At 40.9% G+C, this 70840-nt stretch overlaps 4 protein-coding genes and 1 long non-coding RNA gene across 5 annotated transcripts; 3 read left to right on the top strand and 2 right to left on the bottom strand.

Moving 5' to 3' along the window:
- Window positions 1–13997: 13997 nt before the first annotated feature.
- Window positions 13998–38440, top strand: LOC106919022 (SH3-containing GRB2-like protein 3-interacting protein 1). The gene is made up of 24 exons (XM_088014843.1): window positions 13998–14131; window positions 14175–14317; window positions 25158–25221; window positions 25537–25582; window positions 25904–25960; window positions 26253–26354; window positions 28141–28323; window positions 28418–28429; window positions 28881–28892; window positions 29224–29248; window positions 29820–29883; window positions 31008–31078; window positions 31173–31247; window positions 31350–31418; window positions 31500–32261; window positions 33337–33458; window positions 33544–33694; window positions 34658–34769; window positions 34868–35023; window positions 35873–36005; window positions 36113–36315; window positions 37021–37085; window positions 37886–38050; window positions 38148–38440. Exons 1-24 carry the CDS (start codon window positions 13998–14000, stop codon window positions 38168–38170), a joined length of 2949 nt encoding a protein of 982 aa, XP_087870969.1. The 3' UTR covers window positions 38171–38440.
- A 6447-nt stretch (window positions 38441–44887) lies between these two features.
- Window positions 44888–45421, bottom strand: LOC106919027 (relaxin-like). Its single transcript, XM_014989161.2, has 2 exons — window positions 45223–45421; window positions 44888–45143 (listed from the first exon to the last, which is right to left on the bottom strand). Exons 1-2 carry the CDS (start codon window positions 45410–45412, stop codon window positions 44992–44994), a joined length of 342 nt encoding a protein of 113 aa, XP_014844647.1. The 5' UTR covers window positions 45413–45421; the 3' UTR covers window positions 44888–44991.
- Window positions 45422–46827: 1406 nt separating this feature from the next.
- On the top strand, window positions 46828–51032 carry LOC106919024 (tubulin beta-4B chain-like). The gene is made up of 7 exons (XM_014989159.2): window positions 46828–46967; window positions 47319–47427; window positions 47698–47808; window positions 48023–48267; window positions 48868–49190; window positions 49279–49623; window positions 50218–51032. The coding sequence occupies exons 1-7, from the start codon at window positions 46911–46913 to the stop codon at window positions 50360–50362; spliced, it is 1335 nt and encodes a 444-aa protein (XP_014844645.1). The 5' UTR covers window positions 46828–46910; the 3' UTR covers window positions 50363–51032.
- Window positions 51033–52637: 1605 nt separating this feature from the next.
- On the bottom strand, window positions 52638–56012 carry LOC106919028 (uncharacterized). Its single transcript, XR_001418518.2, has 2 exons — window positions 55873–56012; window positions 52638–53390 (listed from the first exon to the last, which is right to left on the bottom strand). It is a non-coding gene; the product is annotated as an uncharacterized LOC106919028 (long non-coding RNA).
- Window positions 54931–68249, top strand: LOC106919026 (leucine-rich repeat-containing protein 52). The gene is made up of 2 exons (XM_014989160.2): window positions 54931–56179; window positions 66091–68249. Exons 1-2 carry the CDS (start codon window positions 55522–55524, stop codon window positions 66417–66419), a joined length of 987 nt encoding a protein of 328 aa, XP_014844646.2. The 5' UTR covers window positions 54931–55521; the 3' UTR covers window positions 66420–68249.
- The last annotated feature ends 2591 nt before the right edge of the window (window positions 68250–70840 follow it).

Genomic DNA, 70840 nt, shown 5'->3' with positions numbered 1-70840 from the left:
TTATTAGGTCAGTGTGGTTTAGTGTGTGGTATGTGAACTCTGGGGCGAAAATATGAAACAAGTGTTAATCCCCTTATTCAAGAGTGTTAAATGCGTACGTGACAAACCCTGGGCCGTCAATCTCTTTACCTAAGTAAGTCATAAAAACTGAATCAATTGCACAAGATAATGGCACGCTAAAGTAATGCTTGCTGTGATTTTTTTATTTATTTATTTATTTTGTGAGTAATTATCATCAGATTCTTTCAAGTTCAAGTTTGATTCGATTGGTGCACGTTGGGAAAACCCTTTGCAGACACAACTGGGAGATCATAACAGGGACTTGTTTAGCTTACCAGTGTCTGTGTCACTGTCTTGCATTGTGGCCTTGAGCAAACTGCGCGTCCCTTAAGTCCTTTGTACTGTAGTGTGCTGCCATTCATGGCCAATAAAGGGATACATAATGGTCCTGGCAGTGCGCTCGACATTCACCATGGTGAAACTGTGGGGTTTCCCTGATCGGCAGCCAGAACCAGCACACAAAGCATGCAGCGGTCCTGCCAGAGGCAACTCAACTGCGGGCAGAGCGCAGGGCGGCTTTGGTCTGGACCCCGGGACCCTGCCATTGTGGAAATGTAAGTAGGGACAGTGTCTGAACGGCTTGACTTGGAACAGAAAAACCTTGGAAAAACCAAAACTATGAGCTTCAAATAGCTGGGCCCTGGGAAACATAGCTTGTTCTTTTAAGGAGGTCAAAGAGAAGCCAGAAAAGAGAGGAGAGGGAAAAAAAGAAGTACAAACCAATGTTTGATGGAGGGAATGTCAAATTGGAGGCTACTGTTACTATAGGCATCAGCAAAACTGACATACCGTTTTATTTTTTTTTTTTTTCCAAGAACTTTGGTGTCTGACTGCGTCTCGTTTGTGTCAGCATGGCCTGCTTCTCCTCCCCCCCTCGTCGTCTGAATTAGCACCCGGTGGTCATACCCACCACTCATCGTCTGCCACTCTATTTTGCCTGAGCTTAATCTTACTAACAGAGGTGACAACTGAGGTACTCGTGGCATACCGCCACGTAAAGTCTACCAGCTGAGTGTCTGAGGTATGCAGAGGACGATGATCCATGTGGTTTCATCAGCTTGTTTCTCCGGAGCCTCCCCGCCCCTCTGCAAGTTCCAAGTAAAGGTTTGAGTATGTGCAGCGCAAGCAGAAGAGATCTGCAAGTTTCTTGTTTAGCTACGAGTATCCCTGGTTTAAGATAAAAGCAGATTGTAGATCTTGCATAACACAGTGTAAATACAAATATTTTGTATTTACACTGGATTTTTAAAACATATATCCATTTACGCAAATCTGTTTTTTTAAAAGGTTTTTTGGCTCCAGTGGCCTTTATTTGAAAGTACTATGACTTGAAAATAGGATAATGAGAAAGAGGGAAGACATGCGTCAAAGACCAAGAATCGAACCTGCGACGGCCGCATCGAGGACTAAGGCCTCCTTATATGGGGTGTGCTTAACCCCTGCACCACCACAGCATGTAAATTTCTTAATAATTGATGCTGCAAATGCTAGAATGACGAAGCCAAGGTGTATTCATTTCTCATTATTAGAACTGACAGAAGCAGATAGTATGTCTTTGCTTAGAAAACAACTTAAATTCTGTGCAAACTTCTTAAAACAATGACTCTAGGTATTCTGGAATCCGACCTATCATGAAATGGCTGAATCACGTAGCAGTCAGCCCCACCTGCACGCTGAACCAGGATGCGCCTCGTCAGCTGCGGCGCTATAAAGGGACGAGTCACGGGTGTCGGCGGGCCGAGGATCCGTGGCTTGGAGCCTCGCTGGAGTCGAGAGAGAAAACTCTTTCTCCGTCACACACGCAAACAAACGCAGCCGCACAATCGCCGGCTTTCATCCAGAGCAAAACTGAAAAGCCGAGAACTCTCTCAAGCTCCTGGGCAGTTTTGCCCCCCTACCCCCAACCCACCGCCACCCAACTCCCCCTCCTATGAAAGGACACTACTCTACTCTGCTACACAGCCATCACATTAGCACTATAACTCTATTAGGCACAGCTCCAGGACACACCAAGCAACCCGTAGTCCACAAAGGCATCATTGTCAGTGGGGACGGCGGCCATTGTTGTCCATGATGCCCGATTTATCCCCCTCCTCCCATATTGGGGACCTTCAACTCTGACCTCAGCTGCCATCTCACATGCTCTGAGCTTGTGAGGCCTTCACAGTCTTAAAAAAAAAAAAAAAATCTCCTTCACAATGCCTCAAGCTTACTTAAGTGGTTTCTGTCAGCTGCGCCAGTGTTGGGGTTTTTCAAGTTCGCGTCAGCATGGGCAGGGAGTAGGGGGTGAGGGCGAGAGGACGGCGTTGCGGTCGGACTGCTTGACCCATAGAAGAGGTCACTTGCATGGCATGAGAGGAAAGGAGCTGTCTAAATGGCTCCTTTCTCTCCCCTTGTCTCTCTTTGGGTCCAGGGCCGGGCCAGGAGAGTCTGGATAGTTATTTATGAGTGTGTGGGAGAGCAAGTGGAGTTGCACTAAAAAAAACCCACCACCTCTCTTTGTTGCAGGGCCCTGGGCTGAGGTTCAAATCATTGGCTCTGTCATGTATGCATGCAAATGCAAGCGCTCACGCACTTTTATGAACTCCGTCCCAGAACACGGGACAGGACGTTGTTGGGAGTCAGATCTGGGGAATAGCTATCAGCAGTTCAATCAAAGTCCTGGAGGGTTTTAAATCTTGAGAGAAACTAATATTATTGGTATCTTTTAAACATGTACATGTTTGTCCCCCCTACCCCCCCACACAAACAGTATTCAAATGACTTTTCTTTTGCATGTTAAAGTGGTCCCAATACAATGCCTTGCTCGAATAGTCGGGCCCTTTGTAGTTTTTACAGCCTTAAGCCGGATTTTACGACGGACCAACACAAAGTAGCTCATAATAGCGATGTCGAAGGACAAGTACACACAGTTTTCAGCGTTTTTACAAATAAAAATCTGAAAACGTCAACGTGGAGGAGCTGTGGAGATTTATAGCTAGTATGGGAGAATCTGTCTTTAGTTGTGGATCACACAAATGAAACCCAGAAGAGGCCCTGCTCAAAATGTGCCACAAACCATGTAGAGGACACAGCATGAGGAAGGTGTCCATTACATTTTGTAGATGTGTTTTTAACTTTTTCTATATGATTCTATATGACTTTATTTCGCTATTTTATGATCAACTGATGAATTGATGGAGTATACTGTATATATTTTTTCAATACTGTCCGAGTGGAGACTTTATTGCCCATTGGGGTTTTGCCTCTTCCTGCACATATGTTTATTAATATCTTTGATCTGTATCTTAATTGTGCAAACTAAACCAACCTAAATTAAATTAAACTAAACTAAACTAAACTGGGGGGGTGCATGAAGACTTTGCCTGAGCTTCACCTTCCATCAGGGTTACGATATTAAACATATAGCTGGACTTACAACAGATATCTTTATATCAAATTATATTAATGTTTTTGAAGACTGAAAAAAAATGCACACTTGGGAGTATTTTCTTTTACTACCCTGTACTTTTCACTTTTACATGAGTTGTTTTATTGTGAAGTGTTGCTACTCTTACTTGAGTAAACCTTCTGGATTCTTTACCCACTGTGAGTAACTTCACTGAATGAAGAACAAACTGTAGCCAAAAATTCATCAGACACAGACACACACCTGTGTTAAATTTGTTAATTTTTTATAAGTTTATCACTGAAAGAAATTGATTTGGAAAAATTTTACTTTTGTCTGATTTCATAATCATGTTTTTTTTTTATTTTTTTTTTTTAATTATTTTAGTTAGTTTCATTTTGGTCTTTAAAATACCTAAATTTCCACATAGCCTTGTATTTTGGTCAGGCTGATTATGTATTTTTTTAAATATGAAATGTACCTGAGTTGCCTTTTTACCAAATACTTTTTTACTCTTACTTGAGTAACATATGATGAAATAGCGCTACTCTTACTCGAGTAAAAGACTTGTAATTGTATTTGTATGAAGGATCAAGATAAAATAAGATAAGATAAGATAAGATAAGACAAGATAAGATAATTTATCACATAGGAGAAATATATCTAGCAAAACTGCCCCTGCTTGAGTCAAGAGGAACAAAAAGATTTGAAACTGAAGAAATATAACCCGAAAAAAATTCAATTAAAACTACTTTTCAGGTTCAATGTTTTTTTATTTTTGTTTTATTTTAGTTTAAATTCTTTTTCTTTTGAACAAACTTTATGGCCCCAATTTAGCTCCATACGTACGTGTGCCACGTTTTTCAACTTTTTATTTGTGAAAACTTTGAGTCCCGTGTGACAGCTTCGTGTTTGCCTACACAAAATCTCAATGAAGTTACGCTAATCTGACAACATTTGAAAAAGAGGTCAAGCAATGAGGATGATTAAAGACTTCTTTGCTTGTTCGGAAACCTCACTGAGATAGTTAGCGCTTACATTGCCGCTACAACTCAGCTGCATCCTGATACATGTTCCTCCCCGGTTAAGAAATTTCTCAAAGCACCAAGACGATTGGCTCGGGTCACATAATCCTCATGAGCTTGATGTTCCAGAGAATAAATTAGCTTTGCCTTCTCAGAACTGCAGAAAGTTGCGGAGAACAGCGCTGCAGCGCTCTGCCAATGTAACACACACCACATTTTCTTTCTTTCTTTCTTTTTTTTTCCCCTGACAAATTTAAATTAAGCTTGAATTTCATGCTGAAGTCAAATGGTCATGATGTCATGGTTTTGAGGACAGAATGACTCGGTTTGTCTGTTGACTGAGAAGGCCTATTCTTGCATGTTTGGGTGGGAGTGCAGCATATAATTGCAGAGCGGGTTAGCATGAGGGGAGGGAGGCAGGGGGAGAGGAGGGAGACAGTTAGCACGCAACATGAGTTTTGGCCCACAGTTGCTAGTGTGGGTGCCAAGCTCGTCCAGAGGACTGCTCTATGTGTGTGTGTGTGTGTGTGTGTGTGTGTGTGCGTGTGTGTGTGTGAGGCTGGTTCTGCTGCGCCTTGAGGCCAGCCCTGCTCCAAGACACATCTTTCATTTGCACACGCTGAATAGCTTAGGGGGAGCCCAAGGCAGTTTGGACAGGGAATGATCTGGCTTACTGGACTTTTTTTTTTTTTTTTTTTTTTGCTTGGGTAGTAGCAGGGTTGGTTGAGAGTTCAGTTCCTTTTTTTGGGTGGAGGAGGGGGGTGGTGGTCTCACTTTTTTGGAGAAAACCAGCGTTGCATTGTTTTCGTTGTCAAGTAAGTTGTTAGGGAGCAACCGAACCGCTGTACACGTGTTCCAGCCATCCGAGGATTACACTGATCCAAAAATCTGACAGTAAGGGGAAGAGAATGGAAAGCTTTGTCGGCCTTTTCACATCCTCTTGGTGGGAGGTAGAAAGCCAGGACCTCTAGACGTAGGCTCACACTGGTGGGTGTTTATGGGTGGGAGGGAGAAGTGGGTGGGGGGAGTGTGAGAGCTCTCAACTGCCAACCAGATGGACAAACCCCATCCTGTGTGTTTAGGGAGATCATATGGGATAACCTCGCGAAGAACAGATTGACATTTTGCTGACAAAACAAACCGACTCCCCCCCATCCATCCCCTTTGGCCAACCCTCCGGTTTCGGCACGCAAGAACACACCACCTCTGCCACCTCATTGCCCCGCATGCAAACTCCCAGGAACAACCACGTTGGCCACAGCAGGTCTTAGAGAGAAGTTATTTTAACATGTGCCCTACACTCAAGACACTCAAGACAAGAGGCATAACAATAAAGTGGATGACAGGACGGGTGAATCTAGGATTACGCGACTCCTGCACAAACAGCAGCAGCATCAGTGACCCGACTGAGCAAATGACACAGCCTTGAGCCGCGAGGAGGAACAAATAAACCTATTTTCTGCGTCATGCGTCGGAATTTAATCCAGTCTTTCAGGGCCATAGTTTGGAATGCGCCTCCTCTGAGGGTTAAAAATATATACCCTGTCGTCTGTGGGCAGCTCTAGAGAGGGGCCGGTGCCCCTGTAGAACTGGCCCTGGTCATGGCCCCTGTACTGAAGAGATGAGACTATGTTAATGTCCTATGATGATATGCACCGTTCATTTGGACTGGTTTCATTTTTTTTCATCACCACAGTTTTACTTTAACAATGAATTAAAAGTTAAGGTGTTGCACTTTTAGCTTTGGTTAATTTGACGTAGGATTTACAGTTTATAAAAAGTGCGGTATTGTGTAAAACTGACTTTTTTGAGCTTTCTATAACGTTAGGTTATTTTTTCATCTAAACATATCTGGGTTGTTGCTTTGATTTTTTTCATTCATGTTTGAGAAATCCTTTAATCACCCGTGGCAACCATTCAGATGCGCAAAACGTCTGGTTGGACTTAGCTCTGCCTTCGAGGCCCAGCTCCTCCTCAGACCTGCAATTTCCAAGCTTTCACTTCACAGAGTCCTTCCCCACCTCTCCGCCACTCAGCTCCTTCAGACTAGCCAGCAACAATTAGCAAACACCTGGTGGAACTGCGCATCAGCTGAGCTCATTATACGAGCTACTTCTCAGGGAAACCCTGGTAAAAATGTTGTTAAAGGGTTAATAGAGGAGCCATGTTGTGACAACTTCCTGAAGGCGGGGTTTCAGAAAGAGCAATAGTTTCTTAAAGAGACAGAGGGACAATTTCAAAGCATTAAATCACAAAGCCAAATTTCTTTTAAGTGATATGCACAACATTTTTATAACTGAAGGTAACATAATTTCTTGATTGTGCTATAAAATTACACTGTACCTGGAAAACACCTATATATCAGTGCCCCTTTAAGGACAGACAATATAAAGCTGTTTTAATCTACTTGTAATAGTCTAGACAGGTGATTAGATAGTTTACCGTGTCGACAAAAAAAAAGAAGAAAGAAAGATGCAGAAGTTCCTCAAAATGCACAATGTGCATGTGGCCCCGCCCTCCTCCGCTCCTGTCAATCACACATCCCAGAAGATTCGCATTTGACTCTCCCTGCGGTTACAACAAGTGACAAGATGGAGCTGGAAGATGTTAAGCAAAAGCTAAAAACGGGAGAAGTAACACTGCTTACGTGCTCAAATTATAGCCTATAAACGAAAGCAGTAAAAACTTCGTTAAAATAATATGTCAGGTTTTCTTCGGGCTCGGCCTATAATTAAAGTTAATCAGTCGGGTTAGATCGAGTTTGGACGCCAGGTCTGCAGGCTCAGGCTGAGTTGGGTTGCACTTTGGCTCATATATTAAACAATGAATTATTGCTCTGGTTTTTTTTTGTTGTTGTTGTTTGTTTGTTTCAGCTTTTGTTTGGTGCACCCAAGAAAAACAAAAACTTTCCCCACTGGTACGTTTGGTCCAGAGCTGCCACTGCTATCATCTGTTTGACTTTAATTGACTTGACCTGGGAATGGAGTTTGAGAACTGAAAAAAAAAAATCCCATGCCACGACTTAATTACATTGTTACAACCATTTAAATGTCATCCTAATTCAATAGAGGATCACTGTGCTGATAAATCAAATGTAAGCAGATTGTGCTGCGTGACGTTATTCATTCTCCTTTTGCTCGAGTTAGGATGGTTAACCGAAGATGGGATCACATTGGGACATGAAAGGAAAGAAAATTATGTAGCTAAATGAATAGGAAGAGTGCGGTACTCTATTACATTTTTTTAATCTTTCCAGTACGGGTCATATGTGTCCCAGTTGTTTTATGGGTTATGATAAGAACCCCTCCACAAACCAAACTTTTTCACAATATAAGTACAGCTCTTACGCACACCGACTGTTCCAAAAATACTGATTACGACGTTGGTGCATCATGTAAGTTAAATGAATGTGATCCTCCCCCTTTAACAGCAGGTCCTGTTTTTGTTCGTAATCTCGGCACACAAGATTCTGGCGGGCAGATGACCGCCCTGTAAAAGTGCTGACTTGCACAGGCTGACTTTGTCAGGGTGACACAAGCAAAGAATGTTTCTTGTGACTTGAGGAGTTTTTTTTCCTTCTTCTTCTCTCCTTCCTTTTTGCAAAATGAACCTCTAATTCGTTTCGTGCTGGCATGAATAACATTAAAGACAGAATTGGCAAAGAAATCGGTTCATCTTTTATGACGTATACGGTAAGGTAGTTCGAGCTTTACAATGGTTTTAGCGTCATGATGTTAGTTGTACGGAAAATCAGAAATACATAGTTGTGGAGGGATAATAAAATTGTAAACTGTATTTGCAATGCTGTATATGCTACATTCCAAAACATATTTGCTTATCTGCCTTCATGCAGACGTGAACTTGAGTTATATCCCATTTCTTAATAGATAGAGTTCAACATCCTCAATCTTTGTGGATATAACAGCTTCAGCCATCGACTTTCACAAAAGGGTGTATTTTTTTTGGAATAAGTTACCATTCTTCTAAAGTTAAATGATGAGGTCAGACACTGATGTTGACTGAAGTCCTCCACTCGTATTTATCCCACATCTTTGTTCTGTTGGGTTGAGGTCTGGACTCTGTTCAGGCCTGTTAAGTTCTTTCCCGCCAAACTCTATCAGTCATGTTATGAGTTAGCGAGTTTGTCACATGTCCATAAAGACCTTATACACAGCTATGTTTGAACCTCTTAGCTGTCATGATGACACACAGTGTCCTAATGAACCCATTGACCTACATGTATGTGTTTTCAGAGTGACAGTTAAGGAGTTAACAGGAACGGACTGTCCCAAAACCGTTGCCACTAATTTGGGAACATGAAATTGTCCCAAATGTCTAGGTTTGCTGAAACATTAGGACTCCCTTTTATTGGAACCTTTTATTTGACTCAATTAAGTCAGACCAGAGTCAAATCCAGACTCCTCCATCTTCTGGCCTCTATATGCTGGCAGTGGCAAGCTTTACACCACTGCATCTAAGACTTATATCACATTTTACGATAGATGTATGGATGGACTGGAACACGTACGGCCATCGATGCCCATTTCATGAAGTTCTCTACACACTAATCTCGGAAAAAACCAGCCCATTGTTCTACGCTACTGACTTCGTACAGAGCGTCTGGATTCTCGACTATTGAGAAACAATTGCTTCCTGTAGGCGTGGACTATGTTGAAGTCTTACATTTTTCTCAGTTGCTAACGTTTGCTCGTGACATATGTAATGCGCCAGTTTGACGCTATCCAGCTTACCGTAAATTGCCTGCGGTGTAAACAGCCAACTCCCACTGCGAAGTCAGAAATGCAGATCTGAACAAGATGGCTGTTAATGTTAATTCAATATTTGGAAGTGTCTCCAACACAGACTGAACGGATTCGTTCACTTCCTCGACGGCCATTTCTAAAGCTTGAGGCAAACTCTGATTCTAAAACAGTGCAGAAAATCGACGTCAAAATTTCTTCTGGTTGCTTACTGGTCCGGTTGAACGCTACCGGAGGGAGTCCAAGTCAAAGAAAAAAGCTCAGACTGTGCTGTGAAGCGAGATTAGAATTGAACAAAATTGCGTTGAAAGGCAAAGGCCAGGATATTACACACTGATCTTCAGCTAATCTGGAAGCCACATAAAGTTCTGCGGTCCGTAGCTACTGAAAGACCTCGGTGCTCTATGTGTCTCTCAGCTTCCACTTTTTATATTTCACAATGCTTACCACTTCATAGCTGAGTTACTATCATTCCCAATCACTTCCACTTTGTGATAATACAACTTAGAGTTGACTGTGGAGTATACAGCAAAGAACTCATTGAGGAAGGTCTATGTGTTACAGGTTATAGATACTGGCGATGAGGTACACCATGTTTTAATGCATCCAACCATTCCGACTGTTCAAAGTTATTTTAATTAGGTGCTGGAGAAAGAGATGGAATGACAGGAGCCTTTTCTGGTTATATGGAACATAGTAGGTCAGCGCTGTCCCTTTCCAACCTTTAGCTGACGAAGGAACCTTTAGCACACTCTAAAAAGTGTTTTTGGGCTGTAGTTCATCTTATGGACTTATTTACATTAATTTAACTTAATTCTTTTGCTTTTGCTATGACAACTTACTTTTTTGTGTTCATTTAACTCAAAACTTACAAATCTTTAACCTGAAGGAACTTTTCACTTTGACTTTACTTAAAACAATTGAGTTCAACACCAGTTTTGTATCCTATGTCTGACCAACTCAATTTATTATGATCATCCAACTCAATTCGCTAAGTTCTTCCAACTCAATTTGCTAAGTTTTTATAACTTAATTCATAAGGGGGTTTAACATGACAAATTTAAGTCATTCTTACTCAAATCATTTATTTTGTTCTAATAAACATTTTAAATCTCTTTGATTTAATTCTACAGAAAGTCAACTCAAACTTTTAAGAAGTTCCAAACTAAATTTAAATAATCTTTTTACAGTGTCATCTAAATACACAAATCTTTTCCTTAAATAACCTTTTTCACTTTGACTTTACTTGAAATAATTTTGTGTCCCATGTCTGACACAATGACTCTTACGCTTACAGGGACACATTCCCAGTAAGCAACCGTGGCTCTGTGGATAGAGTAGTCGCCTTGTAATCGGAAGGTTGTCAGTTCAATTCCAGCTTCCTCCTGCCATATGTTAATGTGTCCCCTGGGTACTTAATTCCAAGTTGCCAAACAATCTGAGCATTAAATAAATGTGTTAATATGTGCTTTCAGTGGTCAAAAGTGCTATTTAAGTTTATTTACCATTTTTGAAGTAAACTAAATGATTTGAGTAAGACTGACTTAACAAATTGAGTTGGGTGATTATAAAATATTCAATTGGTTAAACTTAATAAATTTAGTTGGATAAACTTAATTGAATTGCTTGTTACCTACAGAAGCAATTCAATTAAGTTGGTTCAACTTTTTTCTTTTTAGAGTGCAGGTTGAAGGAAATGTTAAGAAAACACCAATTTTTGGATGCTTGGATTTTTTTTCCTGGCACGAACAGGACAGAATGTCAAACAAATAGTCACCAGAATGTCTTCTGACTTTGACTGTATCCCTGAGCAGTAAAGAGTGGGGGGAAAAAAAGAAAACGGTTTACAACACTTTGCTTTATGAGCTGCACATTTTTTTTCAGTCCCAGCAGTCTTGTGATTGCTTTATGTTCACACTTCATTTCTGTATGTTTTTTCATGCTCAGATCTTCAACTAACAGTGTTAGCATTCGTGTTTTAGCTTAAAAACACGACATTTAAGAGTAATCTACTGTGAAACACGATGTCCGTAATGCAGTATGTTGCGGTGGTGAAAAAGAAAATTGTCTGCTCTTGTGAATGTCTTTTTTAATTTGTGGCATGGAAGAATAAAAGGTAGGCTGCACAGAAGATTATAATTATCAAACTGGGTGAGACAATGGATCAAACTCACAGTTAAAAACAAACCATGTGGGAAATAAAAAGGCTACAGCTGCAAGGGAAAATCCTTTTTAAGAGATATTTTTGGTCACTGGACAAAACATATTGTGTTCTCACACAGTTTCACTCTGTTGGTTGCCCACAGTGAATAAATCGGTCTGCATTTACTGTCTAAATTCCTATTCAGAACTCCAATGACTCAATTAAAGTCATCTAGTGGTCAAATAAAATACTTAATTTAAAAAATTTTGCTCTATAATAGCAGCCAACTGGCATTTTAATTTAGCCTTATTTTTATGGTGCTACACTGTATGCCTTATTAATACAATATTAACGTTTGAATATGGTAATTGATTTTCCAAAACGAAACAAAATGGCAAAAATTCAGTAACTAGATGTTCAAAACTAGTAAAGACTAACCCCAAAAGGTTGAGTCCATTTTGACTCAAATGTGTAACATTTGCTTAGGAGTGATGTGCTACTTTTTGTTATGCTTTTATATGAAATCACCAAAAATAAAAAAATGAAAGTTGTAGTTCTAACGTGACAAAACGTGAAAAAGTTCAAAGGGTATGAAAACTTTAATAATACGTTGTCTTTGATTGTCACTAGAAACTTTTGAGGAATTTAACTGGATCTGGAGACCACCAAGTTGGTGCAAAAACATCTGCTAACTAATGCATTTTTTTTAGCATAACTGCATAGGTAGCTGGTCAAGTTACATTTCTAATGAAATTTGGTAGCATAGCGGGCGGCTCGAGTGTACTCTTTTAAACCGTCGGCCAACTGTTTTCCAGATTCCTCTAAAATCCCATTTAGCGCAGATAAAAACGACCTCCGTTAATGGAGCCGATCCTGTTTATTCATCTAGTGGAGTTAGAGCAAGCCGCTTGAAACTCTTAAGACCTCTTAAGCCCACATGACCACTTTGACAATTACACCCGTCACAGAGCGCCAGCTTTTATCAACAGTGGAAATGTCAAGAGGAAATCGGGTCACAAACGGGCCCGTACTCTGGGCGTCAGCCAGCGCATCCCGGTGGGATGTTGAGGAGAAAGAGGAAGCGACCGGGCGAACACTGAGACTGGCGACGGAGGAAAGCCGGGAGGCGAACCCGGTTGCGACTAAAGGAATCCCTAACATCACGAGGCTTGTTTATGTTGCATGTCTGGGCCTTCTCCCTTTGATTACGCTCGTCGTGTGCAAATTTATGTTACCCGCAGAGATTCTTCCTCGTGCTATTTTGGTGGAGTCTGTAGCTCGCGGGCTCGTCTCAGCTCCGTCTTGCCTACTCTCTATCCAGCACGCGCACCTCGCTCTTCCTTTCTGTCTTTCTCTCCCGACCGCCGTGGCCACATTGCCACTCTCAGTTTTCCATGGCCTCACATTCCTGTGTGCTCTGCAAACTAAAGTAAATGAACACAATCCGGAAATAGTGTTCCAGCCAGCGATGGTGGGAAGGAAAATCCCTTGGCTTGGTGCTTGCAGAAGGGTGGGAGAAAGTAGGAGATAGTTATAGAAGCCATTCACATTTCACTCAAAGTGTATTCCTATTTTTTAGATGTAACTCTTTGCATTGGATTTCTTCTGTCAAGCCTTCAGTTTGAAAGAAAACCCTTTAAAACTTGATGTTGATTAGCAAAAAGTTCCATGTTTAGAAGTCACTGCCAAGACACATTGTGGCAGCTGTAGTTGTCATTCCAGGCCACTAGATGGCGCAGTGATGTTAGCATGTCATCAAAGCACATGGCTTTTGACTTTAGCTTCCACCTCACTGTAAATAGCAACACGTCTCCCATGGACGCTTTGCTTATGTAGCATATTCTTTATGCTACATAAAAAATATGTATCATAAAGAAACTGTGCTAAACTTAACAGGTTAAGTAAGATGGTGTATTAGGACCATTGTTGATGGATAAAAAGAGTAAATTTCTGCCAAAATAAAATCTCTGAAATTTTCTAGAAAAAACAAGGACATTTCTGAGCTTGAAAAGTCAAAAATTTGCAAAAATAAGAATAAAAAAAAATCTGAAATATTCTACAAAAAACCCCAGGAAATTTGAGTTTCAGAAGTTGAAAATTTTGAAAAGGTTTTTGCTCTAAAATTTGAATTTGAATCTCAAAATTTGAAGGTTTTTTACTTTTAGCAACTTTTCAACTCTTCAAACTCAAAAATTTTAGGGTCTTTTTTCTCTTTAATTTACTCAACATTTCTGTATAGTTTTTAAATTACTTTCTTATTTTCTAAAAAAATTTATCTCAAAATTTCTGACATTTTTGGCAGAAATGTACTCCTCCTTTCTTTTTTCACTGTTATCATTGTTTTTTATATGCTACGGGGGGAGTCACAGAAAAGTTCCACTCTGAGACCGGGTTTCAAAAAGCTTCTATGTGAGACTCTGGTCACTGGAGTCGTGTACATGAGCAGCTGGATCGCGACGAAGACGTTACCGTTTAACTCCACAGTGGCTCCACGTAAACGGGGCCCTTAAGCTTAGCAAGTGCACAAACAAAGCAGTCGATACTAGAGGCTTAACAACTTGATGGCAGAGGTTAGATTATCTTTAGTCTAAGCGGCCAAAGATCAGCACTGAACAGGGCAAATGTCTCATAGGAAGCCGGTGTTATGGAAAAATGAAGCTCAAGGAGCTGGAGCAACGCTGTCTGGACGGGGCCTGCAGCTTCGGCAGATAGAGGAGGGCGAAGACACGAGGCTCACCGGCAGGTTAAAAGCAGGGTCAGCTCTATGTAATCAGGGCTTTATCTAGAATCCTCTCCAGGGTCGCCAGTCACAATCAGGGTGCAGCGAGCGCGAGGAACGGTCTGGCAGACAGACATCCTCAGGAAACGTTCCTGTGCAACGGCCTCTCTGCCAAGGTGGTGAAAATGTTCCACCGTCATTCGTCAGAGGATGTGGCTGAGGGTAGGAGGGGGTGGGGGATCAACGGAGACATTACAGTCATAGGGAGAAACATGAAATTTACTTTGGCAGAAACGTCTCCAAAGGTCAACTTGCAGATTACTAAATGAGCTAATTCTGGTTGCCTGTTAAACAACCAGCTCATAGGGTTTTTTTTTGTTGTTGTTCTTTGCAAAGGAAGGATAGTCTGCGTGAGTAACACTCAGAGAACAGTATGTAACATGATATGTGGAGCTGCGCAACCGCAAGATCAGTAAAATTGGAATCCAGAGTCACTGTAATTTGGGAGAGAGCTGGTTAACCACTCCTTATAATGGATGGTGTTTCTGTTTAGCCTAAGGCGTTGAAGCTGAGGTCATATGCAAACAAGGCAGGTCAGGTTCTCGATCTGGTTCACAGCAGAATACTCTGACACTGAAGTCTACACCACAGACTATGTCTTTTTTTTTTTTTTATTACGATGTTTCTGTTTGGTGTTTTCCTGACTGCAAACAGCAAAACTAGATGCTGTGAGAAAGTCAGTTTTTGAAAAGAACAAGGCATGCATGAGTTTGGTTGAAAAGAAATGTTCTGAAAACTGTCAGAAGAAGATTACTAAACCCATTTGGTCAAAATAATAATCCTTTTCAAATGAAGGGAAGGTCAGAAGACCATCCAAACCAGCCTGGCCCTACGTGAAAAAGTAAGTTCTTAATCTTGAATTAACTGTGATTCACAACATTTCTGTTTTGGACGGCTGAGTTAGATTTTTCTGACAGACCCTGTAGGATCAAGAAATCACATAAACAGAGCCTGTCTATCAGTGTGAATTAAGGAATAAACCCTGAAAACATGATGCCTTCGTCTGAAGGGATTCAAGAACATGTCACAAACAAAGGTTTTGACATCTGCCTGACTAAACTGGGTAGCAAAACCTTTTCTGTTTTGTACCTTTAAGACATTCCTCCCATGAGTTCAGCTAAAGGCCTTTAGAAACATCTGAATTTACGTAGCACCTTCCCAGTGATACTGACATCTCAAAGCACTTTATGCTGGCGTTAGCAAAACGAGCAACACAGGAGCTCCATTCATTTTCCTTGACCCTGATTGATTGTACCCTTAAGAGCAAAGATAAGGAAGACTGTATTAACTTCTGTGGTAATCCCAAGAGGTTTCACATTGATGCATATTAAGGTATAATTGGTGTGTTAACTGTTAAATAGACAGAAGTGTTTTTTTAGGGAAAATCTCAAGTATTAACCCTGGAGTCCACTGTACCACTTTATTTGAATAACCAATCAAGTAATATTTAGGTTAAATGTATGTTTTTTCAACAACAACAAAAAAAAACTCATAAAAATTAAAACAACATTCTCATAATGTTCAATGTTACGCTCAATTTGTTCCAGAAGTCAGAATAAACTGAGGTGAGAACAAAGTCACACCCAAAAATGGAAGCATTCTAGCTGCAAGTGAGAAAACCAAGGCTTTGCTAATTGTTGCGGTGCTAACTACTACAATAGATGCTGACATGTTTGTCATATCTACTTATTCATTAAAACACAAAGAAACACTTTCACAATAGATATTTTACACTTCGCTCGGTATGATTTGAAGATATACAAAGTATATCTTCAAATCATACAGTGTTACTGAGTACATGTGCCAATATATGCCATGTCTACAACATTTCATATGTGCAACAGGCATACTGGATACTAAACTTGAGGTTGGTTGGCGACCTCTGACCTGGAATTCCAAGTTTAGCAGGCATTCTTGAATTTCTTCAACTTGGAAGATGTGAGTTCTGAATACAAACAAAATGCACCTTGATTAGACTTTCATGGACAAACAATTAACTCAATATATAACACTGTTTAAATATTACATGTGTAGTGATATAATGCTGTATAACAAGGTCAATGTCAGAGGGTTAACAGCTTTTCTTCAAACAACAAAACCAGTTTGTTCAGGTTAGCCTTTTTTACAGGCTCAAGCTACTGCTAGCCATGCCCGACATGCACATTTGCCCAAAGAACTGGTCATTCTAAAACTTGTTCTGGTCCTTTCTCCAGCCCATATTCATATTCCTGATAAAATTATTATGTAAGCCTGAACATTTTGGGAGCATTCCAAAACGCATAGTGGTGACATAATGTAACCATCCCTAAAAAGCAACAGTAGGCTAAGATAGAAATCTAAAAATGTGGTGTATGGGCAAACTGATGCGGGGTTTCAAGCAATTTTATTGTTTCTGAAACAAACATTTTGCCTATAGGACATGCACATGTAAATTTACTGGTGATGATTTTAGCTTTAGTTCGACCGTGTCTCCATTGTCACCGTCTTTACATTTTGTGAATGTTCCTTTAAAGGATTACATCATCCTTTTTTGCTCCTTTTCTTCCCCTGGTGATTCTCAGTGCTGAGCCTTTTCTGCCCAGAGACAATTGGTTAATTCACCGGTGCATAACACCGCCACCTCCCGATCCACAGTTCCCATCGCCGGCTGCGAGGCTGCTGTGTTTTTATTGGTGAGTTTGGGTTGTCATGGCATCTGACATCACATACCTCCATGATCGGATTACAGCGACGCTGCCAGCAAACTTCCACCACACAAACTATGTCATTTTCACAGCTCGTTAGGCAAATCTTATTTTTATTCACGGATGGAAAGTTCAGAGCACATGCAGGATTTTTAGATGTTGACGGCAAATCCCAAACTGGCTGGGTTAAACGCTGGTAAGAAAATAAAAAGTAAAATAAATAAAAAATTGAGGCGAGCATTTACAGGGTTACTCTGCCATCTAGTGGTGGAAATACAGAAGGAAAACCATTGAAATTTAGGAGCTATCCAGCTAAAACAAACAAACAAACAAACAAACAAACAAACAAAAAAGAACTATGAAACTCCTAAATTCTTTATTAAGAAATATTCACATATAAGTGTGTAAACAAAAACGTGTTTTCCAGATATTTCCTTCGGATTTTAATTAATGTCGACCAATATATTTCAGGTGTTGTGAACTGACATTTTGCATGCGAATGTGATAGTTAGCTAGTTGGAAAGAGTTTCATATATTCTAAATATTCTCAGCCCACACAAACGAGAGACCATCAATGTTATGTTTCAGTGTCCAGATCTGCTTCAAGACAGTCAAATGAGTTTTTATTTGAAACCTTTGGTAAAATTAAGATCCTCAACTTATTTTTCTCCTTTATTTATTGTTTTATTTTTATTTATTTATTTATTTTGCATGTAGAAAGAAGTTTTGGAACTTCCAAGCAGTTTCTGACATTATTTTTAAAAAAAAATTAACAAATAAAACCAAAAACTAAATATTCAAACAAAAAAACAATAAAATTCACATGCATACAATGTATCATCTCTCCTGAGATGAATTCTTTGGTAAAATGGTTGAATTGTGTGATGATGAAGATCAGACAAGCAGTCTGACCCAGACCTTTGTAATCTGCTATCTGCCCTCTTAAAGCTAACCAAATGAATTTATGATAATGGAGGACATTCTTGACATGGAGGTACATGATGTGTCCTGAAATTATGTTTTGAATTTAATTTTTTTTCCATTCCGTTTCTTTCTTTTTTTTTTTTTTTTTTGGAGCCTGTTGCTCGTTGGGCATCAGGGTGACCTCATCATCCTCAGAGACCAGGTAGGACTAATCATTTATTCAACTACCACTAGCTGCGTTTTCATTAACCACAAAATTACGCAAATTTAAAATTCGAAAATAAATTCGCTTAGAAACATGCCAATTAAAAAACAAACAAACAAACAAATGGGAAACCCTCCCCACCCCCTGTATTTTCCGATTAAAGTTTTTTTTCGGCCTTTTCTAAATTGATGCATTTCGCAAAACCGTCACGGAAACTTTCTTCACGCGAGTCACGTGATCAACGGCAGAACGTCACTACTGGCAAAAACGACGAAGAAGAACCAAGAAGGGCTAGTAGGATGACGGTTTGTTTTTGCTATTTCTTTTTTCTGGACACAACGTGGTACAGTTCATAAAAATGTGTGTCATTTGAAAGTATTGAATCTTAGCTCTAATGTAAAATTACCGACTCCCATTTCCTCAAAAAGCTGGTCGGTCCAACCACCGACTGTAACGGTAATTGTAATGGCTGCCATGATTTTTAACGACTTGTCGCGTGAATAAGCTTATTCGCGTGATTTTAATTTATTTTCTTAATTACTGGAAACACCGCAGTTGTGAAAGTTTTTTTTTTTTTTTTTTTGTTCAAAATTAGCAGATTATCGACAGATTTGCGCACATTTCCAATGGAAAGGCAGCTACTGCTGCTCCTGAATTCAGAGAGAAAAAGAAAACATTTATCGTAATGATTTGTCTTGGAACAACTAACAAATCTGATAAAGTTGCAGAAATGAAGTAAATAATCTTCCTCTTGCCAATTCGCTAACAAAGGCTAAAATAATAAAACCCACCAGCACCCCCGCGACATTATATTAATGCCAGAGGGTTTAACGTACTGTAAATGCACAGCTTCCCTCCCTGCTGGGACATCACATTAGAACCTGTAGTCGTGAACTCACCTCAGGCAACATTTACCTGACACACCAGCAGGAAAGCCATGTCGCCTTTCAGCCACCAGCAGGCACTCTGCGTCTGTCACAGCAAGCGGTCTTACAACCATAAAGTGTAGCTCTTATGTTTTCAGTATGAAAACTCAGGATGTTTTCCTTTTGTCCCCTAAAACAGAAGAGGTCACATGGAAATTCCTCCCCTTATGATTTAAAAATGATAAAGTTGATCAGTTTCCTTCTTTAATTAACCCAGTAAATCAGGTCAGTTGTGTTTACATGAATGGGGCTGTCATGGTTTGGTAGCCTTGATTAAAAATACTACAGCTTTACTGTGTCACCAAATGTATAGACATTTAAAACTAAAAGGTTAAATAACAATGGAAAATGTTAAGTACAACACAAAGTACTTGCTACTACTTTTCTACGTAGAACCACATTTATCAAGAGAACAGATTTTATTTTGTTTATTAAACGTGGCTAAATGTAATCGTTATTAAAGAAAGTGACTAATAGCTGTTCTAACAACGGAGAATGAATTTGTTCAAACGAGCCCAAAATAAAGTGCCTTTCTCTTAATACTTCAAACATGTAAAATCCCTTTTAAGTTTTGGATCTACTACAAATGACATTCGCTTCCAACAAAAATCAAGCAAAAAAAAAAAAAAAAAAAAATTGGACTTCTTTATGTGCTTGATTTTAGTTTTATTTTTACATCCTTGTCCTGCGCGAACTTTTGACTCAACAATTTTGCCCCACGTGTCAAAAAGTTTGGAGATTGTTTAATACGTTGCAATCACTCATTCGTCAACATTCATAAGATGCTCATTTTTTTCAGGGTTGTCACCTATACCTCTATTTTGTTATGTTTTATTATTTTTATGTATTTCCGTCATGCAGAGCAGCTTGATTTTACACAAACTGTTTCAATGAAAGGATCTCCTGCTACTCGTATCCTGTAATCCTTGCTGCCGCGACCTCTGACCCCTGGGTGGCTTCTTGCGTAAGAAGGAAAGCACACGGGAACACACCCTGGCCTCTTGCTAGGTAAGCTCATTAACAGCTATTGCTGGACGCTCATGCTGGCAGCGGGACCCAGAAATAGACCTCTCTGTTGACAACTAGATCAGGACGACGTGGTCACGTTCTCGACTTGTTGTTTTATCCGTCGTCCAGTGGCCTCGGGTTGTGAGACTTTTCATTGACATGTAGTTGTAGGAAATAACATTTGCAGATCAGCGTCTTCAGGTGTAGTGAGGTCGTCTGCATGAGAGATCAGAACCAACAGACAAAACAACCAGACATTTTCTCATCTTTAAAATTTCATGACTGCTGCCGCAGAAATGTTAGCTCCCACAGCAACGCGCCACATGCCTTCCTTGAACTACCTTCTCCTCCAACCAACTTTTAAATCTGGAAAATATTTTTAGCTGATTACATCTTTGTTGTTGTGTTTTGTTGCTGCACATGTCAGATAGAGTCAGGAAAAAGAAAAAAAAAAAACGGTCTGTCCTCTGCCACTCCCTTTTCCTTCTGGGCTAAAGTGAGAGGATGCAATAATTATAGCTGTCAGTTTTTGTCCTGCTGTGGTTGAATTGCTGTTGCTGTTTTGGTGCATAGAGTCCAAACAGCAGAAATACTTTTAAAAGGATTTTTAAGATTTTTCTTAGGTTAGGTTGTGTGAAGTTACTATCAGGAATAGTTCCCTTTCCTGTTGACTGTTTTAGAAAGATTTTAAAGGGGCAATGTTATGTGATCTCAAAACACAAAGTGCCATTTTATAGCTCACTGTTATCTTCAGTTGTTATGAAAATGCTACATATATCAAATATGCCTTAATGCGCTGAAATCGGGCCTCTGTCTCTTTAAGAAACTACTGCTCTTTCTGAAACGCCGCCTTCAGGAAGTCATCACAACATCTCATTAATCCTTGAACAACATTTTCACCAGCGTTTCACTGAGAAGTAGCTCCTATAAGTAGCTCAGTAGATGCTCAGTTCCACCAGGTGTTTGCTAATTGCTTCTGGCTAGTCTGAAGGAGCTGAGTGTGTAAGTCTCGGAGGTGGGGTGCTCTGTGAGGTGGAAACTGCAGCTGAAGTTGAAAATCCAAGTCATCTTCAATGTAACTAGTTACTACCTAACTCTGACTATCTGTCACACTAATTGAGATTAAAAGAGACTGATCTTTTCACAGATTGTCTGTCTCATAACAAACTATTGCGACATGGTGACAGTCTGAACAAACATGCACACATATTCTTTATAAAAGTTACATACTGCAGCTTTAATGTGCCATTTTTTTCCTTGCCATGAATTTTTGTTTCTTCATTTTATTTTACAAGTTAAACAAAGTTAATACATTGCAATAAAATCCTTTTCTTTCCCAGAGATTCATTTCTTCTTTAAATGTCCACTATGAGCTGGGATCTTTATTTTTTATTTTTTCACAGCTTGCATGCAGCTGCGTGTGTGCTCAAGGCAAGGAAAGACGGCGCTAACTAACCGAGGCATTAGAGGACAGCGGCCTGCCATGTGACCGTGCTTTCAGGGATTGGCTCACTGCAGATGTGACATCACAGAGCTTCCTCCTCCTTCTCCTCCCCCTCTTCTTCCTCCTCTCCCACTCTTCCTCTGCCTCTCTCTGCCCATCTAGCTCTCTGTACCGCTCTCTCTTCCTCCTCAGCATCCCACCGCCCCCCAGCCCCTCCTCACCCCTTCACAGAGATGGCGTGTGTCGATGCTGCTCAGGCGTCCGGGGCCTAGTGCACTCAGGGAGGACACCCCCCTCCCCTCCGTTCCTCCTGCTTCCCCCCGTATTCGGAGTGTTTATTCCCTCGGTCTGTCTTCTTGCTCGTTGTCCTCCAAGTGTGTCGCCGTTTGTCGTTGTGCCTCCCTTGTGCGAGCCCGGCCCTCTCGAGGGTGGAAGAAATCAACATCGTGCTTCACAGCGGTGGAGGGAGGTGGGATGAGCTGTGCACAATTAGCCATGCCCTGCCCAGGCTCCGTTTTGACCGCCTAGGTCTTTCTTCTTCTTCTTCTTCTGTCCACGTGTGCACCCCAGAGGGCGACGTAGGATGAAAATCTGCGACTATGATGCAAGGTAAACGTTCCGCGCAGTGCCTCTTCCACTCGCAGTTCTCGCCACGTCCCCCTCTTGCCCTCTCGTGTCCCGCTGGGTCATTAAAGCTAGTGAATCCGTCGGTGTGATCCGTCGTGCTGCGCGGAGCGAAGGAGGTATGTGCATGACCGGTTTAGCACCATGGCTGCAGCAGTGCGCGAGTGTGACATTGTGTGTGACAGGTTTACAGAGGGCAGTGTTGTGATGTAGGTTTAGCGTGTTTCCTTTTGCACTGCTGTTTTTGTATGTTTTAAGACGGTACGTCCACCTTGTAGATAACCGATGAACAGGCTGCTCTGGTTTCAGACTGTCTGGTTTCCGTGTCAACATCAGTTGATAGATGGATATCACCCAGTTTGCCGTATGCAGAGAGTTTTTGCCATGCACTTCCAGCCGCCTGGTGATGGAAGGTAGCTAATATTAGCAAAAGGCCTGCAGTCATCCTGCTGTGATGATGTGCTCACTTGTCATGTGGGAATCCGCACTCAACACAGACGTCTGTAAATTCATCGCTGTTGCATAGTCCCAGAAGAGTATTGAACTTTTCTGCAATTTTTCAAGTTACAACTGCAGACTTAAAGCTGCGGTATGTGCACATTTTATTAAAGAAACGTGTTTTTTTTTTACATGTTATTTAGCTTTCACCATGTCTTGACAGAATAATATCAGCCAGATAATCTGTGAAAAGATCAGTCACCTCCACATCCTCCCTGAGCTACAACAGCCGTCAGAAGAAATGCACAGCTCCCGACCAAAAACAACCAATCAGAGCCTGGAGGAGGGCATTTGCGCTGTCAGTCATCCTTGTGAATGCGCTGCTAAATGTGCTAAAGCCAGAGAAACAGGAAAAGATCGTACAGAAAAAGAGTTTATCTGCCCTCATCTGTGGAGATGCTAACTGGCGTTACCGTTCACGACAGGCTTTGCTGACGGGGAGAAGCTGCATCATAACATTACTGCAGTAAACTTGGAGCTCATCTTGTTTTATTTGTCATAAAAGGATTATCTAAATCATAAGTCTTTCCAACCTGTGCCAGAAGCACAGTGGATGCCAAAGTTATGACCTGTGATTAATTTTTTCCTCTAAGAAACAGTAGTTGGTTTGGTAGCTGCTGAGTTTTCTTCTATCCTGGGCTGTGGTTGGAAATTATTCTGTTTTGGGAATCAGGTTGACCTTTTGTAGAGATATGTATCCACTGCTAGTAAAACAAAGAAGTATCTTTAATGCTATAATATCTGAAAGACGAGTAAGTGAAGGACAGGCTCAACGTCTCAACGCTCTACTGCCTCCAGGAGGTCCAGACTCAAATGGAGGTCAGATCAGTTAACAATGCAGAAAAGATTAACTAAATGCCCTTATTTAATAAAAACAAATTCTCCATGTGAGTGAGTCAGAGATTTGCTCTCTTTTATCCAAAACAGAGAGTAGTGAAAACTGCTTAACACGTCAAGTTTCAACTTACTTTTTGTTGTGCTGCGTCTGCAAAAAGCAAAAGTAGCATTAACTGAAAGTTTAATGTTGGAAATTTTGTCATTTGCGTTTAACATGAAGTCATTTGTTGACAATATAATCAATGTTTAGTCTGTGCTCTTCAGTTCAAAGTGAACCTAAAACATTACATTTCATTATTCCCAGAACTTCCGTCTATGAAAGAAAAGGTAATGAAATAAAATCAGATATTAACAATTTTACAATAAAATTAAGCGTCAGATCTAAAGTGTACTGAGACAAGACGATGTAAATAAAAAACAAGCAAAGTATGTAATCTGTACAGAAATCAAAGTGAATTAATTTTTAAAGTGTGTCTTAAATCTGATCCAAACTGGCATAAAGGAGACCCTTACTCAAGTGTATTTATAGATTCTTAATGTTTAATGAGCCTCTCCTCAGGCGGGCCTCATAAATGGGTTACCAAAACAAATCTTGCTGGAATACAAAGAGTGATCTGCATAGCTGTGTATTCAGCTCCTCCCATCATTGTATTGATAAATACAATGATGAATGATGAATACAATGACTGAAAAACCAGTCTTGTAAAGTGTTGTGTGTTTACTATTGAGATAAGGTTCATGGGGTGAGATGTTTTCTGGCACTAATCTGATAAACAAAATGTCATACCTTACCACACCATGCCATGTTATACCAAAACATACCATACCACACTATGCCACACACATACCATGTAATACCATACCAGGACATACCATACTTTATTCATAAGACTTTAAAATGATGCTTGGCTGACCAAAGCGCTGTACAACATAGGCATAACCCAATAACCATTACATAATTTTAAAAAACACACAAAATAAACACAGTAAGTCATTCAATGTCCGTCACCCACTGAATTAAAAGCCAATAAATAAAAGTGAGTTTTCTTGCCTCGTTTGCAGAGGCAGTTCATTCCAGAGCAACTGAAGGAACGATTCTCCCTAAAATATTTTGCCGCCTCCATGCGTTTTCTGAAAGGGCCAATTAAATAAAGGTAGTAGAAGTCAGCCCTCCTCTGTTATGCCTCTGATGCACCAAGTGAGGTAGAACGTGAGAGACATGATTTAAATTTGAAGCATTTACTCGACCAACAGCAGGATTGCTACAGTAAATTTATCCACCATTGTTGGTACGGGGAGATTTTATGCATAGTGTTGACGTCGATGTCACATGACTCCTCCGGTCACATCCTGCATTGCCAGCCCTTTGTTTTTTTGAGCATGGAGTTATGTGATTTATGAATGGTCAGACAGAGCTCAGAGGCGGCTCATGTTTGACTGAAACATTTGGCTAAACAGGCTACGGAAATCTGGATCCGCATCGTTGCTCCTCTGTCATTCCTTGAGCACCTCTAGTGAAGCCTTACTTGACCTTAGCTTCGGTTTTCTTTCTGTTTTATGTAGTAAATAAGGGGGTGAAATTGAACCATTACCATTTCAGTCTGTGCTGCAGCTTTCTTCACATAGTGGAGAGTTTGTTCCAAATCGATATCTTCATTTAAACAGAAATATTTCCAACTGTGCATTTCCTCTTTTTTTTCTGGAAAATGACATTCCTCCAAGGCTTACTACACTGTTAATCCTGTTTATTTGCTGTTGAATAGCTTTTATTGACAAGGCTATTGACTGAATATAAGGCACTCAAGCTGTAAATAATATTTACGATGACGTTCCTCTCCATTTTCTGCATCAGGACTGAAAAAACGAACCAGGAAAGCCCTGGGCTTACGGAAGAAAGACAAGGACACAGATGCAACGTGAGTTCGCTCTGATGCCTCCATATTTATGCTGCAGGGGCCACTCTCTAAATGCAGCCTAATGACTGAGACAACGAAGCAAAAATGACAAACTGAGGAACTTTATAGACAACCTCCAACATCCTTGTGTGGAAAGCGTTTGCTAGATTTCAATATGCTTATACACAATACAAGAAAATATTTCAGAGTAAATATTTTTGCAAAGTAAGGAACATTTTGTAATCTGTCAGAGTCAGGCGTTATTTACAAAGCAGTCATTTTTAGCAGGTTTGAATGTTTTTCTCCGGTGTAACTCGTCTGTCGTATTTCAAACAGGAGCTCACCTGACAAAGAGGGAAGCGAAAGCGGAAAGAAAGGAAAAGTACGTACAAAGAATGCTTCCTATGTTTGTGGCCATAAACTAAAACATAAAAAAAAGTCAGATTCTTCCATTTTTTTATTTGTAAAACAAAGATTAAGCCAAAATGGAAGAAGTATGAAAGAAAATAAGCATATCGTTTATTATTGAATGTCTTCATTCATTTTCTTTCAAACCTGGTGCTGACTCAGCATGTCTGTCTTTGTCTCGTCTGTGTGAAGAAGTTGGTTGCAGATGCCTTGTGCGATGCTGCAAACCTGCTTCACCTGATTTCCATTCACTGCGAGAGGAGTTTTTAAACAACCAACATTGCTTTTGTTTCAGAAAAAGGCCAATGGAGCTCCGAACGGTTTCTACGGGGAAATCGACTGGGACAGATATGTAAGTCTCCGCAGCGCATGCCTCGTTTGTCTACCCACAATCCTCTTGCTGTTTGCGCGTTCTGAAGCGAGCCGACGCTCTGTAAGCTCTGGGATGAAATGGTCCCGGCGTTCGTGTCGTGTGAGTCAGGCTTTTAAATACGCTGTGTGAAGAGAGTTACAGCTGACCGTTTTGGAGCTCGGCCAGCGAGCTGAACGTCTCGGGCAAGACATCTGTGAAGCCAAACCTCCGTTTGCGACAGCACCTTACTCTGCCTCTACCGCTCCGTTCTCTCTCTCTCTCTCTCTCGCAGGCCTCACCTGACGTCGACGAGGAGGGTTTCAGCCTGCGGCCCGGCGAGGGAGAGGATGATATCCTTTCAGCGAGACGAGGACAAGCGGCGCTCTCAGAACATGTCGCTTGAGACGCTATTGACTTGTTTAGTGGAGTGACTCTTCAGCTGAGTGCCGTTTAGCGTTAAATGAGACCAATCGATGGTCGTTCCCGCCCCGCCACCCCTGTATGTTTGTCTCTGCAGTCGCTAAAGAGACAAAGGAGCATTAAGGCAGGCGAACACTGTGATCATTCCGCAACTCTTTAGTCACTCCTTCAGCGTACTCCGCTCTACTTCACCCACTCAGCTGTTATAACATTCACCTTTTTCAGCAGATTTCAGGAAGCTTTTAAATCATCTAGAATCCTTGAAGGCTAACTAATTCACCTTGAGTGTAGTTTATACTACAGTATATATCTACTTAGACGATGTTGAGAGAATACCAAGTGCTTTTTAAATAACTTTTATTACTTTTTATTTTTTTTAAAAATCCCTGTTTTCATGATGTTTTTGACCAGAATATCAGTTTTACGGCAGAGGTTGTTGACACCAGGTCTGTCGTTCAGCTACGTCACCTTTAACAAGGACAGATTTTAACACGTTAAAAAATTTGAATGCCATTCATCACATTTTTCTAGATTCAAAGGCAGAACCTTTGTATTTGCATGTTTCTGGTACGGCCATTAATCTGACGCACATGTGAGATCCAGAAAAGACAGTGATGGATGATGAAGCTGCTTCTTTTGGCCCACTGGGGGTTAAAATTGGCTTCATAAAACAAGCTGATGGGAAGCTGGGAAAGGCTGTTGTTGCAACTTAAGGAAAATGTCAAGAGGTGCCTTCTTTTAGTTAAAATACGAAAAAAGTGGAAAAAATGACAAGTGGTGTTATTGTGTCGTTACTGTAAGTAGGACATGCACAATGTCCTACTTTTTTATAGCTTGACTTTTTGAGAGTAGAAAAATTTAACCATTACGTCTATGTCAAAATCTTATAGGACAGACACCGTACGAGGAAAACTCTTCCATGCTAACTTTAAACATCTCAAACCACACGTTGTACTACTTCTTCTACTTAAATATATTTTTTTGGTTTTCAGGAAAATGTTTAAAGGTTTTGGCCTATACAGATTTCTGCTTCACTTCAGCCTTTTCGGCTAATTTAAGCTCATCCCTTCATCTCGTATGATCAATGGGCACACACACGGACCGGTCCTTGAGACCTTGTCATGCAGGACGAGTTAGAACCAGAGCAGGACCAAAACTACGTCTTCTGTTCTTCCCTGTTTTCACTCGGGGTGTTTTCACACCTGATAGTCGAACCGATGACTCGGTTCGATCTGGAACCAAAATTCCAACATTTGCGAAGTTTTCAGCTGATGCTGTTTGCTTTCACACATGCACTGTGTCAAACGATCCAAACCACAGGCTGGTGCTGGCCTGTGGTGGCGCTGCACCAAGAAATACTAAAGGAAGAGACATGAAGATGAAGAAGACGACATGAGCATAATTTCCTTTGTCCCAAAATGTAAACGAAAGTGGGATAGCATCAGATTTTAGTGGTTGCATGATTTCATTTCTCCCACTAGCACTATCTCCCGTTTGTTTTGGTTGTATTTACCCAGAATGCCCTGTGCCTCCTCCAGTCTGCTTGTAATTCACATCTGCATTCAAACCACAGCAGAGTTATCTTCAACTGAACCGAACCAAGACCTACATATTTATTCGGACCAGAGTTCGCCTTTTTGGTCCGAGTCAGATTTTGATTGCGCATTCACAGCTCGCAAAACAAACCGGACTTTCTAGGCTAACAAGCAGACAGCGAGAGCAGCTTCAGGTCGAATTCATCACACTTTGCCCTTGACAAGCCTTCACTGGCTTCCAAAGAAAAGCACTTCTTCTCCTCCAGCGACTCGGACGACGACGAGGACAGCAAGAAAAAGTTCAAAATCCGGATCAAGCCGCTGGTGGCGGACAGCGCCCGGTGCGTCCCCCCATCGATGGACGAGCTGAAAGCCTCTGTGGGAGGTCTGGCACTCTCTCCTTCCTTGGTGAGCTGACATCGACAGAGTTCTGCTTCATGACGTCTGTTTCAGGGTCTTACTGTGTTTATTCTTTCTGTCAACTCACTGCTTTCCTTTGTAGAGGAGAAGTCCGGTAAGCTCCTTGTGTTTGTTTTTTTCTTCAAATGCCTCACCATCATAAAGGAGTGTGGTGGAATGTCATTGTCTCCCTGTTTGTGCATGTAGATTCTGTTTTAACATGCCCCTTTTTAGCACTAAAACCCACCACTTGTTTTTTTTTCTGTTAATTCTTTCTGTTTACTTAAACTTTACTTCAACCTTTCTGGCAAAGCACATGTTTGTTACATAATGCAAAGTAAGAAAAGGACACACAGGAAGCTGTGAACTGGTCTCAGTTCAGCTTCTGCATGCCAAGTGGGCTGTTGCAGCGTGATTCGACGTCGACCAAAGCGTTGCATTATGGGAGCTTTGCGGTTGAAGTAAAGAAGATGTGTTGTGTCCAGTTTTAGTTGTTGTCCCGTTGACTGATTTGTCACTCACTCTCTGACCCAGGTCTGTTCTCTCTTCCTTTTTGCTGGTCTCAGAGACGCAGTCCGGTGAGTTTCTCTGGCTCCACCTGCTGGTTGGAGGCCTGAAAGACAACCTCCTGTTAAGTTGTAACAGTGCACAGATCACACAAATGGACGAGTATTTTCACTGATCATTTAGAACAAGAAGCATTCAAAAGGTTAACAATGCAGTGAATAAAGCTGATGTTTTCTAATTCAAATAGAGTATGAGAAATACAATTATATTCAAACCATGACTGAGTGATTCTACGTGACTGTAGAAATAATGTTTTGATGTTATTTCTTTAATAGATTTATCAGAATGCACCGTAGATGATTTGTATTGCTAACATCTGTTCTCTGCTTTTCCACTTTGCAGGGGATGATGAAAAGAAACCTCTCATGTGAGTACATTTACTTGCATCAATATTTTATTGTTATGTATTATTATGTTTATCATTTATTTATTCACCAAATTAGGCCATTGTTTTGACTTTTACTGCCTTACAAAAAATTATAACCGGCTGGAAACAGTTTGAAAACACAATCTTCAATGCAATTTATCAGTATTTTATGAGAGAGGGCAACACAAAGAGGTATATAATTGGGAAGCTGAAGAAAAGCAATACTTGTTTTTCTAAATTTAAAATGTTTCTTGCATTTCAACTCAACCCTTTCACTCCAAAATCTGATGGAGCCGCAATCTTTTGCAAAATAGCTCAACCTCAGTAACAACAGATAAAGAACATCTTTAAGGATAATCTCTCAGCAATTTTAAGCTACAAATTGCTTAAAATTGTTGGAAAAAAAAAGTTGAAAAAAATGTTCTTTTTTGTTTCAACATTTTCAACAAAATGTTGAAGAGAAAAGGAAAACTTCTTGTAAGGCAGTGTGTATCATTACACTTTATATTGGTCACTTTGTCAATCTTATCAATTTCTTATTTAGTTGGTTCAATAGTTTTCGTTGCCATAGGTGAAGAGATTGCCCGACCCAGACGTTCGACCCCAACACCAAGTTATGCATCTGAGATGCCAAGGTCTGTGATCCTGCAAACAGCTCACAAGTGAATATTTTAATCAAAGCCCTACTAGAGATAATATTCCTACATGATCTTCAAAAGTCTGGACAAGTCTTGAGTTGACTTTTTATTGTTTTCCAATGTCTGGAGAGGTTTGGAAATTTAGTCTGGAAAATATTTTGAGTTACCATTCATTGTATTTAAATGATAAAAACATGAATTTTTTTTTTAACAGTGATGGGCTTTTTCCATTGATTTGATTCATGAAAGTTTCATGAAACATTCTGGAACTTACCAGGTGCAACCTGCCTGTATAATGAGGTGACTTGTGACAAGGCACTTATCCAGAACTTTCATGTAATCTTTATGGATCTTTTCTAGAACTTTAGCTATTTCTGAAACTTTCATGCACCTTTTCTAAATGTTACCATCGTCTTGTAGTTCTATTAAGAATTCATGCAGCTTCTTTCATTTAACTTACCTTGAAATGCTTCGGTCCTTTCCCAGGATCTTGCTGTAACTTACTAGCCATTTGTGAGAACTCACCTTGTTCCATGAATCTATCGAGATAACTAGCTATCATTTAGCTATCTAGATAAATAGCTTTCCATCTAGCTATCAAGTTAGCTAGCTATCTAGCTATCTAGCTATATATCAAGCAAGCACCATTCTGGATATCTACCTAGCTATCAAGTTATGTAGCTGTCTAGATATATATATATAGCTATTAAATTAGCTAGATATCCAGAGTTAGCTATGTAGCTATCTGGCTGTCTATCAACATAGCTAGCTATCTGAATATCTATCTTCCTATTAAGTTAGCTAGCTATCCAGTTTAGATAGCTCTGTGTATCCTACATAGATAGCTAGCTTAGTTAGCTAGCTCAATGCAATTTCAGAGAAAGTACCAGATAAGTTCAGAAAAAGTTCCATGGAAGTACTTAAAAGTACATAATTTCATAAATTTTATTGCTGAGAACATAGTTCAGCTGTACTCAGTCAAGAAGAACACATATGTTGATGTAAAGTCCAAACTGACATACCTAAAGATGATCATTTCTGATCAGATCACCCAGAACTGGAACTATGTTGGCTCAGATGAATGCTGGCACTGTTTTAGATGAATGTGTTTTCTCTTGCAGTGCCACTGCGCCGCAGAACGTTCCTGCTTTGTTCAGGCTTCCTTCAGACAGCAGATATGCCAGATATGACGGTCTGTCTTCCACTAATTAGACGTAACTTCCTATATGTGGTTATGTGGTGTTTCCTGCTCAACTCTGTCTTCTTATTTGTTGCGGCACCGTCAGTAATCCGTAGCGATGCATGGGGAGAACCCAGACCGTGTTCAGAATCCCAGCTGAGCCGAAGTTTTCCAACAGGAGGTGAGTAGGCGGACCTTTGTTGTGCCAGTAAATCCAACTGATCTAATGTGTGTGTGCGTGTTTGTGTGTGTGTTTGGTGATGCTGAACTGTCTCTGTTGCAGCTCCTCCACCGCTTCCTCCAAAAAACTTCCCCTCCAGAGGTCGGTACGGCTTTCCATCAGACCTGGCAGGTAAATTTCCTTCTGAATTCATCGGTGGAAGTCGGTCTCGCGCTGTGATTTAACGGCTACTGTTCCAACTCGTTCTTACAGCTGATCTGCCCAATGGCAGGGCGGCACGCAGCTCCGCCCCCATCTATCTGAACGTCCTGTCGCCGGCCTCATACCGGGGGTCACCAGGCCCCGACCTGGACGACGTGTTCGGCCCCGCCGACAGCCCCAGACCGAGGGAGGATGCGCCGTCTCCCAGATGGGTCACGTTCACGGACGATCGACCTCCACCCCCCGACGAGCCGGCTCCCCCGCCACCACCGGACTCTCCTCCCCCGGACACGCCCACCTCCACGCCTTCCACGCCCGGCCTCTCACCTGGACCGCCCCCGAACGAGCCCCCTCCTTCTCCACCGTGCTTTTCCCTTGGCTCCTCCCCTCCTTTCACTTCGCTAGACTCGCCCCCCTCCATCGTTCTTGGCCCTCCACCCCCTGATGAACCAGCTCCCCCCTTACCTCCCGACTTCTCCCCTTCCGAGTCTCCTCCTGCTTTCCTCGAAGAGGAAGGAGTCGACGAGGAGGTTCTACAGTTCGCAGGATACGCCTGCGCCCCTGCTCCCATCAGCCCCGTCCCCCCTCTGCCGGCAGAGCGGAGGTCCCCGCGGGCGGCGGTCACGTCTCCTTTAGCCTACGGGACTCTGGGAGGAAAGAGGACTCCAGAGGGAGCGTACCAGAGAGATGAAGTACCAGAAGTGACAGGCTCTCCCAGAGAGCTGACACCCAGCTTCAGGGGAACGCCGCCTCCTCTTCCTCCATCTGCGTACCGGTCCATCATGTCTTCCCCTGGGCCCTACTCTGGCAGCAGTGAGTGTTCTGCTCTCTTTGTAAATATGAAGCCCATCTTCAGGTGAATTTAAAGGGGCAGTGTCATGTAAAGTTGACTTTTTTAAGCCTTACACCATTATTTTATGTTGGTCTCTCAACAAAATCATACCTAGACTGTTGCTTTGACTCTTTCATGCATGTTTGAGAAATCCTTTAACCTCCTGTGGCAATTTTGGCTTCAGATTGTATATAGGGGCATTATTATGTGTTTTCCAGGCACAAAGTCCTATTTCATTTCATATCACTATGTTACCTTTAGTCTTTTGTCAAAATGCTCCATATATCAAATGACTTTAAAGAAATATGACTTTGTAATTTAACACCTTGAAATTGGGTCTCTGTCCCTTTAAAAACTCTTGCTATTTCTGAAACTCTGCCTTCAGGAAGTTATCAAAACATGGCTCCTCTATTAAACCTTTAACAACATTTTTACCACCATTGCACTAAGAAGTAGTTCCTATGATGAGCTCAGTAGATGTGCAGCTCCGCCAGATGTTTGCTAATTGCTGCTGGCTAGTCTGAAGGAGCTAAGTGGGGGCGTTGTGGTTGAGGGCCGCTCTGTGAAGGTGGAAACTTGGAAGCTGCTGCTCAGAGGAGGAGCTGAGCCTAGAAGGCGGGGCTAGGTCCACCCAGGCGTTTTTCACAGCTGAATGGTTGCCATGGGAGATTAAAGGATTTCTCAAACATGCGTTAAAAAATCAAAGCAAAACTCCAGGTGTGTTTTTGATGACGGAATAACATTATTATTAATGATGATTTTACATGATACCGCCCCTTTATTGAAAACATTTTTGACCTTTATTTAACCAGTATAAAACTCCTTGAGATCAAAGATCTCCTAAGAGTGTCCTGACAGCAAGACACAGTTAAGTTACAGTAAACGTGGTCCAAAGTCAATAACAATAGCATCATTAAAATAAAAAACTACTTCCTTTGTGTGTTTTTCTTATGAGTTTGGATTTCTGTAGATTTAGAAGTTTGTAAACCTCGGATCACTTGATTTTTGACTCTGACATGAAATAAAGTGTCACCCGGACTCTGCTGTCCCCTGCAGGCCCCTCGTCTCCAGCCCGCCCTGCCACGCCTCAGTCCCGGGGGAGTCCGGTGCCTCCTCCTCCTCCTCCCCGTCCGTCCTCGCGACCGAAGCTGCCCCCGGGGAAACCAATCACAGACCTGGTGCGTAGAAAAACTCCCGGCTTCAGCCTGGAATCTCTCACTTTTTCAGGGTCGAGACCGAGCAAAGCTCCGTTCTCTTTCTCAGAGTCGGCCTTTCAGCCCCCCAGTTTCAGGAAGCCCTCCGCCTTTTGCCCCCCTGGCCCGCGCCGAGAGCTCCTCCTCCCTGTCCTCCGTCACCTCGCACAGCGCGGCTTCTACTCCCACCTTAGGGCGGGACCTCAGCATGCCCACCGCAGGTACGGAGGCTGCCGCGCGCGCCTCGCCACGGCTCCACGTCCACACGCCGTCTTGCCTCTTGTCGTCATGTCCTTGCCTCACTGTCTTGTTCGTCTCATGACTCTCTCCTCCTCATGTCTCCGCCCCACCCAGAGGCCTCGCAGCCTCTGGTTTGGTTTGACCACGGCAGGTTTTATTTAGCTTTTGAAGGTGAGTCGCTCTGCAGAGCAGCAGCAGCAGCAGCATCATGAAACCTCTTCTTCATGTTCTTGCTGCCCATCCCATCTCCTACTCACCCAGATCCCTGAGTCGTGTGGATGTGCAGTGCTGGTCCCAAGTTCACCAACGCTCACCATGAATTTCAAACTAATTTGATTAATTGATTACTAAATCAGTTGATGATTATTTCAACAATCGATTCATCGCATTAATCCGATTAATTGTTTCAGCCCCAGTGACCATAAAGCAACTTCAGAGAGTTTCAAAATCTAGGACTGGCTGTTTTACCTACCAAGTCACATCTGCAGATTAACAATAGTCACCCTGTTGCCAACTTAGTGACTTCATTGCTATATTTTGTAACTTTTCAGACAAAAACAAAAAATGTGTGTCAGCCAAAATTGGAATAGGCAGTTCAGGATTTTTAAAGATTGGTGATCGGCACCCCTACTAAAATATTAGTGGTGACTGGATAAAGTAAAGCCTACACATATAGTTATAATGAGGATTACTTAAAACTCACTCTAAACTTTTAAAACTACTCAAACTGTTTGTTAAATACATTTAAAAAATTTTTTCCCATGTATTATTTAAAATCCCAAATGAATCATGATGAGTGTATGTAAACTTCTGAGCAACACCTTGGATAGTTTGGTTTAAGCTTCACCTGTTATCTTTTGTTGCTCCCTTTTATAGATTTATTGCAGCAAACGCTGCATTAGAAGATTTCTGACAGCCGTCTTTTGGTTTTATGTCCTAACCAGGCTGCTCTAGAGGCCCCAGCCCGCTCACCATGGGGCCCCAGGATACCCTGCCGGTCGCTGCTGCTTTCACCGAAACCATCAATGCTTATTTCAAAGGCGCTGATCCCAGCAAGTAAGCAAAACAAAAAAAAACCCCAAAAAGACATGAATTCTCTCAGTATGACTGATATTTCACAGTTCGGTTTGTGTTTCCTTCTCCGTCTGCTGCAGATGTGCAGTGAAGATCACTGGGGAGATGGTCCTCTCCTTCCCTGCAGGTATAACCCGGCACTTCGCTTGCCACCCGACTCAACCCGTCCTCACCTTCGTCATCAGCAACTACAGCCGCCTGGAGCAAGTCCTGCCCAATCCACAGCTGCTCTGCTGGTGAGCTTCAAACACAGTGAAGTTGCCTTTTTTTCTGGGCCATGAAATCCAGTTAATGCTAAGATTTGGGGGCTACATTTCTGTGCAAAGGTGTTATGAATATTTTAGTTTGATTGTTATCGTTTACTCCTGGGATGTTTGTTCCAGATCAGTGGTGCGTAGAAGCTGAATGCTGTTTGTCTGTGTTTGGTTCTGGTTCTGGAGAGGCAGAGCAGTACCAGAACCAGAGTAAGAGCTGAAGATGGGCAAAGTCAAAGTCCAGATCCAAAATGAAGAGAATCTGTTGCTCAACCTGATAAATGAAGTGAATGGACAATAATGTCATTCAATAGAAACTAGTAGAGGAAGACCTTAGGCTCCTTGTTTCAACCGGACGAAATACATATGCACGCCACACTTTTCAGGTTTTTGTTTGTAAAACAAAGTGATGCATTTCCAGTAGCTGCATTTCCACTGACCATGTCATTGTGTATTTTGACACTTAGAAAATAATTGCGCTTAATGGAAACAAAACCATTTTGACAGAAACGTCTTGTTTTTCGATAAAACATTTTTGTTGGGGTGCAAAAAAATTATTGCACCAATTTTTTTTTTTTTTAATTGGTACAATATTGATTGAAGTTTTGCACACATTTGTAATGGAAACACAGCTAGTTAAGCACTACTTTGTGTCGGTCTGTCTCGTAAAATCGCACTGAAACACACTGAAGTTTGCGGTTAATCGTTAAAAATTTTGCAGAGCGCTGCGGCCGACCGTCTCGGACGCGGACAGGAATGATTTGTGCACATGAATTATCCTTCTATGATCCTTTTATGCCTGAGCGGAACATTGTTCTCGTCGCTCTGCAGCGATGGCGCTCCAGACGGTGTAGACATCAAGGAGTTCTGGGTAAACATGCCAAACCTGATTACCCATCTGAAGAAAGTGGCAGAACAGAAGCCTCAGGCGACATACTACAACGTGGATATGATCAAATACCAAGTACAAAGTGCCTTTTATTTTTCTTCTTTATAATCTCTCTAACATTATTCCTCTTATTGAAGACATGAACTGTAGTTCACGTATTCCTCTGGGTGTTTCCCCGCCAGGTGTCAGCAGAGGGGATCCGGTCCACTCCTCTGAACCTGGCCGTGAGCTGGCGGGGCGATTCCGTCAACACCGACCTTCGGATAGATTACAAATACAACGCGGAGGCCATGGCCGCCCCGGTGCCGCTACACAACATCCACTTTGTGGTTCCGGTGAACGGAGGCATCGCCCGGCTGCACACCATGATCCCCCCCGCCACATGGTAAAGGTCACTCAGAACCACTAAACCACAGCCAACCTACGAATTAGCCTCACACGAGAAGTCAGTTTTATTGATTAATTAAAATTTTGGTTTTTGAAGATTTAGATTGTTTTGGAAATGTTGATTTTTCTTTTTTTCATTCAGAGCAATGCCCGAATGAAAATTCCCTTCTGTTCAGTTTCGACTTTGAATTCTGGTCAGCTCTCAGTCTAGGAGCCAGGCTAAGATGTTTTTCTGTTTTTAATTGTGAGATTAAAGTTGTAAAGCTACAAGAATGCAGTTGTTACGTTAGGAGAACGAAGAAGTGGTCATTTCATGAAAACTCCAACATGAAAAAATAACAAAAAAGGAATTATCTGAGCTTTTTTTTCATTAAATTAACTTTTTTTTCCTGTAATTTTTGCATTTTTTTCTGTTAAAATTTCATCCTTATCCTGCTTTTGTTATGACTATATTTTTTTTAATTGAACAAAAGTTCTGGTAGCCTGGCCCTAATAGTCATACGACTATTTTCTGGTATGAAAAAATTGCAGTCTTAATTTTTATACCATATTGTTCAGCCATACAATAAGTAATGGGCTTCTGCCATCTTTGCCACCTAACATTTCTTCTTATCGTCCAGTGAATGAAGAGGAAAATATGCAGGTTAATCCACAAGTCTGTTGAACATAACATGATTTTTTTTTCGTTCTCTCTCTCATTCAGGAATCCAGAGCAGCAAACGATTCAGTGGAAAATCCAAAGCCTGTCTCAAAGATCTGAAAATGGAGGCAAGTGTTGTTTTTTTGTTCATTTGTTTTTTGGTTGAAAATCACTTTATCTTTCCCTAAAAATACAGTCATTGGAAAAAAAAAACTGAGGGCACCTGAACTTTTTCTGTAGCATTTCTCATGGAATTCAAATTCACATTGTTCTTCAGTGAGTTGAGTGGAGGATCACATCATACAGTAGCTCAAGAAATGTAGAAATGTTACCTGAAATACACAAAGCAAGCATTTTTTTTTTTTGCTTTACTGCATAATATCAGACTACAAAATTCAAGCGTGTTATGTTTTCTTGTACTTTTTTCCTAAATCTTACACCTGTGTTTTGTTATTTATGTCACTTCCTGGTGTGGTTTGGGTTATTGGCTGTGATTGGTTATTTTTCATCCGAGCAATACAGCAACTGGATGAGAACAATCTGTCATTTCCTGCTGCCGTGGTTGAGCTACATGCGCTTTGGAGTTGGTTTTGCATTTGAAATATACGTGAAATTTCACGCCTTTTTGGCCTCGTTGGTGTTCCGTATGTGAGGAGCAGAAACGTCAGAGCAAAACGCACCAATGGAGTGTGAGTTATAAACGACCAATACCACAAATTATTGTTTGCTTACATTGATATATGCGGTCACACCAGATTCACTGCTCACCCGCATTGGTGGCACAAAGGCAGCGCCATAGAAAAGTGAGGAAGTCTCCAGAAAACGATCACAATCCAAACCCAGGAACCTCAAAGGAATAAACTTTTTTTTTTTTTCCAATGACTGCAATGCTCTGTTACGCAAAGTCAGACATGTGCGTATTGTGTAGGAGTAGGGGCTCTGCTGGGCCGGTTCCAGATGGAGGAGGGTCCCTGTAAGCCGTCCCAGCTGGCCGTCCAGTTCACCAGCGAGGGCAGCACGCTGTCCGGCTGCGACATCCAGCTCGTCGGGACCGGCTACAGGCTGTCTCTGGTCAAGAAGAGATTCGCTGCAGGTCGGCTCCGAGTTTGTTTTCAATTTCCAACCTTTTGCGTCAAGATCCTCCCAACCTGTTGATCCTCCTGATGTGTTTGTTGTATTTTTTTCAACAGGAAAGTATTTGGCAGATAATTAGCGAAAGCTGTTGATGAAGAGCACTGAGGAAATGTGGCTTTTTTGACTGTGAAGACTAAGGATCCATCTCACGTTTAGTGCTCTTGACTAATTCTCCTCAGCAAACCGTCGGCGTGAACGGTGGAGGTCTGCTGCAAGAACACAGTTTATGCAAGCTAACACAAATCATCCTTTGTGCACCTCAAATGGAGTTAAAGACGAAGAGCCGCCAAGTCTTTGTTGTTTTTGTGTAAAAAAAAAAAAAATAATAATAATAATAATAATTGTAACTCATTCAGTGAATCCAGCCTTATTTATTTAGTTATTTATTCATTAGTTGGTTATTGCTGTAGATGCACTGCAAGAGGTAACGGGAGTTGATTGTATAAAGTCTAGAACAATCTGAAAGGTGGAAAACTGGATCTGGTTGACACGGCTAAGTGAGAGTCCGTGTTTTCATCCAATCAGAACCGTTCCCTCTGTTTTCAAGCCACTAATTAGCATTTAGAGGGGACATGATGAGGATATGAAATTTGCCGTGCCTTGCAAAAATATTCCTTTTGCTGTTTTCGCGTTTTGCGTCGTTAAAACCCAAACTTCAAATGGATTTCGTTGGAATTTGACCTAACAGACCACCACAAAGTAGAGCCTGATTGCGAATTGGACGCAAGTGGATGGTTTTCAATTGCTTAGCGAATAAAAATATGAAATAAAACCCACCTCGGTGAGTTAAGACTCCAGAAAATCTGGTTTTCGCTGCAATTGCGTCTGCAACCCATCTACCAGCTCTGCACATCTAAAGTCAGACATTTTTGTTGGTTCCTCTTTGTAAAATAATCTAGTCACTCAGATTCAATTGAACATTTTAAAACAGGGATCTGCAACCTTTACAATCCAAGAAGCAGCTAAATACAACTGGCTTAGAGCCGCTAACGTTACAAGAGACAACGTATATTTTTTTCATGAATATCTACCATTGGTAATTTGATAGCTTTTTTTTTTGAAGACTTGTCTTTTTATTTCAATTTTTGGTGTTTAAACTAAAGAGAAAAGAACATAGATAAATTTTCCTCTGTGGAAAATGGTGCAAAGAAAGTACAGTTTCCAACTTCAGTACAAGAATAAATGTAAATCATACTTTTGGGGTGATTCTGTTTTGGGAATTCAATGTAATTACGCCACAAAAAACAACTGCTGAGACCTGCATTTGTTTAGCACAGCTATATTTAAAAACATTAGCTGGTCCTTTGTCATTTTTTGCCTGCGGCTGCCAAGTTTTACCGTAGTGACGAGCATGTTGTGCTTATGTTGATCTGTCATATAAAATCTCAAAACATTTCAGTGAAGTTTGATGGAATGTGAAAAAATATATTAAAACGTTTATATAAATCAAAACACCAATTAGTAAGAATGTTTGGGGGATTTTTCTTTTCATAATTCTTGAATTTGGTAAAATAGCTTTTTTTTCCTTACTGCGTCGAACTTCCTGAAAGCGTCAGATTTTTCATCTCCTGGTGTTTTGATTCAGAGGAATAAATTGGAATCCTGTTCAGGATTGGCACAGACTTAGAGCGCTAGCTACGTTTGTGGATTACGGACCTCTGTTGGCACCCCTGGTAAAGATGTGTAAAAAGTCTAAAAATGAATTAATATTGTACTTGGTTCCTCTGATCTACAACTTCCTTTTTTTTTGCAAATAGGATAGTACTTAGTCTTCCTTTACAATACAGAGAGGGAGAAAAACATCTTTATCTTTGATAGCGCACCACTAGCCAAAAAGTTAGCAGCACTAGCTAAAAAGCTAGCGGTAGTCACCCTAATCCTGATGCATTAATCATAAACATTAGGTCCACTAAAGCTAATGGTAAATTCTCTAAGCTAATGCTAAATGCTAATTTCAGCCTTGTTCACACCCACAATGTGTTAATGACACATGTTATATATATTTCTGTATACCTCATTCGTTTGGCTTTTTTTGTAGACTTGCCACTTGTTCAGTAACATTTCTTTAAATAATAAAAAAAGAACATGAGGAGAGGACTTCAAAATAAGAGCATGAATATAAATGTCTAACTACTTGAAGAATTCAGTTGTTAACCGATTAACTAAATTCTTTGTTTAGTTAATGAACAAAGACTTAACTTGTTTAACACGTCAAACAAGTTAAGTTTTCACAGTTAGTAAAAATGCTCAAGCGTTAATGGAGAAGGAAATATTAGCGCGTAAACGGAAGTGTGCCCACCACTGGTTGATTTAATTTTAAGTAGAACTCATTAAATACAGAGACAGTTAGCCATTAACTAACTGTTTTAACAGTTACTGTTTTAACAGTTAGTTAATGGCTAGTTTTATTTAAAAAAAAATTATTATAAAAATGTGTGTTTTTCTAAACTTTGCAATAAAAGACGAATTTACTTTAAGGGGATTTTTCCTCCACACATCTTCCCAGAGGGTGTCAATAAGTGTTGTTAGCACAGAAAATAAAGTAGTGCCAAACTAATACATGCAACAAATTATGGTAGTAGTGTTTGGCGGTTTTTATGGGGGATTTCGTTCGGTCATGTAGGTTGCGGCTTCTCCTGGACCAGTCGGAGTGAACGGTTCAAAGTTCGACATGTTTGCTGTGGGATACGTGAGCGTACACGAGTGCCATATGTGGATGAGGAGCAGAAGTTGCTGAAGAAGTTTCACAGTTTATGACTGTAGGAAGTTGCCTTTGATGCTGCTAAAACCAATACGGTCACTTTTTGTTGGCCAGGACCTCGAGGTCGTGACTAGGGAATTTTTAGGGATGTTCTGGCTGTCGTCGGTCAACAGTAGAACGTCTTTCTAATGGGGACAGCACTATTTAAGTCTCTGTTTTATTATTTCCTTCCTTTTTTCACCATCATAAATACACGATTTATCATTTTCTGATAGCAATATTTTAAAGCCTATGTGTAAAAAGTGTACATATATATAAATATATATAAATATATATATTAAAGCCGTTTTGGACATTTGTCTGGACATACGGACGTGTCTGTGGTTGTCCCTTAGTTTGTTGATGTCAGCACTCGGAATACATTTAGTTCACGACATGCTCTTTACCCGGTGTTTTTCATGCAGGTTTGTGTTCAGAAATAATAATTTAGAACAAAAAAAAAAAAAAAAAACAGAAGCTAATTGTGGATGTTTCCTAATGGTGCCACATCAAAGTGTTTTTTGTCCTCCACCGTTCCCATGGAAGCAATACCAGTTCGTCCATCTTCATCCTGGTCATGATGTGTATGTTTGCTGTGTAGGTGTGCTTTGGGACGAGACTTTTAACTTTCTCTTAAGTCTCCGCTCAACGTTTCGCTGTCCATGCACCTTCGAACACTGACCGTCGATAAACCTGGCATGTCATTGATGTACCTAGAGGTGTTTTCCATGCGATGTTAATGCTGTTTGTTTTCGGTCGGCGCACAGAATACAGTTTCACTGCATCTTGTTGCGCAATGTGTTTTGCACATCGCATTCACTTTGTTTACTCAACTTTGGTCTTGGTTATATATTTACGATGACGTATCAGGGCCATTGTGGATGGACAAAAAAAAAAAAAAACGGGGAGTAAATTTCTGCTAAAAAACTCAGAAATTTTCTAGAAGAAAAAAAGAAAAGAAAAATTCTGAGCTCTAAAAGGCTAAATTTTGCAAGAGTAAACCCATAATTTTTTTTTCTTGAACATATTTGATTTTTTAAACTCAGACACATTTTCAAGATTTTTTCTAGAATATTTCTGAGATTAATCTAAACAAAAAAAAATTCTGAGTTTTTTCCAACAGTTTTACTTTGCAAACTCAGAAATTTCCACATTTTCTTTGTAGGATAGAAATTTTCAGATAGTCGTTGGTGAAAATTTGCTCCTTTTTTTCTTTCTGTCTGCAATGTCCCTAATACACAGTCGTAGCCATCTGATTATTTAGGGATAAAAAATGTCTTTTTCAGTTGAGGGTGCAGAATTGATTTTATTTTTCTTTTAGATTTTTACAGTGCCTTGTAAAAGTAACCACACCCATATTTTTCTGTTTTGTGACGTCACAACAAACCTCAGTGTATTTTTTGCAAGAAACCAAAACTAAATGTGAGGGTGTAAAGTTGCTGAAACATAATGGCGAACACGATTTTCCAAAAATTTACAGTTAAAAATCTCAAAAGTGTGGCATGTGTTTGTCTCCAGCTTCCCTGCATTAAAATCTTCTACATGTTTGCTGTGTCCCTGACATCACTTTAAATAGGAACTCCTACTCTTTGTAGGTTTGAAGTTGTCCCACACTCTTTCAGTTTTCAGATAAGACTGAACATTTATCCATGAGAAGTTTGAAGCTGGAATATTGTTTTATGACCTACAAGGAACGCAAACCATTAATTGACTTATTTATTGTGAATTAATGGTTTATTAGATTACAATGAGATCCAATCGATTAGTAATGTCCGCTTAAACACCTTCTGTTAGTATTGCGGTTTGGTCGCCATCCAGCAGAGGGCGCCGCTGGTCATCCTTAAGTGGAGCCATCAAACTACCAGAACGGTAAAAAAAAAAAAGCTGTAAACGGAGTCTGGTGTGGCATGAAAAAAAGCACTTTACGTTATGTTTTGAAATATAAACATTCAAGAAGCTCATTGAGTTTTACCTCCATTCATACCGCATGACGGAGCAGCGTAATATGATACATTTAGCCCTTGATACAATGGAAAGACAGGAACCTCTGGTACAAAGGAAAACGCAGATTTTTAAGAAAATGGCCGTTTATCAATTAATCGTGAATAAACCCATAAATTTGATCAATTTTAGATCAACTCATTAATCAATAACTTGCATCCATATGACCTAACCATCCAATCCTTCTCCCTGACCAGTCTCCTGTGTTTCATTATCTTAATGTTTGTTCTCTGACTTATACTGACATTAAATTACACATAGCTCAACTGTCTAATAAAAAAGAGTCTTCTGACACCACTTAGGTTTTTGTTCGAGGTGTAAAGGAGACTGAGTGCAAATTCATTCTTCCGCTTTACAGTTGTGTGTTGTTCAATTTTTCTTCCTCTTCACAATTATGCACTACTTCATGCTAGCCTTTCACACACAAAAAACTCCCAATAAAATACACTGAGTTTTGTAGCTTTACTGTGACAAACTGTGAAAGGGTTTAAGAGGGTGTGGATACTGTTACGGGGACTTGCATAAGTATATTTATATAGTTTTTCTTTTGCCTTATTGATGAATAAAAACAATGGTTATCATGTGATCCTCTTCCTCAACTTTTCTCTGCCTTTTGGCTGTAACGTTTTTAATGTGATAGAGTCAGAATATGCAAACATCTCATGTAAATTTCACACCCAAAGCTTTTAAAGGTAAATATATGAAAAAGTCTATAATGTAACATCTGTTTTACTTGGTAATAAAGAAGAGAAAACTGATGAAGGACGTCTTCGTGTTACTTCAGGAGTTTTAAGCAGATGTGTCAAGATGTAAAAAAAACAACTAATTTAACGGTTACGTATACCCATTTATCAGCTAGCTAAGGGTCGTTTCCATCATTTTACAGCATGAAAATTAGGTAAACTGGCTTCACAACTCATTTATGATATAATGGCATACACAGGATGTACAACCTTCTACTCAGACGTCTTAAATCGGAAATGATGGCCATAAAGTCCAAACCAAACAGGCTTTATGAGTGTTTTTCCTCACAGCGTTTGGAGCAGTAAAAGCTCTCACTCAAATCAAAGCCCAACTTAGAAATCCCTCCCTCTGTGTAGCAGTTGCTATGATGGCACCAAACTCTGGAGGATGACTTTGAAACAAACATTTCAGATATCCGTTGTAAAATGTCCTTCAAATTCACATCGTTTTTATTGTCTGTTGCGAAGCAGAACTGGGAGTGAGTATAAAATTTTTGCTAATTGGGTAAAAAAATCTACAGTTTTACCTGGCCGTTAACGGGACACACACACAGAACTTTTGAAGAAACCAAATGTAGATGCAGGGTATTATGAGCCTGGCGGGCCACCAGGCTTTACTTGTGCCCCCACCAGATTTAGTATTACTTATTTAAGATTTTTTTTTTTAATGTTTGCATTTTTTTAAGACTTTATAGTTGGTGTGCAGATATTAATCTTCCACTAACACATAATTATCAAGTGATATTTTATAATTTCCTGTCAACTTTAAATATTTTTTTAACTTAAAACCACGGCGGGCCGCTGGATGAATGACTGCTGAGTGCCCCAACCACTGGGCTTAGCAAGTTTTCTGGGGCAAACCTTGTAGATTTGCACCGATAATCAGTAAATACAGACCCATATCCAATATGCCATTTCAAAGAGTATTAAAAAGACAGTTTATGATCAAATGTACCTCATAATGATGAGGATAACCTCTTTAGTTTTATTCAGTCAGGCTATAGACTACATCACACCACAGAGACTGTTTTAGGTTGATGAGTCTAAAACTTTTGAGTTGTAATAACTTGATTTCAGTGCTGTGTTTGACAAAGTTGTTCTCAACACACTAATTGATAGACTTGAAAAATTAGTAGAATTCTTTATTACTGTTCTAAAAGACCACAGAACAATCCATGGCAATCATAAATCTGGCCAAATGAATACATTTTGGGGCTCCTTTCTCAGACTACTTTTATTTCTTGTATCCTCAGGTTTTCCTCTTTGTGAACAACTTAATCATTAAACAAATACCTTGGACAAACATTCATGATGCCTTTTATTCGTGCCTACATGGTAAATCACAACATTATGGATACATTTGTAACTGAAATATTTAAACAGACAAGGACGGTATCTGACAGATAAGCTTCCCCTCTAGCACAGCATGGACAGCTCATTTCTTCGGCAGCCTTGTTGACAGCACATTGTTATCAAGGCCTGGTCCTGGTCCCTGCGATGATAATCCATCCCTGGAAGTTCTCCTGACTTCACAAAGTCTCGCTCTTCTCCTTTGACTTCCCAGAAGTCTGTCGCAAAACAGAAGTTAGTCAGATTTGTACTAAGACATCAAAGTTGCCGCAGTTTATCGAGCTAACGAGCACTGACCGTCTGGTAGAAAGCCCTTCTCCTCCTCCTCCAGTTGTCTTCTCCACCTGGACCCTCCGCAGGTGAACACCAACGCTCGCACAAGAGCCCGGCCACAAAGTCGCATGGAATTTCTTCTCTCCTCAGCCTGAAGGTTTGCGGCACACAACAGGCAGCAGAGCAGAACGCCGAGTTGGAGTGACGATCTCATGTTGTTCAAATTCACACAACATCCGTCCTCAGCAGCCTCTATTTATACAGCCTCCACTGAGCCTCCCCCCTCCTCCCAGGCCTCCCCCCTGGGCGATTCCTGTGTAAATGCCTCTTGTTATCTTTGGAAATCATCATGTGCTTTCACCAAACGGATGTCGCTTTGGTGATTTGGGATATGTGTGGGAATCTAGGCTGCTGTAAAGATGACCGATAAGCTGCATTTTCGTAGAGAGAAGATCCGTTTTACATCTGACCTGCTGAGTTTTTACTGCCGGGGATTTAGTTGAGAGTTACTTAATGGATTTCTTGAGATAACATGCGGATCTGATTGCTTTCTACATAGCAACAAAGTGGAATGTATGTGGCTATTGCAAACAGCAATTCTGAAAAAAAAAAAAACACACTTGCAGGTATACTTGTCAAATGAACAGCTTCAGCCATAAAGAACTTGTTACCTGTCTGTTTGTCGAAGTAAAAGCCGATTCTTGTTAAAATGACCATTAGTTTGTTTTTTTACGATGCGGTTTCCTGCTGTAATTTACACCAGTTGATGCTGTAATATAATTATATTACTATTATTATTCAGGAATCTATTTTATAGGCTAAGAATTAGACCTGTTTTTGGTTTTTATAGTGCTGAGTTATACTTTAATTGTCCCCCTACAACTGAAATGAACAAACAGTAATAAAAAATATTGCATTTTGTTTTTTTACCATCAGACAAGCCACCTTTCTCCTTGTTAAATAATGAATTAGATGTATCTGATCAAACTCAAAGCTAAGTTCAGGTTCACCAGCCACACCAAGGCCTCATGACTGCTAAACCTGCGAGATTAAAAAACGGCTGAGTTTCTTTCTTGCTAACTTTCGACTTTTCAAACTCAGAAATTTCCTTTTTTTTTTCATAGAAAATTCCTGAGATGAATATCAAAATATCTGAGTCTTTTGGCTGAAGTTTACGCCTCCTTTTTTTCTACAATGACCCTAATACGTTTGTCACAGTAACCCTACTGAAATAAATCCTTGTTTAATTAACCCTTGTGCGTGCGAGGACTGGGGTGTGGGGTCGGTTGGACCCCATTTCTACATACAAGGGTTAAGAACTAACAAGAAAGATGTAATAGCTCCATGCTTGACTTTTTTTTGTTTTTTCTTTCGCGCCTGCGCATTAAGTCCCTACACGCTTGCAGACGGAGTAAAAAGTAGTTCCCATCAAATCCGTCTCGTTGAGAAAAAAAATCACAATAATTTAGTTACTTTCTAAGGTGCACTCGTTAAGATGCATTATCTAAAATGACTGAAGTATTGAAAGTATTTAAATCTGACTTAGAGAATCGATTTTAAAGCATAAAGGTCGGCTATTGGACAATAGATAATCCAGTATCAATCCGCACTTTCACCAGTCAAAAAGCGAAGAAGAAAGTTCCCTCCATTAACGGATTTGTTGCACCAGTAGTTCATTCGTTGGGTTATTAGAAAGCTTTCTTTCGATAAAAATGAGGGAAATTCTTCATCTTCAAGCTGGTCAATGTGGCAACCAGATTGGTGCGAAAGTAAGTAAACATTAATTTTTAAAAGTAAGACTTAAAAATTAATTCGTTGGGACACCAACTGAAAAGTTACATTTACTTTGGTCGGGCTTCTAAATTAGCATTAGCTAGCTTAGCAAAAAAAGTAAAGGTAAGTGCTAGCTAAATGACAATCTATAGCCATACAAAATAAAATAGCATGTCATTAATCCATTTTACATTGTTTAACACCGACTGAAAAGTTACATTTAGGTTGAGGCCAAAAAATGTTAACATAACCGTTAGCTAAAATGTTAGCCGTAGCCGTTGGTTTCCGTTACTTTCCCGCTCCGCCCGTTAGTTTAAATGTAATTTTTCCTGTCTCTTTGGTTGTAGTTCTGGGAGGTAATAAGTGACGAACATGGCATTGACCCAACCGGGGTATACCACGGAGACAGCGACCTGCAGCTCGACCGGATCAACGTTTATTACAACGAGGCATCAGGTTTGTTCACACTTCGCTTCACAGTACAGTTAGTGGAGGAAACGCTTTAGTACCGTTATCTTACACAGGAGGGCCATTCTGTCGCCTAATTTGAATTTTCAATGATGCACCCAAGTCCAAGGTACGATTCGCCGCCGTTGCGAAGGAGTAGAGCGCGCGACCAAATACACGTCGGCCTCAGTTTTGGACGTGACGCCTGCACAAATACGCTTATATTAAAAAAAGCCCTACTTTGTGTGACTATTACATCCTCTCCCCTCTTTCTACTAGGGGGAAAATATGTCCCTCGTGCTGTGCTGGTCGACTTGGAGCCAGGCACCATGGACTCTGTGAGGTCTGGACCTTTTGGCCAAGTGTTTAGACCTGACAATTTTGTTTTTGGTATGTATATTTCTGTAAGAATTTAGTTTTGATTAAGAAAATGAAACTAGCACATGTTGGGCTGCCAAACAAAACTGGAGTGTTAATGGTTTAATTTCTTGAATGTTTTCCCATATAAACAAATGAAACTGGATATTTAGTATGTCAGGATTTTCCAGTTTTTTTTGTTTGTTTTTGTTTTGTTTTTTTAATTAAATACTTCGATCTGTAACAGGTCAGAGTGGTGCTGGTAATAACTGGGCTAAGGGCCACTACACCGAAGGAGCAGAGCTGGTGGACTCGGTCCTGGATGTGGTGAGAAAGGAGGCAGAGGGCTGCGACTGTCTGCAGGGCTTCCAGCTCACCCACTCCCTGGGAGGAGGCACCGGGTCCGGCATGGGCACGCTCCTCATCAGCAAGATCCGAGAGGAGTACCCAGACCGCATCATGAACACGTTCAGCGTGGTGCCGTCACCCAAGGTTTATATCGTCGCCTTCCTTAAATAATGGACCAAGCGGGAGATGACGATGTTCACTTCTGTTCACATATGATGGGATGCTCTGCTTCATAACTGCTCCTCAAGGTGTCCACACATACTTGAGACTTAAATTCATGTATCTCAAAGTCAGGCCTTGAAATGTCCTGAATTCATTTAAAAAAATGAAATACATTGACTTGTGGGAGTTGAGGTTAGTGGTTCCCTTGCTTGCTAGCTTTTTTTTTTTTTTTTTTTTTTTCCCCCTCCGATGTCCATGCTGGGTAAGTGTAAATTTATCGCCAGTTGCGTGGACGATATTTGTTTTTGCCATTGACTTGCTTCTGTTGCCAAACCATAAGGTTCTGTGTGTGTTGGGTACAACAAAAAAAAAAAACTGCAGTCAGCTGTTTCTAGTGCGAGAAGCACAAAGCTACAATTTTATTTTGGACATCTCTGTTGTGATACGGGTCTTAATTTCATTCATAGTCATCTTAAAAAGTCTTATATTTGGGTTGGTGAAACCCAAATAGAAGACCTAGTTTAAGATTCTCCCAATCTTAAACTAGGTTTCATTGTTTTCTCTCTATTCCCCTCCTGGCAGGTGTCGGACACCGTGGTGGAGCCCTACAACGCCACCCTGTCTGTCCACCAGCTGGTGGAGAACACTGACGAGACCTTCTGCATCGACAACGAGGCGCTGTACGACATCTGCTTCCGTACGTTGAAGCTGACCACACCCACATACGGCGATCTGAACCACCTGGTGTCGGCCACCATGAGCGGCGTCACCACCTGCCTGCGCTTCCCCGGCCAGCTGAATGCCGACCTGAGGAAGCTGGCCGTCAACATGGTGCCGTTTCCCAGACTGCACTTCTTCATGCCGGGCTTCGCCCCGCTGACGAGCCGCGGCAGCCAGCAGTACCGGTGAAGATGCTCAATCCCCCATTATATTAGGATTATCCTCCACTTCTTTAGATACTTAATTCCAACTGAATGTCTTCTCTTTTCCAAGGGCCCTGACAGTCCCTGAACTCACCATGCAGATGTTCGACGCCAAGAACATGATGGCGGCGTGCGACCCGCGCCACGGCCGCTACCTAACTGTGGCCGCCATCTTTCGTGGCCGCATGTCCATGAAGGAGGTGGACGAGCAGATGCTGAACGTTCAGAACAAGAACAGCAGTTACTTCGTCGAGTGGATCCCCAACAACGTGAAGACAGCCGTCTGCGACATCCCGCCGCGTGGCCTCAAGATGTCTGCCACCTTCATCGGAAACAGCACAGCCATCCAGGAGCTGTTCAAGCGCATCTCAGAGCAGTTCACCGCCATGTTCCGCCGCAAGGCCTTCCTTCACTGGTGAGTTAGGGTTAATCAAACGCTAGTCTGTTTGTCCAGAGAATTTGCTTGGGGAGGTGCTACCGAACTGATGTGGACCAATAAAGCAAACTCTGGTCCACCGAAAAACCTTGGTCTCAATTCGGTTGAATGACCACTGATGCAGTTCAAATTCATATGTGAATGCAAGCATCCCAGAGAGCTCTCCAAAAGCAGCAAGCCAACTTTTAACACAGGGCATTCTGGGTAAATGCATCCAAAACAAACGCGTTAGCAGAAGAAATGGCTCATGGTCAAAGCGGAAGCAAAATTCTACAACCACTAAATCTGACGTCACTCCATTTGTTTACTTTTCATGAAGAAGGAAGTAGCGCTCAGTGTCTTCTTCATAGGTTTTCGTCTAGTTTCCTTCGGTAGTTCTTTTTCCCTCCTTGATGCAAAGATGAAAACAGGTTTTTCAACAGGTTTGACGTGCAATGTGAAAGTGAACTGCACCATCTGAAAATGTAACAAATGTTACAACTTTGATCCTCAATCTAACCGAGTTTATCAGGTGTACTAAAACACAGTGGTGTGCTAGTGCAAGGCCTAGACGCTAATGCTGTCTCGTCACAGGTACACCGGCGAGGGCATGGATGAGATGGAGTTCACCGAGGCGGAGAGCAATATGAACGACCTGGTGTCTGAGTACCAGCAGTACCAGGACGCCACGGCCGAGGAGGAGGGCGAGTTTGAAGAGGAGGAAGAAGACATAGCCTAGGCAGCTAATATGGCGGCTTTGCTCCTGAGCAACATTGTTAGATTTCAGCGTTTCTTTCTTTGTTCAAAGTGTCAAACCAGTGACAATTAAGGTGTGATAAATGTCACCAGTTTTACTTGTTCTAAAAGTTTTAGGATTTTTTAGGCCTTGCAGAGAACATGTTAAATATTACTTTAGAATTTTCTTCTGGAACATAAATGTATTAACCTGTAATTCTGCCCTGTAGCATTTTGAATGTTTTGGATATTGAAGCTTTCATCTGTGAGCGGTTTGTTTTTATGTGGTTGCTCATTTATTTACTGGGACTGTGATGAAGAGTGTTTTTCTGAATGTTGTAACTCCTCCAGTCTGACCTCCACATTGCCTGCTCACAATGCATTTCTTTAAAGCTGTTTATTTTTTTACGTAACAAGTTGGTACAGAACCCGTCTAGCAACATGGGAGAAAAAAAACAACTATATAATATATTGTGGGAACAACTTCATTATAGAGAGGTAATGCCAAGAGTGTTTTTTAATTCCCATGTCACTGGATGGGCTCTGTAAATTTGTCCGTCTTTGGATTTTGTAATTTTCAGTCTGTGGTGTATTTAGGATGGTTTCATTTATAGCACTACATTAATAACTTGATGTTATGTTCAGAGTTTTAAATAAAGGTTTTTACCCTGGTACTAAGCTGTGACTTGGTGATTTTGTCAGTTGAAGGCATATAAATAAATAAATAGAGCAATATGAGGGGATTTTAATGCTTTCATGTTGAAAATGAAGGAAATGAATCTGGATGTTACAGAGCCAGTGTATAAAGGGCGACATCTGCTGGTCAAATGGCAGCATTGTATTTAACCGGAGGGAATTTATGAGCCATATGGAATTAAAATCCAACACATGCGCAGTAACATGATGCAATGATCTTAAACGATAGTAAAACTAAATTGATAGAATATTTTCAGATCCATCAAACATCTGGAGTTGGTGATCTGCAGAACTCTAGATCCCGAGAAGGAAACGAAGTTCTGGTCCAACTTTCTGCTGCAGAACAGAAAGTTCACGATTTGCATTGAAATTAAATCTAAGCCAAACATTTGAGATCTGTTGACTTTTCTCTGCATACATTAATCAAAAGTAAAGGAAAACGTGTTTCAGAAAACTTTATTGTATATTTTTTAATAAGTAACTCATGGATAAATGAGTATTACTCCAAGATGGATTAAGAGATGCAGAATGTATGGAGGTTTGTTTTAATTCTCTGATGAGAGTCTAAGAATAATTCGGCTGTGTTAAATCTGTCTTGAGGTTGTTTTTTTTACCCCATCATGTGACCTGCGAAGGTTTTGCTGCAACTACCATGTTGGAGTCTGAAGTTCATGGTTGAAAATTAGTCATGTTGGGAAAGAAAGATGGCTGCCAAAGCTTTGGTGAGTACAGTTAAAAGACTACAGGAAGTGATTCAGCTTAGTAAATATCACTATAAAAAACCTGCATCCATCCTCAGTATGAGACATTGCTTTAACTTAGACAACTTTTAACCTATTTAAATAATGATTGGTGCATTGTTGACATATTTTTTCTAGGTAACCAGAAGGCGTCAACGCCACCTTGGAAATTGCACCCAAGGAAATAGAGCACCAGTAAGGCACTGAAGGTTTGTAAACCAATGAGAACAAGACTTGATTCCACAAAAAAAAAAAAAAAGCGCAAAACTGAGGAAACAAAGCAACAGGGTCTCCACCGAGCTGCAGCAGCTTTTTGTCTGAAAGGAAATTACAAATTAACAGGTGGTTTCAGAAAATGGTAGCATGTAAAGGAAGCCATTTTCACCTACCAGAGGTGGATGTCTCCATCCCAACCAGAGAGCCCCTTTCAGCCCAACATCAGCAGGAGGATCAGCTTGCCAGTACTTTCTATAAATGAATTGTCGTGTTTCTGTGCTATAAAACTCTATGGATGCAATAAAAAGTACATGCCTGCTTTACGTTGCTAAGATCAACTGGGAAGGTGAAACTGTAGCCACACCTCAGTACCAAGCAGGAGATTCCAGGCAGTTTCTAAATCCAAACAATTTGAGTTAAACAACTGCAATTTCAGGTCTAATACAGGAGAAACATTACTAACATTACATTAGAGTTATGACCACTGCAAACCAACCAAGCGACCTTCTTACTGAAGTGTGACCATGTCCAGGCATAAAGGCAACCGGTGAAGGACTCTCCTGTTTATTCTCCACATCCTGTTAGGAGTTAATTGGGTGCCAGGTGTCCTTCATCCTGCAGGGCAGGCTTCATCCTGCTACGCGCACAGGCTAAAAAGTTAAAAGTGTTGTTCCTTATGAGGAGATAACTTCTTTAAGGTTTTTACTGTGAAGCAAACAACTGTATTTTTGTCACGTTTCCATAAAGTCCAATATTACGTACTGCTTGGCCAGCAGTCGGTACACAATCGATTCTAGTGGAGGCCTCAAGACAACCCACCAACATTTAACCTCAAACGGTGCCACTTGAAGTAAGTACAATTAACTTTGAACCTATTTTTAAACAATATTTTGATTATTCTTGATAATTTTATTATTTTTTTTACTCCCGGGTAAACTTTTAAGAGCTTGTGAAACGTCTGCTGGTTCCGTTTTTACTTCCATTTCACAATAGTAGCAAAGCTGAGAGGGAAAACATCCATCAAGTATCAATCCTAAAACGCAGTTCCTTCTTGCCGACACTAGATGTCCTCCTAGAGCCAGTTTATAAGGGCTTAAAACAGCTGTGAGGATTACTTCAGTCCACATGGAGAGCAACCTGACAGGCGGTGAATAGACAGAAAACCCAACAGATTTTCTTTTAGTGGATCTCTGAGGGTGGAAGACAAAGATGGAGAGAGTGTGTGGTCAGTCTGTGTGTGTGGGGGGGAGGAAGGGACTGCTGGTTGCCATTTTGGGGTAATTTGCTTCATACGACTCGTCAGCAGCAACATCTGTCTTCCTCCTCCTGCTGCTGCTGCTCCTCCTCCATCCTGCTGGGTCTGATTCAGCACTTCAACACCTACACACAGAACCAAGAATAGATTCAGGACTCCACACAGAGTAAAAAAAAAAAAAAAAACCGCCGGCGCCTGAGACCACCCAGCAGCCGACCCATCGCATCCTGTCCTGTCACCTGCTACAGAGAAATCAGAAACAAAGCAGAATAGATCCTTCAGTCGCTCCCTTTACTTGCTGTTTGGTTTTAAGTGCGTCTCTCACAGGTTCCAGTTTGGTGCTAATGTGACGTTTTACATAACAGTTTAATGTAATTTGGCCTCCATTTTATCATCTCTAGGGTAAAAGTCTAAAAGACACAAGCTTAGCCTAAACCACCGTTTTCCACAGTTAACAGAGATCGTCAAACTTCGTTTGACATTTTGAAAACTTTCAGGGTGTTTTCACACCTGATTCTGTTTCGTGTTCAGCTGATGCCGTTCACTTTCCCTCAGCACCGTCTATGAGACAAAACCTTTTGGAAAAACCATGACCTGTGGTGGCGCTGTGCCAATCACCAGTGAGAGAAACGACATGAAAAACTGAAGAACACGATGAACGCAACTTCCTTCTTCGTGAAATCTAAACAAAATGGAGTAGCGTCAGATTTTAGGATTTCTCTTTTGCTTTTGGTGAAAGACCACAAGCTTTTTCTCCAGCTAGAGCTATAGACTCTCACGTTTGTTTTGGTTGCGTTTACGCAGAATTCCTTGTACTATAGTTCATTTCCTGATCCGTTTTATTTTCACATAAGCATTTGAATTGCATCGGCGTTCACTTTTAATTCAACTGAGAGCTTGGTTTGTAGATGGACCAGAGTTTGTTTTTGTTTTTTTGTTTTTTTGGGAACTCATCAGAGTTCAATCACGTTCCCAAACGAACCAGACTTTGTAGACGAAGCAACTGGAGTTTGAATAAAGTAGACCAAACGGTGTGTGAATCCACCCTTGAACTGTTAATAAAAATAAAAAAAAAGTAAATGAGTATTTCATAATTAATTATTTTGGTTTTTAATGTTTGCTCTTAGATTGAAACCATATAATTGTGGTGCAATTTGGCATTTTGAAATTTAAAAAAGCATAAAGTTTCGACACTGGAATGATTTATTCTTCTTTTTTTTCTGCCGTATGGATTTTTTTTTTATTTTGCAAAACTGCAATGGAAACACTTTTCCTGTCACATTAACAACAATAATGGAGGATGATGGCGTGGCATTGTTGTTTTTAATGGTTTACCATGTAAACAAACTTATTCATGTGATTTTAATTGTGTTTCTTATTTAATGCAAACGCCACAATTGTGAAATATTGGACATTAGTGGAATATTGACAAAGTTTTGCAGTTTTTGATGGGGGAGGGGAGGCGGAGGGTATTTGCCCGGGGCGCCCAATTTAAGCAGGATCCACCCCTGCTTGTGGAACGTTCCTGTCTTTTCCTCCTACTCATATTAACCGAGCTGATTATAATTACTGAAACCCACCTGAGTCACGCAGACCCACAGCGGAGGCATTCCAGGTGACCTTTACCACCAAATGCCAAACGTGCACGGTTTGTACTTCCTCCATGTGTGAGACCGGCCCTGCATTCCCTCTGGTACCCAGACCCCTGCGCTCGTGCTCTAGCTCGCTCCAAAGCGTGAGCTCTCTCTACACGCCCCCCGCCCCCCCCCCCTTCATCCTCCTCTTCCTCCTCCTCCTCTACCCACCGCGCAGTTGGATTCAGTTACAGTGAGCGCCAGGATGTCAACATAAAAAAAAAAATCTAATGGAATAACTGAGACGGGAGAACGTTGTGAGGATTTTACGACGTGTGAATAGCAAAGCATAGAAATAACCTTGACAAAAGAAAAAAAAAGAAGAAGAAAAACAAGATGCGAGGCAGCGCGCAGGCATCCGAGGGTCAAGTTCATGCGGCAGCGGATGCGCGCCGGCTCCAGGAGCAGCTGGCCGGATGAAGTGAGATTCGGCGCGCAGCGGCAGCAGCAACGTGCCACAGGCGGCCACGCATTTCGGTTCTGACCGCGGTGGGAATCATTTTCTGGGGACGAAACAACTCGGCCACCTTCTCTCCCCTCACCCCTCCCACGGCACATCAATGAGGAATGTGACTGTGTTTGTCTCTGTCCAGACGGGCTTGATGAAGCCCTCGGCGGTGTCATGCGTCTTGCCCCGCAGCCAACAAGCGCGCAACCCCTGCGGCTCGTAGTGTTCCTCGCGCTCCTCCTGGGCGCCGGGGTCGTGTCGTCCCCGGTGATCTCCGCCGGCTGCCCGGACAGGTGCGTGTGCGACGACCAGCTGGTGGTCCAGTGCGCCGGGCAGCACCTGGTCGCCTTCCCGGTCGACCTGCCGCTGGCCACGCGGCAGCTCATCATCTCCAACAACCGCATCGCGGAGCTGCCGCCGCTGGCGCTCAACTACCTGTCCGACCTGGTCTACCTGGACTGCAGCAACAACTCCCTGACCGAGGTGTCCGAGTCCACCTTCGGGAACCTGCGCAAGCTGGCCTACCTGGACCTCTCCTTCAACACTCTGCGCCGGATCGAGGACCGGACGTTCGGCCCGCTGGCCAGCCTGGTGATGCTGAGGATGACGGACAACCCGGGGCTCTCCGACATCCACCCGGACGCCTTTTCGGAGAACGAGGCGCTGCAGGTGCTCGACGTGAGCCGGAACAACCTGACGGCGCTCAACATCACGTCGCTGCTCGCGCTGGCCGCCCTGCGCTCCGTGGGGCTCAGCGGGAACCCGTGGAGCTGCCAGTGCGACAACGAGGACCTCTGCCTGTGGGTCCACCTGGAGACCTTCAAGTTCCAAGGTCCTGTCGGCTCGCTTTCACGTTCACCCCGGTGTCACGTGAGGAAGTGGTTAGTCCAAGGAGCGCGTGCTGCACGCTCCAGTTGGAGCTAATTAGAAAGCCCGGTTACGTAACGGACTGGCCTTTTACTGGAGGCTGTTAGCAGGAAGCAGCTCCTGTCAAAATAACAATAATTAGACCGTAGAAAAATACTGAATTATCACCCTGGATAAATTCTGAATTTAACTCGAGACATGTTTCGATGGATACAAGGATTTGGGGCCGTTGGGTTGGAAACCGTTTTGGGGCCCCATCTACTAAAAAAAAAAGTTATTTTGCTAATGCAAATTACAGTAAATGAGTAGGTTGTCCTATACATAATTAGGTATGAACTTATGATGGTAGGTTTAATAAGTCCCTTGACCAGTTGCTCCATGTTGTTTCCACAAAACAGACAAAAACTATGTCTATGTCATTTTCAAATACTCAAGTATTGTTTAAATTCATAAAAATCCCAAAATACTATTACAACTCACCTGATTGGCCTATGATTCTTATATTAAGTACAATGTCTCCAAAACACACTTTCACCAAAAATAAATAAAAATCTCTCATCTCAGTGCAAAATGCCCCTTGAATTTTTCATGCTTTGTCAGATCGCAGCCACAAACTTCAATGTATTTAAGTTTGAATTTGTGAAAGTTTGAAACTGAGATCTGTTCTTAATTTTAGTCTGATACCCCAAAATAAAAACCTGTGCAACCAGCTGTGTTTACAAGTCAGCTAAGAACACGTGTTTTAATCTGGTGTAATGTTTACATGGAAGTTTAATTGTGGCTCTCGGCAGTAGGGCCAGATTTAGAATGATGAGGGCCTCAGTTTTGGTGTCCCGATTCGCTGCTAGTCAATGCTAGTCCTATACATCAGTGGGTCTGAACTGATACATGGTAGGTTTACTATTCATGTTGCTTCTAAAAAAAATACTATAACTTCATGATCTTCTTTTTCCCATCTTTTTTTGTTTGTTTTTTACATAGCATGTATGCAAGTAAACAAAAGCAATTTTTCAGTGTCAATTTTAAAAAAAATTTGTGCTCCACCTGATCTCTTCCAAATTTGATTTCCTTTTCCAGAAAAAAAAGGTACATCCTGCACTTCCCATCTGCACTGCCCCCTATGGGTTTGGCATGTTTTGAACAGCACTAGGGCCATATTTGTAGATTTATGTGAATGAAAACGTTCACATAACATGTTGTTGTGTTTTTTTGTTTCTTTTTTTAAAGCAATTTTATGGAGATATTTGTTCATATAAAGTCCCGGGACAAAATCATATGCAGATGAACTTCATTTACTAGTACATAAACTCTTTAGGCAATTTGTTGCGCTGCCTTTCATTTAGCGGAATCAAACAAAAAGAGTTGTCTAAATGAAAATGCACACCACACTTTTCAATTTTTTGTAAAAAAATAAATAAATAAAAATTCGATTTGATCATTTTCCCCTCAACTTCACAACTATGAGCTCATGTGTTGCATAAAAAGACGCAAAAACACATTTAGTTTTGTGGCTGTAGCAACACAAAACGTGGAAAAATTGAAGCACAAATGAAACCCAATACGTCTTTTTAGTCCAAACGTATTATTGGAAAGTTGAGTGGAAGGAAAATGCGATTTAACCCTCCTCCCCGCCCCACCTCTTAAAATTAACGGAAATGAAATGTATCAATAATATTGATACCGAGTCAGTGTCGGTATCTAATCAATACTTGCTTGGTAAAAATCAATATTTAATTTTAGATTCCATCTTAAGATCTTATTTTTATAATTACCCACAGGGAGTTTTACAGTTTTCTCTCTTCTTTAACAGAAACTGTGCTGGAGCCTCAGAGGAAGAATAACCGTTCCTGTCATGTACAGGCAGAAGCTGCACTGCACAATTTCTTTCGCATCACGTCACCCAGGCAACATCTGCAACTGTAGCATCTCTTATTATTTCACACAAGTAAATAGCCAATAGCCTGCAGGACTGCTGTTGTTTTTATAATCACAGTGAAAAGCTGTGGGTTAAACACACATAGCGAAATAAAAAAAAAACAACAACTGCAGAAGACCCGAAAGTTATTTATCTCCCGAACATTTGAGTTAGCAATGCTAATTATTAACAATCACAGAAGCAAATAAAACAACATTTCAACTCAGATTAGGGTTGAAATGTTGCACTTGAACAGCCTATCAGACTTCTGGAAAAGTGTCAACAGACTGCAAGGCAAAGGAGCACATTAAAAATAATTTGATTTTAAAAAATAAAATCACCAAAAACGTGTCATTCTGACAGTGGAGAGATGATGTTCTGCAAACCGTTCAGGTAGTGAGTAGACGGTAAACTCCTCTAAGACCTGAAGTATTCTGGTATATGCTATTAAATTCAAATAAATTAAACTGTAGTTGATGGTTGGGAATGGTAAAAAATTGACCAACAAAATAGAAAGTAATTGACCCCCTCAAAATTTGGAAGTTTTTATTATTTTTATTTTTTAAATAAGCCAGCCGTTTAGTTTTTTTCTCTCTATGTTTTATGACCTGCTCTCTCATCCTTCGGTTCCATGACTTTTAGATGTCAGCAGCAACGTTTGACCACTGTGAGCAGGGCCGGATTTAGAAGAATACGGGCCCCTGGGTTGGAGGGAGTTTTGGTGCCCTCTCCCAGAGAACAGAAAAAAAAAACACAACTTGTACTCATGCAAATTACAGAACATAAATAAGCAGGCATACAAATCTGAATTTGAATTAGATGCATGGTCGGTTTGAAATGTCTAATGGCTCCATGTTGGGCCCAAAAAGGTGGCAAATTTCCAATTTTTGAGTTTAGCTAAAATTCATAAAAATCTAACAATATTTAGAAAAAAACCCACTACATGTGAAACGAGTCCATGACTTTAATATGAGGTCCAAGGCTGCAACTAACAATTATTTTAGTAATCTGATTCGACAATTAATCGAGTGTAATAAAGTGGCACATTCGACAGGTTATTTTATTTGACCACTTAAGCCCTTTATATACAATATTAGAAATATTTGAAAAGATGCAAATAATTAAAAAAAAAAACAATCCTTTTTTTTATGAGAAAATATTTTAACACATTACTTTAGTAAATCTGAACCAGGTGAAGCTAAAACTATTTCATTTGAGGATTTCTCCATAGGACAGATTAGCAAACAAAAATGTTTTCATCTTAAGTATATAAATGTATTTTTGGGGTTAATTACTGCTCTGAATATCTTTCAGCAAATTGCCTTTTTTGAGTCTAGATACTCCAGTTTAGGAATAATTGGTTACAAAATTAGTTGACCTTTTTTTTTTCAATAATCGATTAATCCGATTAATCGTTTCAGACCTAATGAGGTGTATCGTTTGTGAAACATGCACTATATATATATATATATATATATATATATATATATATATATATATATATATATATATATATATATATATATATATATATATATATATATATCTCCCTGGGCTACTTGGTGCCCTGGGCTACTTGGTGCCCTGGGCTACTTGGTGCCCCTTTAAGCCGTCTCTAAAGTTTGACTCAGACTGTCGGACCGTTAAATGATAAAGAAGAAAACAGATAGAATGGAGTTTCCTGATTCTCTTTTAGCGACTTCAGCTCCTTTCTTCAGCTTGACCAGCTGCAGTTTTGACAGGAAACACGAAAGTCTTATTATCCAGAAACGACAAATCGATTCCTTTTCCACTCAGCTGCTGGGACGCGATTCTGCAGGTGTGATTAACGAATCATGGTCTCCCCATCAAATATCGATCCCCGCTATTATTTCCCTGCCAACTTGAAAAATCGCTTTCGATACTCTGAGCAAATCCTAAACTTTGATTTACGATGCCGCTGGTTCAGTGTGGACAAGTTGCTATGCAAAAGGCCAGCTGCTATTTATAGCGCCTCACTGAGCAAGAAGCCAGTCGTAATTTTAACACCATGGCTGTAATACAATTTCCACGCTCTCTGAACTACCCCCGCCCCACCATACCATCCCCGGTCCCTGCTTCTCACTCGCCATGTGGTTCGCCACGGTCCCCAAGACCACTGCCGGAGATGTCCCAGTTTTCCCACAGCTCGTCAACATTTGTCTCGCCCAATTTGGATTGCAGCCTCTTCCGGTGACAGCTGCCAGGAAAGGAGAAGCCGAACTCATCCTTTGGCCCTGCACGTGAAATCTGTCTGTCTTTTCTTTTTTTCAAAAAAAGAAAAGGAAAGACGTAAAACATTCAGCTGCCCTTAAACCCTCGGACTCCATGTTCTGAATTATGGATTCATGAAGAAGCACACTTGATTTGATGAAGCTTTTTATTTTATTGTACTATTTTTTAAACTGGAAGGTCCATCTCATGTTGTAGATAAATTAGCGTTTTGTCCACAATGCATGTCAGTCGATGACAGAAATGCTCTACAGAAAAATTAGGGATGCATTGACATGAAAACTGGTTCTGCTGTCTGTTATGACGATATGTACTAATATATTATTTTATCAAAAAAAAAAAAAACAATATAGGACAGTGGTAGATGGATCCTTGAGGCAGCAGCCCTGGGAGGTGCTACGCTTTCGTTAGCTGAAAATAACACTAGGCTAGATGAGGGGGGGATTCATATCGCACACTGTGAGGCACATTATTTAGTGCTCCTGCCTGGCCCCCCTTTAAGAAAAAAAAACCTAGAGACGCCCCTGGTCGTCTGGATCTCACCTGGTTTAGGATGAGAGCGTGCTTGTCTCCTTCAGTTTAGAAAATCTGCAACACCAAGCAAACGCAAAACAGAGAGAGAGAGAGAGAGAGAGAGAGAGAGAGAGAGAGAGAGAGAGAGAGAGAGAGAGAGAGAGAGAGAGAGAGAGAGAACAAAAGCCCCAGGAAAGGAACCAACAGATTCTCGTCTGTCTCGCCTTCCTGGCTACATTAGCACTCTGTCAGTTGTTATATAAGGGAAGTGTCTCGAAATGGAGCAGAGTGTGAACAGGGAAGAAGAGAGGGAAAGCCCTCTTCTTTGATGGCAGTCCCCACTGGGGGTTGTGGGGAGGTTGAGGGGGTTTAGGTGGGTGAGACCGTAAGGGTTTTCCTTCCTGCCTGTGAGACACGTGGAGAGTAGATGTGCAAAGATGAGCCGACTGTGTGAGGATGGAAGGAGGAAGCTCGGCTCTCGGCCTGCCACACGCACAGAGATGATGGGATGCAGGGAGGGCGGGATGTATGTGCATGGGCATGGAAGGAGAGTGGGCTCTTATGAAGCCGGAGATTCTAACAGCATATCGTATGAAGAGAGAGCAGCAGCAGCAGCAGCTGCTGCCTCTGAGAGGATCAGAGCGCGCTTTGAATTTTTCTGCAGCACATCTGAGTCAAGCAGACCCCGATAAGCTAATTTCCAGAAACTCGAGTCATGGAAATGATTCTCCGAGGAGAGCTACAGAGATTTAGATGTTAAATTCTTAAAATATTCAGAAACGTCAATTTGTCTTTTTTCCTTTAGAGGGGAGCTGCCACGTAATTTCATTGAGGATAAAAAAAGGGCTGTAAGAAACACTGCCTTCTAACTTGAGTTAGTTTTTATTTATTATAAGCAGCAAGGAAGTTGGAGCAGAAGTTTAATTCCCAGCTACACTACTCCAGATATTCTTCATATGTTCACCCCATAGGTGAGAACTAGCTTGCTAACTTATTACAAGAGACAAGCTAGTTAACGCTTCTGATAAGTTCAACTGAATAGTTTAGTCTGTGTATTTTAGTTCTAGCAAACTAGCTATTCAATTGAACAAGTACAGTATTTTTTTTTATTCTTTAAATCTTATACATGTATATTGTTGGCAGAGTTTTAAATGAGTCTATTCCTTCATGCATTTAATCTTCAGTTGTTTGTCTTTCTCCTGGTTCCCTGGTCCCAATTTTCCAATCACCACAATTCTTTTTGGTTTTCAGTTTCTAACCAAGAGTTTCCAATTTCGTCAGCAACTTAATTGACATTTTAACTTAAAAACAGAGTCAAAGTTACTTTGAAGAATTACGAACTTTGACCTTAACGGAGGCAAGTGAAGTCTGTAGTACTTCAGATGTTGTTCTGGGCTCTTTGGTGAGTTGTTGATGTGTTCTTGGAGTAATTTTAGTAAGGTGACCTCTCTGTGAAGGTACAATACTGTTTCATGTTATTTTAGTTACAAATTGAGCTGTAACACCAATTAAAAGAGGGTGTATTCTTACCAGCCCTGTTTTTAAAATCCAATATGGCTGCCATACGGAGTAAGCTGGAGTAAGGACTTGTGTTTGAACATGCCATTAAATTAGTCACACAGATTGTACCGTACAACACATGTTGAACATGTTGCTTCAGTGTTTTAATGTACACAGGATTCTGATAATGTCCAATTATTAGCTTATGATGCTAACAGTACATCAGCTGGTGAAGGAGTAGCTCGTATAATGAGCTCAGCAGATGTGCAGTTCTGCCAGATGTTTGCTAATTGCTGCTAGCTAGTCTGAAGGAGCTGAGTGGGGAGTGGAGAGGCTGCTCAGTGACGAGGAAGAGTAGAAACTTTGAACCTGCAGCTCTGAGGAGGATTTTTCTCTAGAAGGCGGGGCTAGGTCCACCCAGGCGTTTTACACAGCTGCATGGTTGCCACGGGAGATTAAATGATTTCTCAAATATGCATGAAAGAATCAAGGCAACAGTCCAGGTATGTTTTTGATAAAGGAATGACATTAGAACATGATGTAAAGCTCAAAAAATTTGATTTTACTGTAACACTGGCCTACTAGCAAAAGGCCACATGGGCTGATTTGATAATAGAAATTCCTCATCAACCTCATCAATTAAGGCAAAGTCTTAAAGATGGGAAGTGAATGAGATCATAAAATGTCCTTAGGAAAGTTTGCAATGAGATGCACTACCGTCTCCTGCAAACAGTTAATTAGAGAGGGAATATTAATAAGCTATTTACATAAGCAAGGCTGTGCAGTACAAGAGACATAGTTACTGTCGTCCATCTCACATTGTGCTGAAAGATTTCTTTGCGTCAAGTGGGCTGAAGCATCAGATCTTCACTTGAAGTCCAAAACCACTTCTTCCTATTCTCTGGCTAAGTGATGGTGTGTATTCTGGGGTGTTGGTGCAGAGTGACAGTAACACTGTTCCCACTGCAGAGGATTTCAAAGCTTTTGATCCCTCACAACACAAAAGCCTTTGAAAAAACACATGCCAATTACCAGCAGTGTCTGTAGCAGCGTTACAGTTCTGTCTCCCTTCAGCAGAAAATTAACTAAAAAAAAATAAGACAGCACTCCCATCAGCTGTTGAAGTGTCACATCCATCATGCTCTGTATTGAATTTTGACTGTACTTACTGTACTTCCATCCAGTTCACTTGAAAAGAGGAAAGTCAACATTTTGTTGGGATTTGTGGATCTCAGAGGGTCTTAGTTGGAGCCCACCTAAAGCCTGGTGATGAGAAACATTGTTATCTGAGGTCTCAGGCAGACACAAAGACCCGACTCCCTCTCTAATCCTGTGTGGGGAAAAGGAGTTTGCATAATTCATTTTTGTGTGTGTGTGTGTGTGAGATTTTAAATGCTGCATTAACTTAAAACTGTGGAACACAGAAAACCCCTAAAGCCTCGCAGTGTTTTGATAAAGAAGGCAGCAGAATTTTAATACTTAAGCAGATTTCTGTATTTTCCTTTTTTTTCCCAGCTCTGTTTACCGGTATTGACTTCTTTTAAATTTTTGTGTGTCTCAGAAGCAAAGTGTTGTTTTGACTGTGTAGATGATAAAATCACTGGCAACACGAGCAACCACACCATGTCCAAATGGAAATGTGGCCAAACAACCAGTTTTACTCTGAGACAGTGAGTGGTATGAATTTAGAGATTTGGTTGTGACTCTCACTGGTGTGTACGGGAAAACAGACGCCATTCCTCTCTCAGCCCCAGACAGGCCGTCTTCAGACCAGGTTAACTTCAGGGATGATATGAGACTCAGTTAAAGTAAATTATCCTGGGCCCATAGCACCTGAGTCAAACAACAAAAACGGAGCATGTGTGCAGTAAATTAAATTGGGAAATATCTGACAAAAGTCCTGAGGTCTTACCTGGTCTTATCTGGCTGAGATTTTATCCTGGTGTCCTTTGTCCTTATTAAAATTGTAATTTTTGGTCCTCCTGGTGCTAGTAGATAACTAGAACGGCAAAGTTTGAGAGCTGTGTGACACTCCACATTTTGGTATCGATCCGATACCAAGTAAATACAGGGCCAGTATCGCAGATACAGATTCCGATACCTATACTGTATTTTTAAATGTTGATCTATCTCAGAGATTCCCAAAGAAAAAGTTTGGGAACCACTGATCTATCTTCACATTTCTGACCTTTATGTGTTTTTATTGTTTTTCTCTGAGTTAATTTGTGACAACCTGCAACAGAATTTGGACAAAATGTATATCTGCAAAATACTTTAATAATATAAACGGAAGCAACAGAACAACTAAACAAATATGTGTACAGTTTTTTTCTCTAAATAAAGTGCAAAAAATTATGATTTAAGAGCAAATTGAAACAAAATCTTTTGTGAGGTTCAGCAACGGAACTACAGTACAAAAATTTAAAAAGTTTCAAGTGTTAGTGCAAAACTAAATGTTCAGTTTTACCACGCCAGTATCAAACCGATGCTTATATAAACTTGGTATTGATATCAACATTTTTGGATCAGTCCTTCCAACCTCATTTCATGTCCTGACAACGTTCTTTTGCAGAAAACTATACATTTACTCCAGTTGGTTTCAGAACCGCTTTGGGGTCAGGGGTCAGCCTCTGCCTCAAGCAGGGAAAATGAAGTGTCTTGTTTATGTCATGATCCGTGTTTCTGTGTATTTATATTAAGGTTTTTCTGTGTTCAGTTTCTGTCCTGTGAGTCTGTTGTTTCTGCGTCTTCCCCGTTGATTGATCCCAGCTGTGTCTCGTTCCTGTGATTACCCTCCCAGTGTATTTAGACCCACCTGTTGTCTTGGTCTCTTGTCGGGTCCTTGTTGTGTCCTATGTCGAATGTCATTTGTAGTTTGTCTGCATGCCATCAGTCGTACTGTAAAGTCCTGTGTTGGTTAGCTCTCTTATTCAGTCCTCAGTTTTTCAGTTGCTATCGGTAATTAGCTGTGCGCTAACTCTCGGCCATGCCACCTGTGTTGGACTGTGTTTGAGCTCTCCTATTAAATCATCACCATCATCTGGGTCTCAGTGCTCATTTTCACCACTACAAACTCACCACCTCATAACAGTTTACAATTGATGGTAGGATGAAGGGGAAGATGGATGCATAGACCTAGTTAGGTGATGCTCAAGTCTGTTCCAGTAAAGAAAAAAACAGAAATAAAAATTAAAGGCCTGGGCTAGTTATCTAACTTGTTAGCTAGGCCTGGCCATGGCCAAGCTAGCTAGTTTGACAGCTAGCTAGCAATGCTGTTCCAGTAAAGAAAAAACTGAACTAAAAATTAAAGGTCTGGGCCTAGCTAGCTAGTTATCCATCTAGCTTGATAGCTAAGCTTGGCCATGGCCATTGCCTAGCTAGCTAGCATTGTTGTTGCAGTAAAAAATAAAATAAGTAAAGCTCTTAAATGGAAGTTTGTGGCTGTAATAGGACTAAAATTTGAAAAAAAAATTGAATACCTTTGCCAGACAGTTTATTTTGTAAATAAATATGTAACATTTCTGAACAGCTGACTTTCATCTGGTGTGTGATTTGGCAAGTTTTATAGTTACTGAAGAAAAGCTGAGCAGTTTAGTATCCACTGCTTTCTATCAGTGGACAGTAAAGATGCTGTTAGGCCACATTGTCACATGAATAATCTTCATCACTTCTTGTCTGTGTGTGTGTGTATGTGACAGATGAGGGCCAGACAGTGTGTGGCTCACCGGCTGACATGCAAGGTCGCCGTCTGAGCGAGGTGGGCATCCAGCTGCGGACGTTGTGTCACCAGACACTGGACTCCTGGGACTACCTTTTTTTCGTTGTCATCGGCTTCGTCATCTTCGCCGCCGGGACGGTGTCGGCGTGGCTGATGGGTGTCGTCATGGTGCTGTACGAACGCTACATCAAGAAGAAGGACGATCAGCTCGAACTGGAGAATGAGGAGGAAGGTATTGAGACGATTGGTGCACCCAGCGGCAGAACAGAGCGGGGCAACAGGAGCTTAAAAACTTCACATACTGTTTGAAAGAATCCGTCCACCATGGACTCCCGCAGTGCCTCCTGTAACACACCTCCACGGCTGTCTGTGAAGTCTGACAGTAAATCAGAACCGAGTCTCGGCTTGCGAACGGAAAATGGATGAGGAATGTCTTTCTATTCTAATCATTTGTAGGGCGCTTTCTGGGGATGAAACAGGTTTCTTTTTTTTTTCTTTTTTTTTTTTTAGTCTCCATGCTGGAGGTCCCCATAGCTGGGTGATACATAAACCTTAATATGCAAATGTATGAATCTGTATGTTGTATAATTCTATGCTGTGTTTGAGTGGGAATTGGATTTGTTGAGCAGGAAGGAAGTGTGAGTTGGTAAAACTGGTATTAATAGACCAGTTTGGTGTTTCTTTAAATCTTTTGTGCATCCACACTCGGCTTATTTTATATTTCAGACTTTTTGCCTCTAAAGTCTTCTGAACTAGTTTTGCATTACTATTTTCTATGATGCTAAGCGTTTTTGCGTCTTCAATGTGAAGCACTTCAATAATCTCCTGTTTCTTTAAGGAAACTTCTGTTTCCAAAAGGCAGAGTCTGACTTGAATGGACTGTTCAACGGGATAGTTCAGGATGTTTGGAATGAGTTTAGGCTGAAACATTATCAGCAATTTATATCTTTGCGTCTAAATTTCACATCAATCCAGATTTAGCTGGTTTTGTCGTTACCAACAATCCAGAAAAGGCCCAAGGCTGAGACAGACTTTTACAGACTGAAAACAACTCCAATTTCAAAATGTCATATCAGTTTATAAACAAATTTTTGCTTTAGAAGAAACACAGGAAAGGGTGACTGGAGGCAGCGCATCCCTGATTATCTTCCTGCATGAAACATGTTGAGAATAGATCAACACAGTGATTGAGGTCAGATTAACAGTCATAAAGGAAAGAAATGCAGTGTAAAAATAATAAAATAGCATTTAGTCAAGCTGCTTTATTATGCTACATAATATTGTGTTACTACTGTATATGCCATCCAGTATGAAACGAGGTAGTGGTGCTCCACTCACTGTCTTCTTCTGTAACTCATTATTGCAACTTTATGTATATACAAAATGAGCATTGTGGTTTAACTTATTTTTTAATTAATAGACATTTGCATAATTACTTTTATGCAAAAATTGCCTTTTGAAACTTATCACATTTGAGGAGGAAGATTATTTTTGACGCACCGCCTCCAACCTCCATATCTGCTGAAATATTCATAGGTTTCTCTGTAAATATCAAACCTGAAAATGGTGTAGAAGGTTATAAGATAAATGTCAAGTAAACACGACAATTTTGAGATTGGAGTTTAGGATTATGCGGCCGTGGCACCTCTCAGATTTAGCCGTATGGCTTCGAAATCTGGTCCAATAAATCTGGATTTTAATCAGTTGAAGATTTCGAGACGTACTGCAGGTAAGACATTAGCTGCTGATGATGTTCTTTTAGAATCTCACATCAGAAGTCCTGAACGATCACTTTCATCTGATGTGATGTAAAAGCCTGGAAGGTTATTGGTGATGCATGAAAGACAGGAAGAAAAGCCTAAACTACCAATGAACTCTTTGAATATTGACTTCCGTATGAGGAACTTTATATACTTTAGTCTCTGCACATTGTAACTTCTTACATAGTCTAGAAGCAATACAAGTAACTGATGGGAAGCACTGAAAGGTTTAATTCCCCCGGAGGTGACACACACGCTAATAATCTTAATATTTATTTGGTCTGTCTGCAAACATGTTTGATACCACGAAATTTACTCTGATTAGCATAATGCGAGTTGTAAAGTTTGAATAAAAAGCAAAGATCTTTTTTTAAGCATACTGAAATGTTTGCCTTGCTCATAATTCATTGTTTGCTGACCATCTTGTCCCGTGAGAAATAAGAAAGGAATATTATGAGGTGGCAACACTTTTTTCCAAGTTTTCTTGCTACCACTGGATCTTGTAAATATAACAAGTACGATTATTTTGCTACTGTCATTTTTTCCAACATGTGCAGGATGTTTCAAGTGGACCAGATTTTGAGTTGAATCAGCCACAGACAAAATTTGTCCGTTCAAATAATGGAACTGAATGACTTTAAACTGTTTGTTTTAAAGTCAACTCAGTTCATTTTGGTTTTAATTGATGTATTGATATTGGGACAGGCCTTAGTGTGTGTTCCAACAATAATCTCAGATAAATGGAAGACGGACGGATGGATGAATTTGAACCTAAGCAAACCAATACACTCTCCTGTTGACTGTGTAAATGACATAAGCGACAACAAAAAGCAAAATTCTAGTTAAACTCTTCTCAGCAAATACTTATGCATAAACTGATATTTTCCTTTCAGCTGTAGCCAAACAGTAACAGGTTGGGGGGGGGGGGGGGTTATCAAATGAATGTGGGCGCTGTTGATGGATGATTCAGATGCCGTTTTCTCGCTTGAAAAGCGAGCGCAATTCCAGAGGCAGATATTGTTGAGAGCCTCGATGGATTCTAATATTACAGATACAAAACAATAATATTGACTCAAGCAGGAAAAAGGAAAGGTGGAAGTAAAGGTATTTGATTCCAACCTCTGCTAAAAACAGTCTGAATCTGTCTACAAATCTTTTTTTCTTTGGTTGTTCTTCCTCCTTATATAAAGGGGTGATCCTGACTCATCATAGTTTGTATAACTATGCATGGACCAATTTAGGCATAATGGCGTGGCGCGCATAGCAGGATGTCAAAATGTTAAGCAGAGGTCTGTATGTTGCTGACATGACTGGTGATTAGGAACGCCTGTGAGAAACGCAGTCACTGACTCGCTGATTGCTGTTAACGCTTCGGGCATTTACACAGCCTGCTTTTTTTTTTTCTTCCTTTTTTTTTTAATGTTGCATAACACGGATGTCTGTACTAAACTCTCATCTACAGTGGATATAAATAATGTGCACACCATTGTCAAAATGTTAGGTCATTGTGCTGCCAAACAAAAAAGAGAGAGACCAAAATATATTAATGCAGAACTTGTTCTACTAACAGCCTCACAATCTATACAGCTGTAGTTACAAGCAAACTTTTTGGAGGTAATAATCACTATGATAATACTTTCAGTTTTGGGGACAAGGTTGTCCCATCAAACCACACGCACACTCACACACACACACAAAAACTTCAAAAGCGCACGCAGGGTCAGTGTGACCCCACCAGACCATGGAACAAGTAAAAAGCTTGTGGGGGTCGAAATGACCGCCTTTTAAGACCACGGAAGGGTTAAGGATGTTTTCACACCTGAAGTGTTAAATCAGCATTTTTTTTTTTGTGCAATGAACAAATCCATTGCACCAAACAAAACTGTCGGAAAAGTACTGTTGGATTTTGAGAATACAATATAAACAACTGTAAAGTTGGTTTGGAACCGCACCAAAGATGCCTCCTCCAAACTGACCTCGGACCTCGGTAAGGTCCCCAGTGGTTCATTTATGATATGAACGACCTCAATCCGACAGATCGGTGTCCACTGAAGGGTTGAGCTAAAAGCTGTCCAGGTATGCTCTGCATTGTGGGATACGGTAAACAAACTAATGAACAAAGGCTGTGCATCTTTCGAGATATCTTCTCAAAATCCGTACAAATACTTTTAAGGTAATTACACCTAAGACGGTACCCAGAAACACACTTACGAGATGATAAAATATTTTGTATCAGCTAGAATATACAACATTCAAACCAAAGTAAACTGCATGAGAATGTCCTTAGTCTCTTCATCAGTTTCTTCAGTTCTTGGTGTTGTTACTGTGAATTTCTCCTCTCTCAACCTCTTTGGCAGATGATGACTCTGTCCCACATAATATCTAAATTCTTTTGTATCCCTCTACTAACAGGAACCTTCTGACAGTGGCGTTCCTCTGATGCTCTACAAACTTTCTGTTGTGACAAAAAAAAAAAAACGTTAGGAAAACCCCTCCTAGACCTGTTGGACTTTCCTTGGGGTCGGTCACAGGCACTCTGAATCATGGCCATGATTATTGCACACTTACATGGACTTTTTCATTTTTCTTTTCTTTTTCTTTTTCATTTGCACATCTGTGCTGAACTCCCATACATATCAGCATAAATATATAATCGTCAGACGTACGAATGAGTGAGGGCGTATTATTGTCTCGATGGAAAATGTGGTGCCAGAGGCAAGGGTGATACTGCGGGCTGGAACGAGAACTGGCAGGTGACCTAATTTGTGTGAGCACAGAGATATATGGATGGACACGGAATGCCCAAATCTACCCCACATAAAGAAATAGAATAAGGATTTCTAGAGTGTACAGTATGGAGTACCAGCCCTCATACTGCAGACTATCATGGATGTTGTACCCATGAGAGTTTACTAACACCCACAGTTTTCATGTAATTTTGCTCAAAAACCGCATTTCTGTGGTGTTGTC

The sequence above is a fragment of the Poecilia mexicana genome, unplaced genomic scaffold, assembly GCF_051168715.1.
Source record: "Poecilia mexicana isolate PSO_F unplaced genomic scaffold, ASM5116871v1 scaffold_17, whole genome shotgun sequence".
Taxonomy (NCBI): Eukaryota; Metazoa; Chordata; class Actinopteri; order Cyprinodontiformes; family Poeciliidae; genus Poecilia; species Poecilia mexicana.
Note: the sequence above shows the minus strand (reverse complement) of the source record. Positions and strands in the feature narration are given on the sequence as shown.

Excerpts from the sequence above, each read along its gene's own strand:
- LOC106919022 (XM_088014843.1), top strand. The coding sequence starts at position 13,998 with ATGTCTCATAGGAAGCCGGTGTTATGGAAAAATGAAGCTCAAGGAGCT. Across the intron at positions 25,222-25,536 it reads GACAAGGACACAGATGCAAC|GAGCTCACCTGACAAAGAGG; the intron begins GTGAGTTCGCTC and ends TATTTCAAACAG. Across the intron at positions 33,459-33,543 it reads GGAAACCAATCACAGACCTG|AGTCGGCCTTTCAGCCCCCC; the intron begins GTGCGTAGAAAA and ends TCTCTTTCTCAG.
- LOC106919027 (XM_014989161.2), bottom strand. The coding sequence starts at position 45,412 with ATGAGATCGTCACTCCAACTCGGCGTTCTGCTCTGCTGCCTGTTGTGT. Across the intron at positions 45,144-45,222 it reads GAAGGGCTTTCTACCAGACG|ACTTCTGGGAAGTCAAAGGA; the intron begins GTCAGTGCTCGT and ends GTTTTGCGACAG.
- LOC106919024 (XM_014989159.2), top strand. The coding sequence starts at position 46,911 with ATGAGGGAAATTCTTCATCTTCAAGCTGGTCAATGTGGCAACCAGATT. Across the intron at positions 48,268-48,867 it reads GCGTGGTGCCGTCACCCAAG|GTGTCGGACACCGTGGTGGA; the intron begins GTTTATATCGTC and ends CCCTCCTGGCAG. Across the intron at positions 49,624-50,217 it reads CGCAAGGCCTTCCTTCACTG|GTACACCGGCGAGGGCATGG; the intron begins GTGAGTTAGGGT and ends GTCTCGTCACAG.
- LOC106919026 (XM_014989160.2), top strand. The coding sequence starts at position 55,522 with ATGCGTCTTGCCCCGCAGCCAACAAGCGCGCAACCCCTGCGGCTCGTA. Across the intron at positions 56,180-66,090 it reads GGAGACCTTCAAGTTCCAAG|ATGAGGGCCAGACAGTGTGT; the intron begins GTCCTGTCGGCT and ends TGTATGTGACAG.